At 40.6% G+C, this 72,089-nt stretch overlaps 2 protein-coding genes across 3 annotated transcripts; both read left to right on the top strand.

Moving 5' to 3' along the window:
* The first annotated feature begins 51,187 nt into the window (after positions 1-51,187).
* Positions 51,188-52,794, top strand: LOC147615434 (serine/threonine-protein kinase STY17-like). Its single transcript, XM_086778993.1, has 2 exons — positions 51,188-52,569; positions 52,689-52,794. The coding sequence occupies exons 1-2, from the start codon at positions 51,188-51,190 to the stop codon at positions 52,792-52,794; spliced, it is 1,488 nt and encodes a 495-aa protein (XP_086635119.1).
* Positions 52,795-52,802: 8 nt separating this feature from the next.
* On the top strand, positions 52,803-54,786 carry LOC147615433 (putative L-type lectin-domain containing receptor kinase S.7). Of its 2 annotated transcripts, XM_086779552.1 has the most exons (3): positions 52,803-53,160; positions 53,274-54,314; positions 54,395-54,786. In XM_086779552.1, coding segments are annotated over exons 1-3 (1,254 nt in total). In that variant the 5' UTR covers positions 52,803-52,949; the 3' UTR covers positions 54,397-54,786. The 2 variants fall into 2 exon arrangements, with proteins under 2 accessions (XP_086635678.1, XP_086635677.1); XM_086779551.1 differs by having other exon boundaries at positions 53,274-54,786.
* The last annotated feature ends 17,303 nt before the right edge of the window (positions 54,787-72,089 follow it).

The raw sequence follows: 72,089 nt of genomic DNA, 5'->3' as shown, positions 1-72,089 counted from the left end.
AAGAGTTTAAGTTGATTGTTGTTTCACACTCTCTGATCACCTTCCTTTTTGAAGTGGAGCTGGACTTGTAATGACGGGGCTAACACAGATCTTTCTCATTTTCCACAACAAGGAAATTGAGAGTGAATAATTTGCTCCTAAAGGACCCTCTCTTTGTGGAATACACAGAAGAAGCAATTAGAAAACTTAAAAGGAGAAAGGGGGCTGATGGCTCTTGGAGGCAGTTTGCAAATGAAATGCAAGAGATTATTAGAGCTGTGGGTAAATTGAGGGCTGATAAAAGGAGAGGAGAGAGAAGGAAGTGGGCTGCATTACTAGAGGATCTTCTATTAAAGAGGCAAACCATAGGGTTGGATGCTGCTGACACAGTTTTGTACTTTAAGTGCTAGGCTAGTATTAAGGAAGAGTAAGATAGATGTTATAGAGAACATGAGAATTGGGATAAATGGAATCAATTCGATAACAAAAGAAAACCGGATAATAGGCTATTTAAACTCCCAAAGAAGAAGTGTGATAGTGAGATTGTGGGAAGCATTCTCGATGAGGATGGTACCCCTTTGAATGATATGAACACACTAGCTTTGAAATGGGTGAAATTTTTGGGTTCACCCTTAGTCTGAAGGAGGACTGCTCTTTGAGGAGGTTTCAAGTTGAAGATAGGTGTTGGGTCTTCTAAAACAGATGGTGGACTCAGATAAATCTAGATGGTTAGAGAGAGATATTGACGTGGATGAATGTGGTATGCCTTGCTAAAGCTGGGGGGGAGAAAGCCCCAAGTTGGGATGGCCTATTAACAGAGTTCTTTATAGCCTTTTGGCCTTCCTTGAAAGAGGTGGTGGGTGACATTTGTAAGAAAGCCTTCAATTCAGGGCTTTGGGATAAGGTTTTTAAAGAAGGTCTTGTAAAGCTCATCCCAAAAAAAATTGCTTGCAATAGGTTTGGTCATTGGAGGCCTATCACCTTATTAACAGTGATGTACAAAATTATGGCCAAAGTGAATACTCTTAGAATCACCCCTGTGCTCTGCAAAATGTTATTTCCAGAAAACAACATAGTTTTATTAAAGGAAGGTCAATTTATGATAGCATCTTTGCATATCTATTGGGAAGGGATGTGGCTGTTAAAACTCAGTAGAAATGCATCATGTTCCAATTGGACTTAGATAAAGCCTATGACAGGATCCATTGGTCATTTGTAGCTAGAATGACGAAAAAACTGGGTTTTGGGATCAAAATGGCAACATGCATCTACACTTTATCTTGGGGAGGTTACTCTAAAGTGTTGCTTAATGGAAGAGTGGTAGGGGGTTTGAGATTAACAGATCAGTCAGACAAGGTTGTCCATCAGCCCCCTTGCTGTTTGCTATTGCTTCCCACCCTTTAATAATGTCTCTAGAATCAGCATGCATTGAAGGGAAGATTACTAGGTTAAAACTCAACTATAGTGAGCAATTAGTTATACAATGTTTTGCTGATGGCTCTTTATTGTTTCTAAGGGCTGAGAACAATAATGTGAGATTGGCCTTAGAGATAGTGCAGGAGTTTGCCTCTGCCTCTAGTTCTAAATGCAACATTCTAAAATCTAGAATTATAAGCTTGACTGAGGATGATGTTTTTTATCTGCAAAGGTGGGGCTGTGAGGTGGTGTAGAAGGGCCAAATTGTCAGACTGCTTGGTATGCCTTTTGGTGTTGGGGTTACTAATAAACAACTGGTAATGTGGGCTATAAATAGGTTTTAGGACAAATTGAAAAAATGGGAAGGCATCAAAGTCCCCTTTCATAGCAGGGTTGATATTTTCTATACAGTACTGAATGCCTATGTTATGTTTTTATGCCCTATGTAAACATTGGGAAGTGCCAATGGAAGAAAAATATAGGCCCTATTAGAGATTTTTTGTGGAGAAATGGTAATGGGAAAAACAAAGTCTTTGCTTGGCTTGCATGGGACAAACTTTCAGTTCCTAAAAAGGAAGGGGGCATTGACATTATTCACATGCCCACTCATTGTATTGCGAGAATGACTTTGATGCTACCTAGATTTTTATCGTAGAATATCACTTGGGCTCTAATGATGAGGGAACTGGTGGATCTTGCTGATGTTATGGCTACAGGCAAATGGGGGAATCTAAACTGGAAGGATAAACTCTTCTCATGTGCCCCTCTTAAGATCACCAGCTTAGATTTGTGCAAAATTCTATGGGAAGGACAATTTGGGTTTCATGGTCTGGGATGGAGGAGGCAGAGTAATAGGAAATTCCATGCTTAGTTTGGGTATATGGTGGACTCGTAAGTTTAATCTCCCTCTAGCCCTACTTGATACATCTGTTGCAAAGAGTCTCAACAAAACAAAGGCATTAGGCATTTGGTTGACTGCTGGGATAGGGATTTGGTAGGGTGGAAAGATGTGAACCAGTTATCTATGGAATATCAGCGAGTTAGGAGGGAAAGAGATCTGATGGCAGCTCAGGTTCTGTAGGTGCTTCATAGGGATGTATGCTCCACAGCTACTGATACCTCAGTTTGGATTAAGGATTGGACTTGGCTCAATGGTGTCAAACTTGAGGATAGCAAAACCAAAGATATATATTCATTAATGAGAAATGGGGATGCCAATGTGATATATTGCAATAAAATCTGGAATGTAAAGTAGTGGTTTTCTAGTTAGCACCTGAAAAGTGGAAGCAAACATTCTCACACCCATATATACATAGTAACCACAAGATTGAAATGTTATGAATTGGGTGTTGTGGGTGTGAGAGAGATAAGTACGTTTATATTTGTATGTAAGTATGCTTATATTTATTTGTATGTAAGTATGTAGATATTTGTATGTAGATATATGTAAATGAAAGTATATGTAGGTAGATGTAAATATATAATTATTTAAGTATGTAAGTATTTTATGTGTGTGTATAAGTAAATAACTATGTAAGTATATAATAAGTATATAAGTATGCTTACATATTTTATATATATACATATATATATTTATATAAGTATGCTTATATATACAAGTTATATCAAAAATAAAAAATATATTATATAAATGTGTGTGAGAAATAATTCAAATATTTTATCTATATGAGTGTGAAAAATAAAAAAACCCAAAAAACAAAAAAAAGTCCCTAAAAACTATAAAAGCAAAAAACATTCTCTAAAAAAACCTGAAAAAAAACACAAAACATTCCTAAAAAAACAAGCAGCCCATGGACCGTGGTGACCAAATGGCCATAGACCACTTAGGCTATGGCCAATGGCCATGGCAAGAGCACTTAGACCATCCGCGCGCGGATGGTTTGGGTGTTCTTTGCATGGCCCTCCTTTGCAATAAGCGCGCTGATGGTTTGGGTGCTCTTTCCATGGCCATTGGCCATGTCCTTCTTTGCAATAAGCGCTGCTTCTCTGGCGGGGAACTTGGTGGTGCTGGCGGAGTCGCTGGAGGTGCGGAGCGCCCTTGCCGACTTGTTACACGAGCTCCTACCCCAACTGCTCGCGCTGTGCGAGCTGCTGCTGCATAGGCCTGTTTTGTACATTCTGCTCAACCTCATCCCCTTGAAGATTGTGTTGAACTCCGGCGTGCTGCGCCCCTCCAGGCAGCGTCAGTTAGTTGACGGCGGTGGCTTTCCCAGTGTGAATTGGACGCAGTGGCCGCAACTGCATGTGGAGGGCGGCCGGCACCGTGAGCTTAATCATGGTGTTGAAAGCACGTCTGTGTTTATGAAGAAGCATCCCAGCATTGTGTTCACTATATTAGAGCCCCCAAGGAGCCCTTGGTAGAACAAATAGCGTGCCAGTCTCTTCACCATAGAGCCCCTCGAAATGATTGCAACCCTAAATGGGCGTCGAAGTAGTCATGGATCCTGGACAGCAAGATATGGATGGCCACTCCCAACAACCACCTAGTTACTGAAGAGCGCCTAATGAGTGGTGATGCGGATGGGAGCCCCGATGACCAGAAGCTCAGCAGGCAAGAGTTCAACCAGCGAGTGGAGAGCTTTATCTGCAGAGGCAGGAGTCCCTCAACCAGGCCTTTTCGGCCGAGGTGAGGTAGCTGAGGAGATAGCCCGGCTTTTAATGCACACACTTTTACCAAAACCTAGGCTAGTGTATATATGCAATGCCTTTAGGTACCATATCACATTCACTAAGTCACAAGACCAAATAAAGTGCGTTTGGTTCCAAAGTCCTTACATTGGTCCACTCCCCACCTGCGTGCACAACATGTCACCCTCGAATCGATCCGCTACCGTCACTCTTTCTCTCTCTCTCGCTCTTCAATAATAGTTTTTAATATTGCTTATCTTAATCTTACATGGGGACCACTCCCCACCTGCGTGCGCAACATGTCACCCTCGAATCGATCCGCTACCGTCACTCTTTCTCTCTCTCTCGCTCTTCAATAATAGTTTTTAATATTGCTTATCTTAATCTTACATGGGGACCAATGTAAGGACTTTGGAACCAAACGCACTTTAATCTTACATGGGGAGTGGGTTAGTGGCTTTCTTAATCCGCTCATGCGAGTGCATGCCCCTAGTACGTCGACAGGTGGTTGACTACTTGGGCCTTGCATGGAGGAGCCTTGTAGCGGTTGGCATCAAGGTGAGGAAGAGGGAGCGAATGGATGGGGGGACTGGGATCCGGAGGCTGAGGAAGAGATGAAACGTCGAGGGGACGACATCGTGGTGGCGGAGTGTTCCAAGAGGAAGTGCGTGCCGGATTGGTTGAATCAAAGGCTTTGTAATTAAGTGAAAAATAAGGTATGTCTAAGCTTAACCAGGACTTCGTCAAATAGGTTTGTTTTCGATGTGCAACGTATTTATCTTATCTCCGGGTAAGCCTCCTTCGAAGGGTGATCTAGGTAGATGGCTCCAGGAGATGGTTTGTTTTCGATGTGCAACGTATTTATCTTATGTCCGGGTAAGCCTCCTTCGAAGGGTGATCTAGGTAGATGGCTCCAGGAGAGCATTCTGCATGACTGTGCTGTTTCTAAGATCTTTTACTTAGGAAAAGACTTCTTCAATATGTTCTTTATTAAAGGCCAATCAGTTTTTGAATTATTTGCTACTAAGGGCCTTTGTTCTTTGGGCAACGTCTGGTGCATGTCTTTCCTTTTGATCCGTTATTCGATGTTCATAAAAGTCTGCAGAATGCTTGTCCTATTTGGGTAGAAGTAGTAGGGCTCCTCCCCTAGCTTAGGCACACGCTGCGTGACATAGCCCAAACCCTAGGTTATATGTTATATGTCCCTGCTCTGGTAATGAGGTTAGAGGGAGGTAGGGTAACAGTGTGTGCATCACTTGGAATTCATCCATTGAAACCCCAAAATCGATAAAAGTGGACCTAGGTCAACTGGGCACTTTGGAATTAGGCCTTAAGTTTGGAGCTTTCCCTAGTGCATGTTTCCGGTGTGGTGCATTTGGTCATATTGCCAAAGATTGTCCTAAATTGGTTTCTATTAAGGAAGAGGCAAAAGAGGACAATTTGGGAGGAAGTGACAAAGAGAAAACTCTCCAAGAAAATAAGAAGAAAGATGAAAAAGGAAAGGAAGTAGTGATGGAATTTGGGAAAAATATGGTGGAAGGGGGTTGGGCTAAAGTTAAAGGAAAACCCAGTGTTAGTAGGCAGGCTATGGTGGTTGAGGCCAAGAAGGCTCAACTTAATCATGGAACCGAGAGTAGAAGGCCTGCGCGAATAGCGAGAATCTGAGCTCTATTCTTTATTCGAACCCATTCAGCCTACTGATTGAAAGAGATAGCCGCTCGTTTGGTAGAGCAAAATCCTGAGCTTTTAACAAGTGAAACTAGGAAAGGATCTCGATTTGTTCAAAATAGTCAGAGGGATGAGGAAGAAGTTGAGATGGTCCTGGAAACTGCCTTATCATGAAGAATCCTATAGAATTTACGAGGTGCACGTGGAACATTAAGGGTATTAAGGACAAAAATAAAAATGCTCTTTTTTGGGGATTAGTTAAATCTTGGGGCTTGTCGGTTTTTGTTGTACATGAACACAATCTTTTTGGAAAAAATTCTAGACTAAATAGTTTCAGCGACAATTGGGAAATTTTTTATGGTGGAGTCAACTTTGGGTATAGTGGAGTTATGACTCTAGTTAGGAGAGATCTTAATCCCAGTGTTAAAGCTAATCATCCTGAGGGAAGAATCTTAGTGGTTGAGATCTTAGTAGATGGGGAGAGAATATGGGTTATTAATATATATGGGTCACACAATCATAAGGTCAGGAGCAATATGTGGAATTGGATTGCTAATTTAAATGCACAAGTTCCTTTGTCGTCGGGGATTTCAACATGGTGGAAAAAGTGGTTGATAGATGTGGTGGTAGCTCTGTTCTTATAGGAAAGGAAAAAGGGAAATGGGAAGAGCTTAGAAGGGAGCTAGGGCTCAAGGATAGTTGGTATTTAGGTGACTAGAGACACAAGCCGAGGCATACTTATTTCAGCCTTCAATATCTATCTTCTTCAAGAAGATTTGATAGAATATTTTTTAGCTAGCAGGCCTCCTGGGTGCCCCATACCTTAAGAGTTTAAGTTGATTGTTGTTTCACACTCTCTGATCACCTTCCTTTTTGAAGTGGAGCTGGACTTGTAATGACGGGGCTAACACAGATCTTTCTCATTTTCCACAACAAGGAAATTGAGAGTGAATAATTTGCTCCTAAAGGACCCTCTCTTTGTGGAATACACAGAAGAAGCAATTAGAAAACTTAAAAGGAGAAAGGGGGCTGATGGCTCTTGGAGGCAGTTTGCAAATGAAATGCAAGAGATTATTAGAGCTGTGGGTAAATTGAGGGCTGATAAAAGGAGAGGAGAGAGAAGGAAGTGGGCTGCATTACTAGAGGATCTTCTATTAAAGAGGCAAACCATAGGGTTGGATGCTGCTGACACAGTTTTGTACTTTAAGTGCTAGGCTAGTATTAAGGAAGAGTAAGATAGATGTTATAGAGAACATGAGAATTGGGATAAATGGAATCAATTCGATAACAAAAGAAAACCGGATAATAGGCTATTTAAACTCCCAAAGAAGAAGTGTGATAGTGAGATTGTGGGAAGCATTCTCGATGAGGATGGTACCCCTTTGAATGATATGAACACACTAGCTTTGAAATGGGTGAAATTTTTGGGTTCACCCTTAGTCTGAAGGAGGACTGCTCTTTGAGGAGGTTTCAAGTTGAAGATAGGTGTTGGGTCTTCTAAAACAGATGGTGGACTCAGATAAATCTAGATGGTTAGAGAGAGATATTGACGTGGATGAATGTGGTATGCCTTGCTAAAGCTGGGGGGGAGAAAGCCCCAAGTTGGGATGGCCTATTAACAGAGTTCTTTATAGCCTTTTGGCCTTCCTTGAAAGAGGTGGTGGGTGACATTTGTAAGAAAGCCTTCAATTCAGGGCTTTGGGATAAGGTTTTTAAAGAAGGTCTTGTAAAGCTCATCCCAAAAAAAATTGCTTGCAATAGGTTTGGTCATTGGAGGCCTATCACCTTATTAACAGTGATGTACAAAATTATGGCCAAAGTGAATACTCTTAGAATCACCCCTGTGCTCTGCAAAATGTTATTTCCAGAAAACAACATAGTTTTATTAAAGGAAGGTCAATTTATGATAGCATCTTTGCATATCTATTGGGAAGGGATGTGGCTGTTAAAACTCAGTAGAAATGCATCATGTTCCAATTGGACTTAGATAAAGCCTATGACAGGATCCATTGGTCATTTGTAGCTAGAATGACGAAAAAACTGGGTTTTGGGATCAAAATGGCAACATGCATCTACACTTTATCTTGGGGAGGTTACTCTAAAGTGTTGCTTAATGGAAGAGTGGTAGGGGGTTTGAGATTAACAGATCAGTCAGACAAGGTTGTCCATCAGCCCCCTTGCTGTTTGCTATTGCTTCCCACCCTTTAATAATGTCTCTAGAATCAGCATGCATTGAAGGGAAGATTACTAGGTTAAAACTCAACTATAGTGAGCAATTAGTTATACAATGTTTTGCTGATGGCTCTTTATTGTTTCTAAGGGCTGAGAACAATAATGTGAGATTGGCCTTAGAGATAGTGCAGGAGTTTGCCTCTGCCTCTAGTTCTAAATGCAACATTCTAAAATCTAGAATTATAAGCTTGACTGAGGATGATGTTTTTTATCTGCAAAGGTGGGGCTGTGAGGTGGTGTAGAAGGGCCAAATTGTCAGACTGCTTGGTATGCCTTTTGGTGTTGGGGTTACTAATAAACAACTGGTAATGTGGGCTATAAATAGGTTTTAGGACAAATTGAAAAAATGGGAAGGCATCAAAGTCCCCTTTCATAGCAGGGTTGATATTTTCTATACAGTACTGAATGCCTATGTTATGTTTTTATGCCCTATGTAAACATTGGGAAGTGCCAATGGAAGAAAAATATAGGCCCTATTAGAGATTTTTTGTGGAGAAATGGTAATGGGAAAAACAAAGTCTTTGCTTGGCTTGCATGGGACAAACTTTCAGTTCCTAAAAAGGAAGGGGGCATTGACATTATTCACATGCCCACTCATTGTATTGCGAGAATGACTTTGATGCTACCTAGATTTTTATCGTAGAATATCACTTGGGCTCTAATGATGAGGGAACTGGTGGATCTTGCTGATGTTATGGCTACAGGCAAATGGGGGAATCTAAACTGGAAGGATAAACTCTTCTCATGTGCCCCTCTTAAGATCACCAGCTTAGATTTGTGCAAAATTCTATGGGAAGGACAATTTGGGTTTCATGGTCTGGGATGGAGGAGGCAGAGTAATAGGAAATTCCATGCTTAGTTTGGGTATATGGTGGACTCGTAAGTTTAATCTCCCTCTAGCCCTACTTGATACATCTGTTGCAAAGAGTCTCAACAAAACAAAGGCATTAGGCATTTGGTTGACTGCTGGGATAGGGATTTGGTAGGGTGGAAAGATGTGAACCAGTTATCTATGGAATATCAGCGAGTTAGGAGGGAAAGAGATCTGATGGCAGCTCAGGTTCTGTAGGTGCTTCATAGGGATGTATGCTCCACAGCTACTGATACCTCAGTTTGGATTAAGGATTGGACTTGGCTCAATGGTGTCAAACTTGAGGATAGCAAAACCAAAGATATATATTCATTAATGAGAAATGGGGATGCCAATGTGATATATTGCAATAAAATCTGGAATGTAAAGTAGTGGAGCCCCTCTAGCTAGAAAAAGAGATGGAATTTGCTCTGGATTGCCAGATTCCTAGGAAGTTTCAAGTCTTTTTGTGGAAGGTTTGCATGTGGGCATTACCTATTGGATCTAAACTCTAAAGGAGAAATATTTGTAGTGGCATCTATCTCAGGTGTAGGTCATCACTTGAAGATGGTAAACATGTGTTTTGGGAATGTCCAGCAATCAAGGGTACCTGGTCCAAAATGTCTAAATGGATAGAGAAGAGCTTGCGTATGCAAACATATTGGGGGGAATGGATCCTGGGTAAATGGTCAGTTAGTAACACATTCGGCTGGTATTTAATATTATCAGGGCTTGCATCTATGGAAATATGCCCTAGCAGGAATGCAATTATATTTATGAGGGCAGTATGTACAAGATTACAAGACTCAGATTTGATGCATAAATGTGTGTGCATGTGCTGGTTTGTGTGTAATGTGAATAAAATTAGATGTCCTCAGATGGATTTGCTTATTCAAAATCTAGAAAGGAATATGTTTTGAATTCTGTCCCAGTTCTTGGTGAGCTTCAAACATATTAGTGATAAACCCCTAACTCGGGATTGTATGATACATGTGAGATGTTGGGAAGGGAAGAAAAGGCCTCTTTGTAAATTTTAGCATTAGTAAGATTATATATTGATCATGTCTTTTTGAACTCATTTTTATCTTTAATGTCTCATTCCTCTTTGTAAATTTTAACGTTAGTAAGTTACAAGAGATGGTGGAGGGATGGAAATGTTGCAGAGGAGAGCATTAAACCCTTGGAGAGATGGTTTCCATGGTGGGAACAGAGGATAACACATTGGAGGAATCTAAATCCTAATGTAAGTTTGAGGGCTTGCTCTGACTAAGGTATTTACATCAGCTTAGTAAATTTTTGAAAATAGTTTTTGCCATTAACAAAATTTTTGTTATGCATACAGAATTAAGTCCATGGGATAGGGCTCAAATACCTAACACAAACTTGTTAGAGAGTGTTCATGCAAGCTAGCTAGCTGGAGAAGGAGGTAGCAAAAAGATTTTGTTATCTGATGCATGTGTTATAGATGTGATCAATGCTTATATTCAATGCACAAAACAACATGGTTATTTAACTTTCCAATATATAGGAACAGGTCCTAACATGTAGCAAAAATTTATTGAGAGAGTGTCCTCTAAAAAGAGCCCAACTTCTGCTATGGTGGCATGTGTGGTCCAGGTCGTAGTGGCTGGTACACCCCTGTATTTAGAGCCAATACTTCATGGGGATAAGGAGACCGTGAAAGGAAAAGAGCAAGGGGAACTTTAGAGAATTTCTCCCATAGACCTAGCTCTGTGATGGAATCTACATAACGTAAAGAACATGGTCTTCCTCGAAAAATAGCATTGGAAAGTCAAGAAAGGGCACACACATATTTGAGTTAATATAGTTTTGATGTAAATGCAAAAACTACAAATGATAAAATTAGTGAAGGTATCACAAATGATGCAACCTACAAAACAACATTAAATAAGGACTTTGTGGTCACAGGCCATGAGGTGGATGTAACCAAGGGCAGTTGGGAAATTAGAAGAATGCCAACTTATTATGTTTGCAAATGCTTTGGTGTGGTGCAGGGTAAACGATGTACAACCACGATGCAGAGCCGATTGCTTTGGTTTAGTGGCTCCTTGTTTTTGGGAAGAATATACATACAAGGGTAACACCTAGCATCAATGGATGTGTTTCAATCTTGATGTCCAAGACACACAAAGTAGTGGCCAAGTAGGTGAAAGGACCTCTGGAGACTCTAAATTTCTGGGTGATAGATAAGGGGACTAAGGTTGCAATGGATGAAATGGCAAGCCTGGTCGGAGCAGGGTTTGTGTTTTAAAGTAGCTATACAAGTGTCCAAGCAAATAATATAAGTGGCCAGAATAAAAGATTGGAGGCAACAACACAAATGCATGGACAGCTATTGGAGGAGAACATAGTTAAACGTAATCTTTATGTTGTTTTCAAGCTATTTTCAAGATTGGAGGCAACAACACAAATGCATGGACAGCTGTTGGAGGAGAACATAGTTAAACGTAATCTTTATGTTGTTTTCAAGCTATTGACTAAAAATTACTATGATGTGCACATCAAGGATGAGCCAATGTATGCTGCCCAGATTTCAAGCGACATGAGAAAGAGAAAAAACCTTACTTAGGGTGTAAGCATATGTATTTTGTTTACACCCGTGTGCTTGGTCTTCATCACAACCAACACATAATTATACATCAACCTGCTCTAAGGGAGAGGGATCTCTCTTTTATTTTGAATCACGCTCGTCAATGAGTCCTTTAAAACAATTAGGTGATGTAGAAGGTTAGATAATTTTGGCTACTTCAAGCGATGTAGAAACATTTATGTGATAATGTTTATTTTGACTTCATTTATGTGTTTATAATTACAACACTTAAGTGCATCTTTATTTGTGATTAGGCATAATTTTTGATACATGCAAATTTTTTTAATGTGCAGTATATATGCTGTCAAGTTAAGAATGACTCATGAAGAATTGGTTGAATTTTTGTAAGATTTTGACCAACAAATGAAAGAGAAAGAGAGATAGACAGAGAGAGAAAGAGAAACTTAAGCGCTCGTATACCATATATGTATGAATGTATGTATGTATATGTAGATAGATGTATGTATGTATGTATGTGTCTATATGTGTATGTATATGTATATGTATATATGTAGAGACTTACTCCCTAGAAGAAATCGATCTAAGAGCTTCGAACTACAAAAGCTCTAAATTTCTTTATTAAAAAAAAAGCTCTAAATTAAAAGCTCGAAAAAAACACACACTCCCTTGAGGCCTCTCTTGCTCCACCAGAAAGCTAATCGCACTCTCAACAAACAAGAAGCTCGCACAAGACCTGTCCGCCATTGCTCCGTCTCACAAACCATTTCCGTTGACACTAATGTCCGTTGCCTTCACCACAATCCATTGCCGTCGTAGCCACTACTCCACCGCCACCACCATCCCATCACTGACACTACTGCAAAGAGCATACGGTCGTGCGTGACAATAGTAGTAGCATAGTCCTGTGATCCATCTCACCTCACCTCACCACCATTACTCCATCTCGAAAACCATTGTCGTCGTCGTCGACACCACCGCTCCGCCGCCTTCGCCACAATCCATTGCCATCGTAGCCACTACCCCGCCACCTTTGCCACAATCCATTGTCGTTCATAGCCATTGCTCCGTCGCCTTTGCCACAATACGTTGCCTCCACATCACCGTCATCGTCACTACCGCCATCACCATCGCAGCAAAGGGCATATGCCCACTTGAACAAGAGTAGCACAATTATTCATTCCGCCACCGAGCAAAACGAGCGCCATAAGCAGCCTACAAGCACATGCGTATGCTTACTAGCGGGTGAGAGTTCTGAAGCCTTGAGCGCTTCTCCACATTGAGGTATGGGGTATTTAATGTTTTTACATATGGAGCATACTTTCATACTTTTGCTGCAATGTTTTTACATATGGAGCATACTTTCATACTTTTGCTGCAATGCATATGGGATAGTAGTTGCCGTGTGGCAGGCAAAATTTCTCTAAATGCTACGTCTTCTTTGAGTTTAGAGGCCCCTTCATTATTTTAATAACTTTTTGCCTTATCCACAAATTAAATCCCATTTAATACTTAAGTACCAAAATAAGCACACCCCCAAGTGACAGAATGGATCCAACATTGAGCATTACCAAGGATAATATCTTTGTTGAGTGATTCTCCGGCATGTGCTTTGCATTATGGAAGATAAAAAGTATAACGTTTGCTTATGTGGGAAGAAACATGGAAGACCATTGTCTCGTGACCAAGGAATTCAAGGATACAAAGAGTAATCCAACTCTTCACGCAATGTGGGTCGAGAAGAATGAGAGCACACTAGCCACAATACGCCTCTGTGGCGGACAACCCCATGCACCATTTGGATCTTACCAAGACGGCCAAAGAGGTATGGGATAAGCTACAATCAACCTTTGGAAGAAATATCAACAATTCCAAGTTATTTTTGAAAATGCAATCGTATAGCATGAAATACCGAGAATCATAATCCCTTAAACAACACCTAGATTCTTTTGTATGTTAATTCAACAATTAATCACTCTTAAATGTCCTCCTGATGTGATGATTATAAGAAATTAGATCTACTTATTAGCCTTGCTAATGAAGAAAAGTTTAAATACATCGTCATGGCACTAAAAGTAGGGCATGAAGAAGAAAGGTGAAAGAAAGATTGTGATTTTACTCCAGGAGCCTTTCTAAGTAGGGAGAAGTTAAAAAAGTGTGGATATTGTAAAATACTTGCTCATACAATTGATGAATGTTTTATGAAGAAGAGTTAAGAACAAGAAACACCATGCAGAAGTTGGCAGCTACTACCTTCTCTGACGATGAGCTGGAATCATCAACCCCCAATATACAGCCAATGACAGCTCAAATTAAGCCATTTAATTGTGAGAGTGAGGATGATCCTTGAGCTTTTTAGCCCTCTTTTTCTTATACTCCTTGAATCAATAAATGTTCGGTGATGGGGGGAAAATATTAAAAAGGGGGGACATCCAAATAAACATTGTCTTGTATTTATGGCATCTGAGTCGAGCTCGAGAGACATGCTTGGGTTGAGAGCCTTTAAATCATGTGCCCCTTTTCCTCTAAGCCATGCTCTCGTGAGCCTCTGAGCCAACTCACATTCGATGATCCTTTTAGCCATGCTCACATGAGCCTCTGAGCCATGCTCACAAGCCTCTAAGCCACACAAATGCAGGTCCTCTTAGTTATGGTTCAACATCAAGCCTCTGAGCTTATTGGTAAAACATGCCATGTTATTGGAATTTAATACTTGGGGTCTCTCACCTATTTGTAATCACCTCTTGTACCAAGAATCCTATGTATTAGCATATATTAGTTCATGCTCCTTTGTAAGAGAATTAGACAATGCCCAACTATGGGTAAGAACTTCCCTATGCACTTGCATATAGATCGGCATTAAACTCTCAAATAAGATCTTCTATATCCTAAAGGCCTATATAGGCACTCTCCCAACAATTGTACAATTACCTTCTAGCAATGCAATAGGCCTTCTTGTGTTAGTCCAATTCTAGGATTAACAAGAGCTACAACCATTATCTTACATCAAGGAGTCACGGCAGTAGATACACCAAAGGGTCATACATTCAAGATATGAAGCAATAGTGTCCAAAGCTATAACTTGGACGGGTTCGCGTAATGGTGTGACGGAGTAGATACACCAAAGGGTCATACATTCAAGATATGAAGCAATAGTGTCCAAAGCTATAACTTGGACGGGTTCTCGTAATGGTGTGACGGAGTATTTATGGTGATTCCTACTTCAAAAGCGTGTGGTAGCAAGTTAGGATGAAAACCTAAGTGATGTACTTCATGGATATACTATGAGAGTAATCATTGTAATAGCATTAGGCCTCTTATGAGCCTAAAGTGCCCGGTCGACCACAGTTTAAGTGAGTGTGAACACTTATGGCCATGTATATAAGTGAATTTCTCTCATAATACAACATACTCTCCCATTGTGCAATTGAGTCTCTCTTGCTAATCTTCTTGCTAATCTCTCTCCCTAATGCATGCTAGTGAGTGAGTGTGTGTGAGTGAAGTGAGGTGAGAGGAGGGACGAGGACCCGTAGTGCAACATGGTGGTGTGACAACGCTCGCGGGAGACACAGTAGAATTGCTTCTCAAGGAGTTGTAGAGCTTGGAGACCTCAAGGGTTACGAGCTCGGCCATTGGAAAGATCCTCACGATAGTTACGGTTCATCAGGTAATCTCTTTTTGGATGTGTTTCAAGGAGGGTTATGGTGAGCCATAATATTTTTGGTGCTGCTGTCGGGGAGCCATCCCTTGGCTTTTTCCATCGTTTTGCCTCTAATCTATGCATAACCCATTGCCCATTATCTTGAATAGTGGTTTCCCATGAAAAAGATGTGAATTTGATGGTGATTTGTGTGATATTTGGTGTAGAATATTTAGCTCTCTTTTTTGTTTTTGAAAAGAACGCTTTTTGCTTAATTTTTAGATTAATTTGTTGTTTTTGTGGTATTTCATGTTCTTAGGGCTTGCGCATAGTTTGTATTAGGCTTAGTTTGCATCCATTGCATCAAACAATGCAAGAGAATGCATTTCTTAGTGAATGTTAGCTCTCTTTAGTTTAAACATAGATCTAAGATCATTAATTCTAGTTTAATTGTGTGTTTTTTGTTGAAATTGTTTAGATTAGAGTGTTAGCAAGTAATAGGAGTAGCTTAATCTTTCAAAAAATTTCTTAAAACCATCATAAAACCCTTGAATTTGACTAATTTCTCTTAATGGACTGGTTTTTGTCATTAAGGGTGATTAATCTTGTTCAAGAGGTCAAAAATTTAGAAAATGTGTTAATTGCAGTCTAAATTGATCATATGAGTAGTTGAAATTGAGGTTTTGGAGTGTTTTGAGAGCATCTAAATGCATCAAAACACCTAATCACATCAATTTTTTGATCAATTGGAAAAATTTGACTCTCTTTGCTTAATTTTACCTTAAAGAGGAGACTATACTTAAGAGTCTAATTAATCTCCTAATTTAGATTAGTTTATACAATTATTGATGCACAAAGATTAGTTTTTCCTTGCTCTATGTAATGATGTGCTCAATTGTGTGAATTAATGAGAGATTAGTTGTTAATTAGAGTCCTTAATTAGTGTAAAAGAGAAAAATATTAGTGAAATGATTAATCTTGGATTAATTCTTAATCACTTTTTAACATAACTCATTAAGGCTAATGAGCATTCAATGAGAAGATGCTCATGAGTTATCAATTTGTCCATTTTGGAGGTCATTTATGAAGGGTGTAAGGGGTGTCATTAAAAGGTTGACTTTTTTTATTCCACTTACCTTTTTTGAAAAAATGCCCATATCTCTTTCATTTTAAATTCAAAAAATATCTCCCCCAAAAAAAATCGTATTTTCCACTAGACTAAAAAAAAATCGAAATTTAATTTCCACGTGAAGTCCGGTTCAAGGCGTGACAACTGTTTCATGACGCGAAACACTAGTTCATGTGGCAAAAAAAAATAAATAAATCAAAATTTAATTTCCACATGAAGTTCGGTTCACAGTGTGAAAATCGTTTCACGAGGCAAAAAAAAGATTTTTTTTGAAATTTAATTTCCACGTGAAGTTCGGTTTACGGCGTGAAAACCATTTCACGACGTGAAACAGTAGTTCACCTAGCACAAAAAAAATAAAAATTTAATTTTCCACGTGAAGTCTGGTTCACGGCGTGAAAACTGTTTCACAGTGAAACACTAGTTCACACGGCAAAAGCAAAAAATTAAAATTTAATTTTTCGTGAAGTCCGGTGTGAAACACTAGTTCACTGGCGGTAAAAAAATAAAAAAAATTAAAATTTAATTTTTCATGAAGTCCGACATGAACATCGTTTCATGGTGTCAAACACTAGTTCATGCGGTAAAAAATAAATAATAAAAAATAAAAAAATCAAAATTTAATTTCTCATGAAGTCGGGGCATGAAATACTAGTTCACGCGCGATAAAAAAAATAAAAATAAAAATTTAATTTTTCGTGAAGTCTGGCATGAATCGTTTCATGGTGTGACACTAGTTCACGTGGCAAAAAAAACACCCCTGTTTGGAGGCCCGTATCTCCTAAACCGTATATTCGATGAAGGCACTCTAGGGCTCATCGGAAAGCTAACATCGAGCTCTTCAACTTTGCAGTCGGTTGTCCAAAGTCAAAATCGACCATTTTGGCCTCCGACCAGCAGCCTCAAAATTCGACCCGAAAATTGAGGCAAAACTGCCCGAAAACCACGAAAAATCACAAAAACGGCACAAAAACGATAACGAGCCATATTCGGACTACTTTTTGAGGGTCTAGACGACAAAATCACGGAAAACTCAGGGAAACAAAGTTGTAGTACTCCAAAAATACTACAACTTCCTCATACATAGTTTTTCAAAATTTCTTTTGAAACACCCTAAAAAAGTGCTGCGAAAGGGAAAATTTTCTCGAGAAAATTTGTCATCTTGAGATAGTGATAGAAAATAGGTTTTAGGACCTCCTCTTCCATTTGGGAAGTTCCTAGCATACGCTTTTTCCGAAAAAATATCTCTAAGGTTCACGTGCGTATAGCGCCTAAACGGACACCCGTTTAATGTATATTGAAACTAACCCCCTCACTTGCAAGTTTTTTGTGGTTGAGTATATGTTGCAAGTTTTTTGTGGTTGAGTATATGTTGGAAGCAGATTTGATCTTGGGGCATAAATGGACTATTGCTGCCCAAGCACCACTGTGCTTTGCTAGCGATAGAGTCATCATGATGGTCGACGACAAAAAGCTAACAATACCATACTACCAGGAAGAGGATCCAAATTTAATGGATATCTATGATGCTGAACGCAAAAAGATACAAGCCTCTTCCACAAAAACCCCTCTACACAATGACCTACCATCTGCATCAATAACCAACTCCGATAAAGCCTCTACTCCTTCAACCCCATCCTCACCTACGAAGTTCGATGCCAAAACCTCACAATCAGCAGCTATTCCTGAAGAATTTCCCAGAGCCTCTCTAACAAGGAACTCAAAGGAAAGGCCTCGGATCCTATGCATCTTCATCAACAAACCTCACCAAAGGAGACAACCACATGCTCAAAGGCCTCGTCATCGCGATAGCCACTCAACAAGACACTCTAACCTCATCATCATCAACAATGCCCATGAGTCTCAAACCTGTAGCCTTAGTGCTAATCAAAGTCAATGAGGGTCCCAAACCTTCCACATCACCCCAAAAGAAAACTCCACCACGATAACCACAATCAAGATATCTTAATAGTATCAAAATGTGGGTAGAGAAGCAAGTACTTGTAGCTCAAGGCAACTATGAAGGTGCCAATCAAATTTGGGTGCCTCAGTGGTAGTCAAAATCTCTTCCTCAATGAAGCACTTGAAAGCCAAGGAAGAAGAAGAGTACTCCACAACACCGTCCACAAAAGCCTATGCGAGTTCCTCAAAGAACTCCACCAATGCAACAAGTGTGGGTACCAAAAACAATGTCGTAAGCACAAGGGTACTACCAAAGAAATACCAAATCTTGGGTCCCTAAGCGCATCACAAAGTACCCTAAGCCTTCACAAAGAAGAAAGCCTCATTACCAAGAACATCGGCTACCAAATTATAGTGTTTGTCACAGATGGGTGCCTGTGCATGTACTTCAACAACAAGGATACTATGATGGTAATTCTATCATATGGTTGCCACAATCGAACAATGTAAAGAAAACCTCACCACCACCGACTTCAACCCCAACAACTTCACCTATAGTTCGACAATAATGGAGGCCCAAACAATAACAAGCAAATCCCGCGACTACTCTCGTGCATCTCCAGCACCAACACAAGAACTTGTCTGTTCAAGCAAACAATCACTAGTCTTCCCTCTACTGCCACAACATCATTTCAACAACCAATTCAAGAATTAACATGGAGACTTAGAAGCACATTAAGAACAGAATAACAATGCTCTTGTCACCCCTCTAGAAGTAAGAAATTTAAGCATAAGAAGCTGTTGCTTGCAAATCATGATCTAAATGACCCATAAAATTACAAAAAAAATTTATAGAGGGTCAAAATTTACAAATTCATGGAATTCCATCTCACGGAATTACAATTGAAGGAGTTCCATCTCACAGCTTAAGAATATGCACTTTCACGATTTAAGCCTCATCTCACGAATTAAGCCATATCACACAATAGCCACTATATATTTGTTAAGCTTATTGCTTACTATGCTTTTGGCTAAATTAATGTAGCAGTTGCTCCATGAGTACATATCCATACTCATGCACTAGATAACATTTGCACCAAAGCCTCACCATCAACAAATTCCAGGTACATCTCTGGATGGGGGGGCCATGGTGGACAAAAGCCTGGTCAATGGTATAACCCATCGCCTGGAAGTTTCCTTCAAAAATTACAAACCTCTCCAAACAATGCCACCATCTTCACAAATCAGTGATCTTCAATCCTTAGTGAAGATATCTATATTAGCCTCGCAAGTCAACATAATTCTTTCAATCCTCACCAACAAGTGGCTACTTCAACACAGAGCAGTTAATGTACTCTCTATTAGCCTTGTGAAGTTTTAATAGAAGACCTTGGGAATCAACTTATAGGGAAATACTTTCCTTTTCTAATTTGCACCAAAGCCTCACCATCAACAAATTCCAGGTACATCTCTGGATGGGGGGGCCATGGTGGACAAAAGCCTGGTCAATGGTATAACCCATCGCCTGGAAGTTTCCTTCAAAAATTACAAACCTCTCCAAACAATGCCACCATCTTCACAAATCAATGATCTTCAATCCTTAGTGAAGATATCTATATTAGCCTCGCAAGTCAACATAATTCTCTCAATCCTCACCAACAAGTGGCTACTTCAACACAGAGCAGTTAATGTACTCTCTATTAGCCTTGTGAAGTTTTAATAGAAGACCTTGGGAATCAACTTATAGGGAAATACTTTCCTTTTCTAATTTTTACTTAAGATTTTAAACATCTCTTTGGATGATTGCATTCAATCATCTCCTCTTTTCGAGGTCAAATATGAGGTTAAAAATCCCTCTTTGCGTCTCCTTAGAAGGGGAATCAGCCTATTCCATTCTGTTGAGAGAATCAAAATTCCTTTGCCTTTTTGAGCTCTAATGTTAGTCACCACCTTCCTAAATTCAATTAATGCTACCTAGGTTTCCTTTATAGCCTCAGACCACTCCTTAGCAGGGGATATATTACTATTGAAACCATTTGTCCGTATATTATTAACCATGTCTTGGATTGAGGGTAAACTAAAAAGTATAGGATCAGTGTGAAACCAATGTGATCTAACTTTGTTAGTTACCTAGTCCAAAGTAACCACAGGAGGGTAATGGTCAGAAAGGCAAGTGGATCTATCCACATTGGTCTTGCATCTTAAAAAGGATTAACCCAAAGAGTCAGATATGTAACATCTATCAAGCCTTGCCCTTCTATGCGAATGATAAACTCTAGAGTTTTGCCAGGTGAAAATGCTAGGATCACCAATGTCTACTGAATCCTGATGAAAATAAGCTAAGTTATTCCAAAGGGATAACTCTCTACCATTAAGGAATTTCCCCAAACCTTTGAATATTTCAAGTATCTTTTCTACCATGTTAAAATCTCCCACCAAGATGATGGGGCCTCTGAACTCCAAAAGAGAAATCCACAGGTTTTACCCTTCTTTCACTGTACCTCCTGCATATACAGACCATTAGGGGAAATTTGGACTCAAATTGGGCCCTTTAAGGATTTGTACACATTCTCTCTCTATAAAAATGGGGGCATGGTGGAATTTTTACAAATCAACTCAGAAGTGAGCGGAGTTTGGATATTTGGAATCTACTCTTCGTCGAGACCTTTCCGATGATATATAGCATGATGTGAAATTTTGCATATCCAGGAAGTCCCCAAATTTGGAACCTCTCCTAAAAACTCCACAGCAGCAAACCCACTTATTAAGAGGGTCAACAAAAAATTGCTAAACTGTTGAACTCTAGGAACTTGAAACCCTTATAGTTGTACCCCAAGAACCTGCATAATGGTTAATAGAGAACCAAGTGTAGTGCTTGAATATAGCTTTTACCATGTTAAACAAAGTTCTATATCTAGACTTAATCTTCCAAAGGCATATGAAATCCATCATGGTACCTTTATAAAACAACCATTGCTTTAATAATCTAGCTTTAGAGGTGTCTGTAAACCCCTTAACATTGAGAGACAAGATCCTCATTTAGGCTTGGTAGTCTTGTTGGAATTCCCACCCTTAGAGGACACCTTAGGAGAACTAGACCAGTCTACCTCAGCTAGGGGTCTTTATTACCCTGTTTAGCTTCCATTAGTATAGGGGAATCATCTTTTTCTTCCTTTCTACTTGGACCAAAATTTATTTTATGAGTATCCTAAGAAGACTCTATGATCATGATGGCATCCTTTAGTGCACGTGTTATGATAACTTATATTTTATATTTTCTCACAAGAATTTCGACAAGTGCAGCATAGCCTTCTTAATTCAGGGTTTTCACAATAAATTGTAATATACTATCTTTAGGGTTTTCACAATAAATTATAATTTAAATAAAAATATATTTAGGGTATTTACAGACTACGGGCCTGCCCACGAAAAAGGCTAAGAGCTGTGGGTAGGCACTTTTTTGATAAACAATTGTTGGGTGACAATACCCTTTATAGACCGCAGGCATGCCCACAGAAAAGGTGTCCTACAACAACTGAGAGTTGTGGACAAGCTATTTTGCCTGGAACTGAAATGGTGGTTGTTGGGCTCTAGTTAGCAAACACATCAGTGTTGAGGGTGCATGGGTGTGGTTACAGTGTGTAAAGAAATGCCAGACTGGCAGGTGATTGTGGTGATCTAATTGGTTGGGCAAAACTTTTTCAAATTTAATATTTAAACTATGAAAATATATACAATATGATAAAGGAGGGAAGGGGGATATTTCTCTTGTTTCTCAATAGCTTTGTTTTTCAGGTTGTTGAATTTTTTATTTTCCAAGCCTATTTTGACAAATCTGATGGCAAAATGGGATTCTCACCTCCAAAAACCTAAAAAATGACTTTCATCTCACCCGATTCAGATACCGAAGGTGAGAGAAACAAGGTGCTGATTTTTAAGAGTCTTTCTCCTGCGCAAATTTTGATTTGTTAATAAAAATTAGTTTTTAATCATGATTAGTGTGATCTAATGCTGAAATTAGATTTTCCATACTTAAAAACAATTCTTTTGCTGTTTTTTTCATATGAGAGAGAAAAGGCTTGTTGAAATTTGGATATAAAAATTAATTAATTTAATTAATCTTTATTTTTGAGGTAATATTTTTAAGTATTCATGAGTTTTATCTTAAGAATTTACAGGCTTACTGTCATGAGAAGTTGTGTTGAAAGATTTTGTAGGTTTATCTTTATTTTTTAACTAATCTTTTTAAGTATCATGAGTTTTATCTTAAGAATTTACAGACTTAATGTCATAAGAAATTGCACTGAGAGATTTTGCAAGTTGGTCATCTTATTGCTGATGCCAAGCAAGTTCTCAGAACACTGGAGTTTACCTAAAGTGAAATAACATTTGTTATTACAACTATTTAAGACAGTTGAAATATGTTTAGACTACTTGATCGCTGTATTTAAAGTTTGGGAGCACCGAAACAAGTACATGCAATCCTATTTTTGGTGCCTTAAGGAACTGTTTGCACATAAAGTTGCATAATTTCCTCTTCAATTTGCAAGTGTCTTAAGGGATTCAACACCTCTCCTCAAGATAAGATTATCTTGATTCCCTCTTCTCAATACATATATGTTATACTACCAAAAAGAAATTATTTCTGCCTTCTCATGGTTTCTTCCATCATGAAAGTACTTCTCTCACTTAGACATCATCGCAGATAAATATCTCTTTTTATGTAAATTACCCAAAAAATATGTATGATTAGCTATATGTAGCAATTCAAGTGATTTAATTGCATGCCCTTGCATATGGTATCTTTTCTTGTATTCCATAATTTAATGGTCACTTGTTCCCATTTCTCAATTGAGACAGTCTATGTTAGCATTATCACATACTTTTGATAATGCACTATGCGATTCTCATGTGTTTTCTTGCCAATACGCGAATAAAGTTAGTCTTTGGGGATGCTCTACATCACCTTCAAACAAGTTATTGTGGTAATCTTAGAGTATAACCTACTCTCACACCTTCGAAACTTTCTCTATCCCACCAAAATCTTCCCCCAATATTCCTTACTATCACACAACTTCAACCAACATACTACTAGCGACATTACATTACTTGCCGGTTGTAATAGCTAAGTATGTCTTTTGTTAAATTAACACTCATTTTATTCTTTATTGATTTTTCTTGCTAACCTTAGCACCCAAATCTTCTTTGTTAAGATTCTTGTACAAAGATAGGATTGAATGGCTTTGTCCTCAATTTATTTGTATGAGTATCTTATAAGTTTAATATCACATTGTTTATATCTCCATTCAATCACCACATTTGATCTAAGCTTTTCTCTTCTTACATTTTGATGAGCCTCTTTAGTCTACACTCCTCCACTTTCGGAGATGTTTTCTTGCAGGATATGTCCTCTTTAGCAACAACTTTTATGTATCTCTCTTTCCTCCCAAATTTCTCTAAGAGCTTCCTATCTCCTTTCTACCTCCATAACTTTGTTAAGCTTCTGCTACCAAACCAACACTTGGACAAGCTAAGTATTTTTGTGATTTTTGTGCATGTGACATTGCACCTATGCAAATTGAATATTCTCATATGTCATGATGACTAGTTAACACTAAATGTATTCTTCTTTATGGCCACAAGAAAATTACATATTTTGTGCTAAGACTCAAGACATTCTATACTATTATTCTGCTTACTTGTTAAAATACATATATCATTACATATAGCTATAATCTAATCATAAACTATATCGGGCTTGCACCTCACTTGTCTGGCAACCAAATATAATCAAAATCCTAACATAATCATAGTTTGATACTTTAGAAAATCTCTTGTTCTCCACTCCTTCCATTGGTTAATTGTGCATAGATTTGACGAACGAGGTAGTGCACGGATATACTTAGGCTCAAATTCGTTGCATGAGGTAGCCCTAGTGTACAGATGTGCCACATGAGGCACCACAATTTTATATTTATTTAGTGCAAATTTGTTGTATGAGCAACACGATGTGCAAATTCGAGGTAGATTTGCCGCATGACGCAGCACACTCGATTCAATGTATGAGGTAGCATCCCTTTGATTTATTATTAGTGTGCACTGTGCAGTGAGGTAGCAAGATTTTGATTATTAGTGTAGATTCGCCGCATGAGGTAGCACAACTTTAATTATTAGGACAGATTTGCCGCTTGAGGTTGCATGCTTATTAGTACTAGTGTAGATTTTTCGCAGGAGGTAGCACGCCTCAATTTTTCCTGGTACGCGTGGGGCAGCACAATTTGAGGACAACTAAGGTCATTGTATGTTAACTAGGGGGTATGCTACAGATGATTTCTTATTGATAACCTTTCTTTGATTTGACCAATGATATACTAGTGGTATGGGACGCTAGAATATGCCATATATGAGTTATTCTAGTAGTATGGGATGCTAGATTACAACATATGTGAGAATGGAGACCAGAGAAAATATATGTTTATATGCAAAAGGAAAGTCTTTTAGATACTCTGTTTATTTTGTTTGATATTTATACAAATGAGGTTAGTTGCTTTCCAACCTTGTGGCATGTTATGATAAAGGATATTTATATTTTCTGTGTGCATGTGTGTCAATGTTGGTACACCTCCGTTGTGGTGGTGAGAGTAAAGGAACTATTGTTACCCGGATTGGTATTTCCCCCTTCATAGTTATCCAAGAGTTACTTGCCCATCATGGCACACCAATCCTTGACCATCAACACTTTGCTGATTTTGCTGGGGAAGCATCCACGGTTTAGCTATGCTAGGTGTTAGTTAGCGCTCGCAACTGCAGAGAGATAGACGGCCTCAATAACCTATTTTGGGAAGGTGTATCGGCTATCATTGAGCAACTGGAGCATGACACAGGCAGTGCTTTGTCCAATAAAGCTGAGGAAGCACTGCTATCCTTAGAACAGCGAGGCAGAGTATCCGATTGAGATCCGATTCAATGAAGTTTTGGGAAGATAAAGAGGAGGATGAAATAGGCTTTGAAGTGCAAGAATTATCTTAGGAAAGCCACATTGAGCAGGAAGAAAAAGAAGGAAAAAATGAAGGAGAACAGGAGCATAGAGAAGAAGTTATAAGCAACGAAAGCGGAGACGAAGGAGGACAAGAAGAATGAGAAAAGGAAACACAAGTGAAGAAGGACAAGAAGAACAAGAAAAAGAAACAAAAGAGAACACACGTGAAAAACAGGAAGAAGAAATAGAAGGCACAACAGAAGAAAACATAAGTGAAGAAAGTGAAGACGAGGAGAACACAGGGGAAGACTGGGAAGGCACATAAAGTTCCTTCGAGAAAGATAACAAGAAGACAAAATGGTGTGCACACTCAACTTGCTGAATGTTCCCGCATCTCTATATTATTTTATCTTATATTATCTTAAGGAGAAGTTTCACAAAGCTACCACTTAGAACTCATTCGAAGGTTCGAGAATAGGAGGAGGAGGTTGGGAACTTCGGAAAACTTGAGGAGAAAGAAAGCTAGAAACTTGCTTGAGGGGCGCTTGAGGTAAACTTGAATTTTTTAAAACGCTGAAAATTGTCCTCAATGCACGCTTGCCCATGTTCTTGCTCTCAATCAACGCCAGTCCACATTCCTATCAGTACCTTCTCACCAACTACCGGTCCCTTCTTGCCAACTTCCTTACCATCCCTCCTGCTCTCGTCTATACTGAAGAGATACTCGCCAACTTCGTCCCTCTTGCTCACATCTCTCTTGAAAAGAATTGTCCCTCCTGTTGCCGTCTCTCCTGAAGAGAAAGTGTCTTGCTCTCTAGTGCCCATCATGCCCATCTTCTCTATTGCAAATGTTCTCTAGCCCTTGTCTATATTACAAAGTGCTATGCATGACTTCAAAGATACTCGCCAATTTCCTCATGCATCTCCATCAGTGCCCGTCTCCATTGCGAATTGTTGAGAAGCTCACTAACTTCCTTGCCATCTCCATCACCATCCCGAATTCCTATGCATTATTTAATAGCCCTTCACAACTTATTACACAAAGTAAGGCTGCATGTTCCTTTTTATTATTTTCTTATAGCATACTTTTGAAAACCTTTTCTATTGTATATGTTGTTGAAACTGTGTGTGTGTGCGAGAGAGAGAACATGTGTTTTTTTAATAGTTGTAATATACAAAGAGAACACACATGCTCTTTTAAAACTTTTTTAAACGTTTAGGTGAGAGAGAGAGAGAGAGAGAGAGAGAGAGAGAGAGAGAGAGAGAATATAGTTTAGGTATCAGTCATCATCTAAGTCAAAGAACCAATTGAAGTAGCTGCTCTCGAATATGATATTTTGGATGTAGATTTTGAAAGGTTGCAAGAGGAGATGTTCAGCCCTGGACAATAGCATGAGATACCAGTGGTGGGAAGTGAAGAAGGGAGGGCTATTCCAGACATGACCTCGAGGCAACGTTGGAAAAGGAGCAAGATGAAGCTAAGCAAGTAAATTTTGGAAACAATCTAAGAATTGTTTTTTCCCTGTTTCACTCCAAACTTGACCTGCATGCTCTCTGGGGGGCCTGTAGGTAGAGGCCCAAGACCCAAGATGAAACGTTGGGCTGATTAGAGCCATGTAAGTGCCCCAGCCGAACCTGCCGAAGGCTGGTGTTTGGTGCCCTAAATCTGCAAATCTAGGCCTCCACATGCCAGCCCTTTGGCTGGGGGCCTTATAAGCCTTAGATCAGCTCTAAATTTTTTTGGGGTGTCTCTCAGACCCAGATCTATGCACACATACAATTTCATTAAATTTAGAAAACTTGAAAATGTTTAGTAAATTTAAAAATTTGGTAAAATCACTTTTGATTTTCTAAAATTGACTATATTGACAAAAGTGAAATCTTGGGCTGATTAGAGCCATGTAAGTGCCCCAGCCTCAATCTCCACCCCACAGCCCCAGCCCTAGCCTTAACCTCAGCCCCACCCATAGCCCCAGCCTTAACCAAAACCTCAGCCCTAGCCTCGACCGCCAGCCCCAAGACACTGCAAATGAAGATGGAGGCCAAGTACTGTGGCCTAGTGGGAAATCAGGCACTATCAAAAGATAGTGCACAGCTTAATTCCTAAGGCAACATTCACGAGAGTCGTACAAGAAATTCATGGCGACTTAAGGTTGAGGGTAAACCATAGATTTTAGGCTTGAACGCAAATTGTCAGTTGCCATATAGATGGACAACACAAGTAATGGATGGTTGTGGAGGCTTACCTAGTTGATTTGTTTGGTGATACCTTGATAGCAGCTATACATAGAAAGAGGGTCACCATCACACTGAAAAGGACATGCAGCTAGTTCATTGCTTGCGGAGATGGAGGGATACTCCTCGAGATAATAGCTGTTTGTAAATATACTAGTCTTTAGGAGATAATAGCTGTTTGTAAATATACTAGTTCATTGCTTGCAAAGATGGAGGGATACTCCTCGAGATAATAGCTGTTTGTAAATATAATAGTCTTTTGTAATCGTATAACTATGTAACCAATATATAATTAGATGACTTTGATGACCTTTTATCTACTCCTTGTGTTGTGCTTTTGTTCATTTCCTATCTTGTTAATTTTCTGTCTTGTTGTAAGTTTATTGAAATTATTGTTTTTTAATTGTGCAATTGATTTTACTGTGTCAACCACAAACTGTATACCATCTCAAGTTTAATTTTTAAAAACATATATATAGAATTAAACAGTTAACGTACTCATCACCAAAATCATCAACCTCTGTCACTTTAACGTCTCACAACTTCTGGTATCTCTATTAAATTGAAGAAAACCATCAATATATCATGATCTTCTTTTAGTACCTCAAATGTAGCAAGCCACCATATTTCATTTTCGCTCTACATACTAAAGTAATCTGAATGATCTGACAAGATATTATGATTCAATGCTTTATTCCATGAGGGTCAAGCTTACTTGTTCTAGCTTCTGACCCTTCACAATTTCACTTTCATCAAGCTTAATAACAAATTTTAGCACCCAACCACATTCTTAAACCATCATATCATAGAATCTAACCACCATTGCATATTACACTTTGTCTACATCCATTACAAAGTTATTCTTTTCATGTAGCTTGAATATTACCTCCTTTGAAACTGACTCCTTTGAGCCAATCTCTTTTAAGCTTGCCTTTGAGGGTGCCTTTGAGCTTATCCTTGCACTTGTCACAATGAGCGTACCTTTGAGCTTAATTTATAAGTGTGTATGTGGCAGAGATGTACAAGCTCACCAATGAGCTCCGAGATTTTATCATTCATCAAATTTTGTTCCTGTAGTACATGATAGGGATTTAGAAGAGGTAAAACTCTTTTTCTCTTTAACACAGTCTTAAACCCTTTATCCAATTGCTTGTAAATCATAGCATATGATTGTGAGTTGATCCCCACTTTATCACAAATACCTTGAGCATCATTGGGTTTGAAAGACTTGCTCACCTCCTGCAAACAATTTATGGCTATGTCCTTAGAGACTGATTTAAATTTGGAAGATTGGAGTGCAGACTTTACCATGCCTTTTGTGAGTAATTTTGAAATTGCCATATCAACTTCATCATCTGGATTGGTAAACATTTTTCCAATGTTCTTGCATGCTCTGATTTGACGCTTCCATTGACCACGTCAAATGACCAATTTATCCATTGATTTTAGTTGTTTCACATGCTCATGTGGCCCTAATAAAGTCAACTTCGCTAACATAGTTTATATCTTCCTATTCCCTTGTTCTAAACTTTACACATTAATACACAACTGAGCATTTTCTATTTGAACAACATGCACTACATCTTGCAATTTATCACACAGTTTCCTTCTCAATCAATGTATTTGAGAGCTGCACAATCCTTGCTTCCTTTCTTTTTTAGTAGGTGTTGAGTAGATTTATAAACACTATATACTTGGTTGACAAGTCTTTTGGGTATCCTAGTAAACCAGCATGACCCTCACATACATACTTAATGAAAGATGTTAATCTTTAAAATTGAGGAGGCTATTGAGTAAGAGAATCAAGTGGATATATTCATCCCTCTACCTAAACATCAACCTGTTTTTTACTTGCATCTCTTTGTTGTTGCATCACTCTTTGTTGCACTATATTTGCTTATGTTCTCTTATGTAAAGGTGCATACTCAACATCTAATTGAAAGTGTATATTTGTTTTCCTATTCCTTCTTGCATTCTATATTGAAAATATATAGAAAATTAACCACAAAACTTTTACCATTGAATCTTGATTAAAAAAACATAACATTAATTCTTAAATATTAAACCAAATAAATATAACATATTAAAAGTTAACAGAGAAGTAAACCATAATAGTAGCAATAACAACATATTAAATCATAATATTAAACACACCAATTAAAGCATAACATCAAGATTAACTATAACACATTTTAAGAAATTTAATATAATATTTTACATAACATCGAATCATGTCAGTAAAGTAGAGTATAATATTAAACTTAAATATTGTGTCATTACATTAAACATTAATTGAAAAGAAAACTATATTAGAAAACCATAAGAAGATATCAAAACATTAAAAAAAGACCAAACCTCCATAGATTTCTTCTTCTTTGACGTTGCAACACAATGGATATCTTTGAGTAGAAAGATTAATGAAGGGAAAGCTCAGTTTTTGGTTCTAACCAAATGGAACCAAAAACTCAACACACCCTTCATCATCAATCTTGATCTCTACATCATGTTTTCTAACCCATCTCATGATTGAGAAGATCAGTGTGTGCCATAAATGTGGGAATGGAGGGAAAGGAGGAGATGTTCAAAAAATTAGAGGCCAGCTACACAATTTGAAGGCCGTACATAGAGATTCACATTTCTCCTGTACAAAGGAGGGAAACTCGAAACAATACCCTAATCCCTCATAGGGAGGGAGAAAATTTTCAACTTTCTTGTTAATGGTTTTTCAAGAAAAGATCAACAAGGATGTAGCTAGAAAGCTAATCAAAGAGTGTGAGCCATACCAAATTATTGCCGAAACTCTTATAGATTAGGTAAGGATGATATTCTTCAATGTCACTGTTCGTGAGGATGAATACATTACATCTTGCAAGAAGCACATATGAGAAGAGCGGGAGGACATTTCTTGGGTGAGAATACAGCTCAAAAGATATTACAATCAGGTTATTGGTGGCCTGCTTTTTCAAGGATGTGGCACTGTTGCTAAGGGTTGTAATCAATGCCAACGATGTGCTTAGCCACAAAGATGGGACATAATTCCTTTTCATCCTATAAAACTTGATCAACATTTTGAAAATGGGGCTTAAATTTTGTATGTTCGATGATGGATCTTCAAATGACCATGGTGGTACCTGTCCTCCCAAAGAGAACAAACCAAAAAAAAATCTAGGTTGTCGGCTAGGCCGCATCGTAGGTCTCTCCAGATGAAGCTGCATACCAAGGTCCAGTATTGGAACACTGGCTGTACACATGTATCCCCCTCTAGAAGCAAAGTCTGATAAGCTCAAAGAGGAAGGATGAGATGCCAAAGGTGTAGAGGGTGAGTAGGTGTAGATAGGCTAGCCGTCTCCCAATCTAAGGCCTTGCACGGGGCTCTCCAATGAGTAAGAAGTCCCATCCTCCATGTCGTCTAGATATGAGTAAGGAGAATAAACTTCTGGTGACAAAGGCTGGTCCTCTAGAATCATGGGTAGATGATCCATGCTATGTGCTCTCAAAGTCTTTAATCCCTTTGTTCATGATAGCTCTGGTACCATGTGAGGGCAAAAGGATGAAAGGACCAAATGTGCGAGGGATTAGAGCAAATCAACACAGCATGAAATGGATGAACGAGTGTATGTATAATGGTGAAGTAATCCAGTACAAGAGGCCCTCTGATGTGGGGTGACTCTACATAGTAGATCGGTGAAGAAGCAAAGACGAAGTCGAAGCAAGAGGCTTGATCGGTGATGAAGGTTCACGTTGAGGACAACAGTGGCACTCCATGAGGATGTAGAGGTTGCAAAATATAGTACTGAGAAAATGTAGGTCTGTTGATGGTGTCGATCCTATAGAGTGGAGCGCCTAATGAATGGTGTGAACCTGGATGCTGCAGGATCAGTGACTGAATCTCGAAGATGATATTTGCATTGATAAGCTGCGCCACTGTTGTGTGCAGAAGGTAGAGCCGATGGCTACTAGTATTGATTGATGATGAAGATGTGCGCATAGATCAGCCGTGATGGTGTTGTGGTAGAGCCAATGGCTGGATCTGATGCGTAGAGCTACTGAAGTATAGTTGATGATTGTTGTGTTTGACACCAAATGATGATGATGCCGATGAGTGTAGAAACGTTGTTGTGATAGATGTTGCGTGGCTAGAGCCGCCTCTAGGTTCCATGTTGATCTATTCATTATGCTGAATATAAAGCGCTTCTTTTATATGATGTAGGGCTGCTATCGATCCCAGAGGGATGTTGTTAGCTAGCAGAGCAACTGGATAACAAATGCCAATATTGTGGCATTAAATGCTGCACATTATGGTGATGTTGCGTTCTGGGCTGGTTGTCACACAGATGATTCACTATTTTTAGTGTGGAAGCTATCCCCCGGAATGGAGGGAGAAAATTTTCAACTTTCTTGTTAATAAATTTTCAAACAACAAATCTCAACAAGGATGTAGCTAGAAAACTAATTAAAGAGTGTGAGCCATACCAAATTATTGCCAAAACTCTTTATAGATTAGGTAAGGATGATATTCTTCAATGTTATGCCCGTGCGGATGAATACCTATACATCTTGCAAGAAGCACATATGAGAAGAGTGGGAGGACATTTCTTGGGTGAGAATACAACTCAAAAGGTCTTACAATCAGGTTATTGGTGGCCTACTTTTTTCAAGGATGCGGCACTGTTGCTAAGGGTTGTAATGAATGCCAACGTTGTGCTTAGCCACAAAGATGGGAATTTAGATTTCCTTTGTATCCTATAAACTTGATCAACATTTTGAAAAATGAGACTTTAATTTTGTAGGTCCGATGATGTATCTTCAGACGACCATGGTGGGACCTATCCTCCCCCAGAGAGAATGAACAAAACCAAATCCAGGCTATCGGCTAGAGTGCATAGTAGGGCTGTCCAGATGAGGCTGGATACTAAGGTCCAGTACTGGAACAATGGCTATAGGCATGTATCCCCCTATGGAAGCAAAGTCTGATAAGCTTAGAGAGGAAGGTTGAGATGCCAACGGTGTAGAGGATGTAGATAGGCTAGTCATCTCCTATGTAAGACCTCGAACGGGGCTCTCCAATGAGTAAGAAGTCCCTTCCTCCGTGTTGTCTAGATCTGAGTAAAGAGAATAAACTTCTGGTGACAAAGGCTGGTCCTCTGAAATCATGGCTAGACAATACATGGTATGTGTTCTTATGGTCTTTAATCCCTTTGCTAATGATAGCTCTGGTACCATGTGAGGGCAAAAAGATGAAAGGACCAAATGTGCGAGGGATTAGAGCAAATCAACACAGCATGAAATGGATGAATGAGTGTATGTATAATGGTGAAGCAATCCAGTACAAGAGGCCCTTTGATGTGGCACTAGATAGGCGAAGATGCAAAGACGAATTCGAGACAAGAGGCTCGATCGGTGATGAAGGCTCACGTCGAGGACCACAGTGGCACTCCGTGAGGACGTAGAGGCTGCAAAATATAGTACTGAGAAAATGTCGGTCTGTTGATGGTGTCGGAGTCTTATAGAGTGGAGCGCCTAATGAAGGGTGTGAAGCTGGATGCTGCAGGATCAGTGAATGATATTTGCATTGATAAGCCGGCCTACTGTTGTGTGCAGAAGGTAGAGCCGATGGCTACTGGTCTTGAATGATATTTGCATCGATAAGCCGGGCCACTGTTGTGTGCAGAAGGTAGAGCCGATGGCTACTGGTCTTGATTGATGATGAAGATGTGCACGTAGATCAGCCGGGATGCTATTGTGGTAGAGCCAACGGCTGGATCTGATGCGCAGGGCTACTGAAGTGTAGTTGATGATTGTTGTGATTGACGCCAAATGATGATGATGCCGATGAGTGTCGAAACATTGCTGTGATAGATTGCGTGGCCAGAGATGCCTCTATTCATAATGCTGAATATGCAGCTGGTTGCTATCGGTCCACAGGGAGGTTGTTAGCCAGCAAAGCAAATGGATTAAAAATGCCAATATTGTGGCATTAAATGCTGCGCAGTAACCTGATGTTGCCTTTTGGGTTGGTTGTCACAAAGATGCTTCACTATTTTTAGTGGAATCTATCCCGGAATGGAGAGAGAAAATTTTCAACTTTATGGTTTTTCAAAAAAATCTCAACAAGGATGTTGCAAGAAAGCTAATTAAAGAGTGTGAGGCATACCAAATTATTGCTGAAACTCTTTATAGATTAGGTAAGATGATATTCTTCAATGTTATGTGAATACCTATACATCTTGCAAGAAGCACATATGAGAAGAGCGGGAGGACATTTCTTGGTTGAGAATACAGCTCAAAAGGTCTTACAATCAGGTGGTGGCCTACTTTTTTCAAGGATGCGGCACTATTGCTAAGGGTTGTAATGAATGCCAACTTTGTGCTAATGAGACAGAATTCCTTTGCATCCTATAAAACTTGATCAACATTTTGAAAAATGGGGATTCAATTTTATAGGTTTGATATAATGGATCTTCAAACAACCATGGTGGTACCTGTCCTCCCAGAGAGAATGAAGCAAAACAAAATCCAGGCTGTTTGCTAGGCTGCGTAGTAGGGCTCTCCAGATGAGGCTGGATACCAAGGTCCAGTACTAGATCACTCGCTATAGGCATGTATCCCCCTCCGGAACCGAAGCATGATAAGCTCAGAGAGGAAGGATGAGATGCCAAAGGTGTAGAGGTTGAGTAGGTGTAGATAGGCTAGTCATCTCACAATGTAAGACCTCGAACAGGGCTCTCCAATGAGTAAGAAGTCTTACAATCAGGTTATTGGTGGCCTACTTTTTTCAAGGATGCGGCACTATTGCTAAGGGTTGTAATGAATGCCAACTTTGTGCTAATGAGACAGAATTCCTTTGCATCCTATAAAACTTGATCAACATTTTGAAAAATGGGGATTCAATTTTGTAGGTCCGATATAATGGATCTTCAGACAACCATGGTGGTACCTGTCCTCCCAGAGAGAATGAAGCAAAACAAAATCTAGGCTGTTTGCTAGGCTGCATAGTAGGGCTCTCCAGATGAGGCTGGATACCAAGGTCTAGTACTGGATCACTGGCTGTAGGCATGTATCCCCCTCCGGAACCGAAGCATGGTAAGCTCAGAGAGGAAGGATGAGATGCCAAAGGTGTAGAGGTTGAGTAGGTGTAGATAGGCTAGTCATCTCACAATGTAAGACCTCGAACAGGGCTCTCCAATGAGTAAGAAGTCTTACAATCAGGTTATTGGTGGCCTACTTTTTTCAAGGATGCGGCACTATTGCTAAGGGTTGTAATGAATGCCAACTTTGTGCTAATGAGACAGAATTCCTTTGCATCCTATAAAACTTGATCAACATTTTGAAAAATGGGGATTCAATTTTGTAGGTCCGATATAATGGATCTTCAGACAACCATGGTGGTACCTGTCCTCCCAGAGAGAATGAAGCAAAACAAAATCCAGGCTGTTTGCTAGACTGCGTAGTAGGGCTCTCCAGATGAGGCTGGATACCAAGGTCCAGTACTGGATCACTGGCTATAGGCATGTATCCCCCTCCGGAACCGAAGCATGATAAGCTCAGAGAGGAAGGATGAGATGCCAAAGGTGTAGAGGTTGAGTAGGTGTAGATAGGCTAGTCATCTCACAATGTAAGACCTCGAACAGGGCTCTCCAATAAGTAAGAAGTCCCATCCTCCGTGTCATCTAGATCTAAGTAAGGAGAATAAACTTCTTGTGACAAAGGATGGTCGTCCGGAATCATGGGTAGATGATCCATGCTATGTCCTCTCAAGGTCTAGAGTAGATCAACATGTTGATCTACCCAAAAAGGGCCTTCTAAGGATTCCTAATTTTAAGGGATTAGAGCTTAAAAAGCTGGGCTTAAGGGAGACAAAGGCTATGATGACCCCTATTTTTTGCCTTGCCACATCAGCCATACCCCCCTAGTTTCACTTTTTAAAGGGAATATTCTCATACTCTCTCTCTTACTTTTTGACTTTTCTCATACTTTCTCTCTTACTTTTTGAATTTTTTAATCTTCACTCTCTACAAATTGAATCTTTCTTGTTAGTTTGAAATCTCCTTTCTCATTAACTCCCACCATATTTCCCTTCCACATCAATAAAACATTCTCGTATATGGTGGGCCTGTTGAGATATCGAGCTCTAGTGAGGCGGTGGACACTGATGACCCGCCTGGGGGATAGGCCCCGCACTTACACCACTGGCATGGTTGGTGAGATCTTGGGTGATATGCGGCCAGTGGGATGACAGGCTGTGTGACAGCCATTCTAGAGACTGGCATAGTTATAGCGCCAGCTCATTTAGTCGGGTTCACACTATAGAGAACCCGTGTATGTATTGGTTGAGTACCTTTCATATTGTGTGTACTCTTATTCTTGTATATGGTGTGTTGAGTGTTGTGTAGAGAAGAAGAAGATTTTCAGCCTCTCACCTTGTGTGTTCTCTATTAGGGTTTTGTGAGTGTGTGTGTGTGCTTGCAAGAGCTCAAGCTCTCTTCCCCCCTGCATCTTTTCATGGTATCAGAGCCTGGTTCGTATTAAGGGCTGAGCTGCAAGCAAGAGAACCACAAGAAGCGGTACGAGGGTAAGAGCTACAACTACTCTTCCCTATTGTGTTGGTGACTACACCCTTGTCGGGAGCTCTACGGGAGGCACCGGCAAACGATCTCCGATTGAGGAGCTTTCTTCGCGGGAGTGAAGCTACAGGGCAACTATGCAGTCCTTCGGACTGCATTTTTCGGGCCGAAAACGCGTTTCGGGCGCGTCTGGACCTCCGTTTTTCAGAAAGCAGGCGATTTCGAGCACTGCGGGTAAGTCACCGATTCTCTGCAGAACTCTGTTTTAAGAACTGCAGGAAGACAGATTGACTGTGCAGACACTGTGGGTGCTGCAAAGAGGTCTACAGTTGCCATTGGGTGTATGTATGTGCATTGAAGTCACTGGTTGTGACATTTGAGAGTACTACAGTACCGCTGTGCAGAAAATACAGCATTTGTGCAGAAAAACCAGAGTGCAGTTTCTGGTAAAATTGTGTGTTTGGCAAGATGTCTAATGATGGCATAACACAGATTGTGGCTGAGAAGTTGGACAAGAATAACTTCCATGCTTGGAGGTTCAGGCTGACTAATTTCCTGATGGGAAAAGGCTATTGGGACTACATTGAAGGTGAGCATGAAGAGGCACCGGAGATACCGGATATAAATCCGACTGCTGCAGATGTGAAAGAGTTTAAAGACTGGAACCAAGGAGCCAGGAAAGTAATGTATTGGCTTTCCATTAGTATACAGGACACCATGATTGGGCACATTCAGGATGCCAAGTCCCCCAAGGAGGCGTGGGACACCTTGGTAAAGCTGTATGAAACAAATACCAAGGCACGTAAGATACAGTTGAAGAATGAACTTCATACTGTGGAGAAAAAGAGCATGTCTGTGAATGACTATGCGTTGAAGATAAAGGGCATTGTCGAATCCCTTGCATCTATTGGTGTGTCAGTAGATGATGATGACAAGGTGGAAGTCTGTCTACGTGGTCTCGGGCCACAATACAAGGCGTTTAAGACGTCTATCCAAACTCGGGAAAACATTCCCAACTTTACAGATTTGGTGTCTATGCTGATTATCGAAGAGAAGAACTTGGGTGAAGACCAACAGTCTTCACAAAGCAAAAACAGTTCAGAGCAACAGGCCTTCTACACGAGTTCAGGAAGAGGACGAGGTAGAGGAGGCCGTGGACGCGGTCAAGGAGGTGGCCGAACAAGTAATCAGAATTATGGCCAGCAGCAGCAGCAACAACAACAACAGTCCCAGAATCAACAACAACAACAACACGCAGGTGGAAGAGGCAGATTCAGAGGCAGGGGGAGTCAAAGAGGCCGTGGAAATTGGCAAAGGCAATATAATGATGCACGTGAATGCTACTATTGCGGTAAGCCAGGACATGTGCAGTCAGAATGTTATAAGAAGCAGGCTGACATGCAAAATGGGAAAGTGCAGCAAAACAACTATGCATCCTCAAGCAGAAATAATGAGGACAATGAAAGGTTGTTTGTTATGCAGCATGTTGTAAATGCCATGTCTGAAAATGTTGATGCAGCACAAAAAGATAATGTATGGTATGTGGACTCAGGCGCTTCGAACCACATGACGAGTCATGGGGAGTGGTTCAAGGAGATGAAGAACCCGGAAAGACCAGGTTTTGTGGAAACAGGGGATGACACTGCTCATCCAATTGCCCACGTTGGAGATGTGCCATTATCTATGCAGGATGGCAAAGTGAAGTACCTTGCAGATGTACTTCATGTACCGAACATAACAAAGAATCTGGTTTCAGTTGGCCAGATGATTGAGCAGGGTTTGCAGGTTCGGTTTAACCCTGATGGGTGTTATGTTGAAGATTTCAAAGACAAGTGCAGGTTGGTTGCAAAAGGCAACAGAGTGGGCAGAATGTTTACGTTGGATGTAGACATGCCTGAAATGAGTGCTGCGATGTTTGCAAATGGTTCAGGAGTTGTTGCAGACACAGACATATGGCATAAAAGAATTGGACATGTAAATGTGCAGAGATTGAAGTCTATGCAGACAAAAGGAATTGTGACAGGGCTGCCAAAATTTAAAGTGGAAGGTATGCAGAAAATATGTGAAGCATGCCAATTTGGGAAGCAAACAAAGCATGTGTTTCCACGTAACAGATATGTGAGCAGAAATGCACTAGATGTTGTGCATTCAGATGTATGGGGTCCTACGAAGACCGTGTCTATGGGAGGCTGCAGGTACTATGTCACTTTCATTGATGACCACACAAGGAAAGTGTGGGTATATTTCATGAAGGAGAAGAGTGAGGTTTTCACTCACTTTCAGAATTTCAGAGTTTTGGTTGAAAAGCAAACAGGAAAATATGTCAAGTGCCTAAGGTCAGATGGAGGGGGAGAATACTTCTCCAATGAGTTCTCTGAATTTTTGAAGAAGAATGGTATTCGGAGACAGTTCACATGCAGATATACTCCGCAGCAAAATGGAGTTGCTGAGCGGAAAAACAGGCACATTGCTGAGATTGCGCGAGCATTGATGGAAGAGAAGAATATGCCGCATTGCTATTGGGCTGAGGCTGTTTCTACAGCAGTATACATCATGAACAGGACTCCAACTGCAGCCATACATGATGTAACTCCAGAGGAGAAGTTTACTGGCAGAAAACCAGATTTGTCTCATCTGAAAGTTTTTGGATGCATTGCATATGTGCATGTGCCAGATGAGCTGAGAACTAAGCTGGATCCGAAAGCTGAAAAATGTGTGTTTATTGGATATTCCCTTGAGCAAAAGGGATACAGGTGTTATAACCCTGCTACACGTGAGTTGAGGGTAAGCAGGGATGTTGTCTTTGATGAGATGAGCAGTTGGTATGCTGCTGAAAAAGAAGCTATTGGGGCTGATGTGAGTGGAAGTGTGGTTGCACAGAATGCAGGTCAGCAATCACAGTCTTTGAGTGGACCAGGAGAGTCCTCATCTAGTGGGTCTATTGATAGACCATGGAGTGGCAGGCTGCGTCATAATACCAGCCCTGCAAATGTGATTAGTACATCACGTAAAGGAAAAGAGAAAGTGGTTGAGCCCCTTGGTATGCCTGACATTTCTGCAGGGCATTCTCATGTTGATGGAGAGTCTAGTGGCTCAGATATGAGTCTTGATGAGGAGCTTGGGATCCCAGCTATGAGAACACCTGGTGTAAAGAAGGCTATGGAAGCCATGAATGAGAAGCTGCGAAGATCAGGGAGAGTGAAGAACCCTGTGCAGAGATTTACATATGATGGTTATGTGGCACATCATTATGCATATATGGCAAAAGTTGTGCAGGTTGTTGAACCCACATGCATTGATGAGGCTGTTGGAAATGTGAATTGGGAGAAAGCTATGGATGAGGAGATGGATGCACTTTATGGAAATGAAACTTGGGATTTAGTGCAATTGCCAGAAGGCAAGAAAGCCATTGGATGCAAGTGGGTGTACAAAGTTAAACATAACAGTGATGGGAGCATAAACAGGTACAAGGCTAGATTGGTAGCCAAAGGATATGCGCAGACATATGGGATTGATTATGAGGAAACTTTCAGCCCAGTTGCCAAGATGGCAACGGTGAGAGTTGTGATAGCAGTGGCTGCGTCAAAGCAATGGTCTTTACATCAGATGGATGTAAAGAATGCATTCTTGCATGGGGATTTGCAAGAAGAGGTGTATATGTTGTAGCCACCAGGATATGAGGATGTGGGTCACCCCGAGCATGTTTGCAGGTTGAAGAAAGCCTTGTATGGCTTAAAGCAAGCACCAAGAGCATGGTCTGACAAGATTTCTGAATATCTTGTCAATATTGGCTTTCATGTAGCCAATGCAGATTTCTCATTGTATGTGAGACATGGTGATAGAGGAGTTGTGCTTGTTGTCATCTATGTAGATGACTTGATCATTACGGGGGACCATGATGCAGAGATCTTTGATGTAAAGATCTTGCTAAGACAGAAGTTTGAGATGAAGGATCTGGGGGAGCTCAGATATTTCTTGGGCATTGAGGTGATTAGGTCACCACATGGTATTGGATTACTGCAGAGACAGTATGGCTTGGACATGTTGTCCAAGTATGGTATGATAGGCTGTAAGCCTATTTCTGTGCCATTGGATCAGAATGGCAAGTTGAGTGCAGATTCAGGAGAGATCTTGGAGGATCCTACTATGTACAGGAGCATAGTAGGAAGTTTGATCTACATGACGATCACCAGACCAGATTTGAGCTATGCTGTTGGGTTGGTGAGTCAGTTTATGCAGGTTCCACGGAAACCGCATTTGGATGCAGTCAGACGCATACTGAGGTATGTGAGGTCTACTTTGCATTGTGGACTATTCTATGAGACTGGGACAGAGATATGTGTACATGGGTACACAGATGCTGATTGGGCTGGTAGTATCTCAGATAGAAGATCTACCAGTGGATTCATGTTTTCTTTGGGGAGTGCTGCTGTGACTTGGAGCAGCAAGAAGCAGCCTACGGTTGCTCTATCGAGTACAGAGGCTGAGTACAGAGGAGCTGCTATGGCAGCATGTGAGGTAGCTTGGTTGAAAAAGCTACTTGCAGATTTGGGTCTATCAGTGGATAGACAAGTTGTCATTTTCTGTGACAACATTAGCAGTATACAGTTGGCCAGGAACCCAGTCTTTCATGCTCGTACGAAGCACATAGAGGTCCACTACCACTTCGTCAGAGAGAAGGTCTTGGCAGGAGACCTTGACCTTGTTTATGTCAGCACAGAGGATCAGGTAGCTGACATCTTCACCAAAGCATTGGGTACAGAGAAGCTCCGCAGATTCAGGGCTTCGCTTGGTGTACATGAGATGGAGTTGAGCTCGAGGGGGAGTGTTGAGATATCGAGCTCTAGTGAGGCGGTGGACACTGATGACCCGCCTGGGGGATAGGCCCCGCACTTACACCACTGGCATGGTTGGTGAGATCTTGGGTGATATGCGGCCAGTGGGATGACAGGCTGTGTGACAGCCATTCTAGAGACTGGCATAGTTATAGCGCCAGCTCATTTAGTCGGGTTCACACTATAGAGAACCCGTGTATGTATTGGTTGAGTACCTTTCATATTGTGTGTACTCTTATTCTTGTATATGGTGTGTTGAGTGTTGTGTAGAGAAGAAGAAGATTTTCAGCCTCTCACCTTGTGTGTTCTCTATTAGGGTTTTGTGAGTGTGTGTGTGTGCTTGCAAGAGCTCAAGCTCTCTTCCCCCCTGCATCTTTTCAGGGCCCCAAAAAGTGAAAAAAAATATTTTTTATTTTTTTACATTTTGAGGTGGAAAAAACACCACCCAACCAATATGTATGATGAAAATGATTTTTTCCCTCCAAAAAGCTTGTAATTCAAGAGTCACGTCAGAAGCCTGTCAGGAGCCAATGCATCCATAACTAACTGTCAGGAACCACAACCCCATAAACATAACTAACTGTCAGGAACCACTACATCCATAACTAACTGTCAGGTCCCCACAACCCCATAAACATAATTAACTGTTAGGAACCACTACATCCATGAGATCCCGAAATTGTGGGAACCCCAAAAATTATTACGTTGAATATTCTCAACGACATGAATGTCATACTACAGAGAATTATGACGCTGTTTTGAATACACAAGAAGCTAAAAATTCCAAAATGGCTTGTATTGCTTGTAAGCATTCCTTTTCATGTTTTACTTGTTGTTGTGATCACTCTTATCAAGGTGGAAATTCTTCTCAACTTTCCTATACCAATAAACATTGTTCCTATTTTGATAAGAATGGTCATACTATCTTTGATTGTTGGGCACGTCAATATGATGAGGACCATGGCATTACCACCAAGCAACCTCATTCGAATTCTTCCAAAAATCATACTCCTTGTTGTGACTATTGTGGTCATACAGATCATCCATCTCATCATTGTTTCACCCCAATCCCTGGGGCCAAACATAGAGGAGATTCTTGTTGAAGCCAAACAAAAAGCTAATGTGAGGAGAAAGCAAGTGGAAGGCATTTTTTGATCAAAATCTATATAAAACCCCACCACCCGTGCAGGCTTCTCTCCTTTTCCTCCTCATTACTCAGAAGTTGGCCCCTCTTCTCCCACCTCTTCTCAGAGAAATACCTTGGAAACCCTCTGTTGGGCATGCATTGAAAGCTTCTACTCACAGGAGGCGTATTTGAAGGAGTCCGTGCATCACATGGGGAAGTACCAAACTTTTCCCTCAGCTTCTCCCATTTAACCCGCATGCTTATCACACAAATGATCGACTGTATGTATCGACAGTAGGAGATGGGAATGGCAGCATAGCAACACAGATGTTGCTTTGCAAAGGCCCAGAACAGCAAAGCCAGGAGGCTCTATATACTGCCACCATCAACAATATCACCCTCCAATAGGCCATGGAGGATAGAGAGCGGGTATTGGCCACCCTATCCTCCCTTTCCAAGCTTCAAAGCCAGGTATAGGTAGAATAGGAATTAGAGCCTCAATGAACTCTCCCTTGCCCAGGCCGTAGCACATGACCTCCACCAAAGGGCAGCACAAGCCAAAGAAAGCCTCAGCAAAACCAATCTTAACTTCCAGCACTACCATGAGGTCGCAAAGAAGGCTCTCCATCAAAAAACCATGCAGCTGGAGGCCGCTAAAGCACAAACATCCTAAGACCCACCCACCCAGCCTAAGGCCTTGTCTGTAGCGCAGTTGAAAGAAAGGTCAACTCGTTGATGGACACCGCCACGAAGCTTCCCATCCTAGCCATTCCTCTCGAGAACCCCTAACAAACCCTTGAGATCAATTTTTGTACCAAACACCTTAACCTACTACAACATATATATCGATGAACCCTTATCCAAACCACCTTTTCGTATATACTAACCAAACTCCCACCCCATAGCATCTCCCTCCTAGCCACCCTCTTCTTTCAGTGGGGCAAGTCTCTTTCACCCACCCCTCCATCTTTTTTGACCTCCCAACTTATCCTCTCCAAGAAAACCTTCTAAACTAGGCCCATCTCCTTTGCTATAACTAGCCAACTGAACACATAGAACCCATAGATCTCGTCGTACTAGATGGGCTATGTCCTTACCTTTATTCCTCCCGCAAAGCTACATAAGGCCTCCGATTCCTACACCGCATAGGTTGGGAAGTCATATATACGGCTTACAAATCCCTTAAGCGCTACGAGCTCCTGCTGTACCTCAGAGCAGAGGCCACCTCATCCTATACCAATGCTGCCATTTATAGATGGAGGTTACCCACGCCACATGTATCATGCAATTTGATGACTCGCATGTGGCTTTCCCAATGGGGTACACCCCCCACGAAGCTGCAGCCAAAGCTCTTTTCCACTCCAAAAGCCGTGATGACACTAACTCAGATGAAGACACAAACGATGACAACAACAGTGGCGGAGCACCAAGAACCCACCCCCCTCAGCAAACCCCCCCATCAGCCCCCTCCTTCCAGTTCCTCTCACCCTAGCACAAGCACCCAACCACCACCACCACCACACCACCCCCACCCCCACCGCCACCCAGCACCACCACACTCACTCTCTTCCCCTCACAGTCCTCTACACCCCCCCATCTCCCCACTCCACCTCCCTCACCAACTCCTTCCTCACCTACCACTTTAACCCTCACCCCCACCACCACACTCACTCTCTTCCTCTCATAGTCCTCTACACCCCCCCATCTCCCCACTCCAACTCCCTCACCAACTCCTTCCTCACCTACCACTTTAACCCTCACCCCCACCCCCACCCAGCACCACCACACTCACTCTCTTCCCCTCATAGTCCTCTACACCCCCCCATCTCCCCACTCCACCTCCCTCACCAACTCCTTCCTCACCTACCACTTTAACCCTCAACTTAGGCCTACCTAAAGACATAACAAATTTACCCTCAACATTTGCTAGGCCTTTCCCATTACTTACCACAAGCCTCACCACCATCACATTGACATCAGCCATCCCTCCACCTTTGTCATAATCTCCACCCAAAATACCCTCTCCCCCACCCTTGGAAAAAGGAGAAATCCCACCGCCACCACCACGAGAGTAGGAGGAGACAACCATCCGCTCAACCCCCTCAATTGGTGCGATCCATTCGATCGCATGGAGTTCGAGCAATCCATACGAATCTCACTTGGTTGACAACTCCAAGAGGCGCCCATCACCAGAGTCACTAAATCGCATGGACTTCCACGTCTTGCAACCCTACCTCGGTGCCAAGAATTGTGGTTGAAAGCACGAGCCCCCCCCTTAATAATGCAGCAGCTACCATCGGCCCCCTGCCACTGCTCGCCCCATCATGTCCAACCTCATGGGCGAGCAGCCAGCCTAGCGATGTCCATTCCTTCTCAAACCATACTTCTGGGACCCGTATTGTAAGGCACCACCTCGAGTATCTGTCGATCCGCCCCACTGAGCATGGAATCTCTTTCATGAGGAGTAGGCCAAGAACCCAAAACTCCTTTACAACTTCCCATGGTTTGCTCCTCCGACACCACAAAACCCACACCAAAGCAAACATGCTCAAGCGCCTTAATGACTTCATTAACAGATATGAGCAGGTGCCAAAGCAAACATGCTCAAGCGCCTTAATGACTTCATTAATAGATACGAGCAGGTGCCAAATCCTGTTGCGGTTGTCACAATCAAGTTCTTCAATCTTATCATCACTCTCTTCTATTGGAGACCTTCCCAGATTAGAGCCATTACCACGAAGGCAATCAAGGCTTGGCCTTCAACCTCAACAAAGGCCCAACAATCAACAAGCAACTTTTTGGCCACTATGAGCCCATCCAATGGATTCCTTCAAAATTTTGAAGACATGATCGACACAACCTCTAGATGAGCTACCAATTCTTAGATTGAACCCCCCACATCCTACCTCTCGTTGCGCGACGTGACTTCTTCTGCATGTCCTTGATCTACTACTGTTAGATCCTTTGCCAACTCCGAGGACCGACCTGAATTAGGGAGGGGATATGTTAACCACTCCGATTAACATCATTTTTCAAGCGTGGTTACACTTCTTATAATCTAACATTTTGTAACCGCGCTAAGCACTTATTGATAAAAAGATATATGAGATGAGAAAGCTTACGGCTTATGTAATGCTAGTCATAGTGAGCTAGATGTACATAGCTAGATGTACATAGAGCTGGAGGCCAATTTTGGGCCCCAATTGTAAATGGGTTGCCGGCCATAGAGAGTAACACTGTTGCGAGCAAAATAGGTAACTGACAAAGGTTACCTAAAAATATTCCCTCCCAAAATGCGTAAAATCTCAAAAATGGCTTAAAAACATAGTTTTTTAAAAACACATCTAGAATTCCATGTATACATTTAAAAATTACATGAATTTTGCTATTTTTTTCAAGATTTAGAATACGTGTGACCTTCGTAGATTTATAAATTGTTGTTGTTTGTGACATAAAAACTTGACTTACCAAATGGCATAGGAGTCTACACAACTTAAAGAAATATCAATATTTTTCAAATAAAAATTTATTTTATAAATTTCATAAATGTAAGACACTTTTTTTAATGGACTATACCCTTTTTTTAAAGGAATTTCTTGGGACAAATTCTACCACTATGCATAAATATGCACATTATTTGACAAGCACTCAAAAAATATTAGAATACATAACATTATAAGCTCCATAATTTATGAAAAATTCTACAAACGTCCTTGAGTCTATTTCTAGACCCAAATAGCAAAGCCTTTAGTATATATTTACCTTGATAGTTTGCATGACATAATTATTTGCTCTATTATTTATAAGTAAGTAGTGGGCATGATATATCAATGCTAAGAGTTTAAAGAGGTCAATTTATAGGTGTGCAAAGGTAGACTTATATTCATATATATATGTAGAAGATGGTAACTATGGATGCTCTGAGTAAACCTAAACATGTTAAAAGAGTAAAAAACTGAAATATTTTTTTCAGCAGGACAATGTTAGAGGCAGACATCATATAGCCTTTGGGTGTAAATTTCGACCCATGTAGGCATTTTTTGTCATGAAGGAAATTCTTGTTATACAATATGGATAATGGTAGTGGGGAACAAATTGTAGCCTATATCATGTACATATGTGGTGGTGGTAAAAATTCATAATGTGCATATGTTGATGTTTGATCCAGATAGCCATTTTATCATGAACGTAGGTGATGGTATGTCTAAGAGTAATGTAAGAATGAGCTCTAGTTACAATTATTTAGAGTAGTGTTAAGGATGTTGAGAGATGGTATGTCTAATGTAAGAATGAGCTCTAGTTACAATTATTTAGAGTAGTGTTAAGGATGTTGAGAGATGGTATGTCTAAGGGTAGTGTAGAATGAGCTCTGGTTATATTTATTTGGAGGACATGTGAAGGATGCTCAGAGATGCAATCTTCACCCATGACATTATCTTTGTGTACAAAGGGAAAAGAGAGGAGCATAGGGTTGGAGAGCATACTACTGCGCATAGGCATGGTAGAGTCCAGGCTCACATACACCCCCCTCCGCCGACTCCCACTATGTGCATTTGCTTATAGTTCTTTAGCTTTAAAATTGAATTGTAGAACAAAAATCAGGATTGGCAAATCAATTGAGTCATGGTTTTCCAAATCAATGGAGCCTTACACATATGGAGCCTTACAAAAATCAGGATTGGCAAATCGATTGAGTCATGGTTTTCCAAATCAATAGAGCCTTACACATATGGATCAAATCCAAATCCAATGGATTACAAGTCATCGTGGATTATCTCATCTAGCTCTTCTGCTATCATGAATTTTTGGCATCTACTATGTACCAATATTATTTATGATACAAAGGTTACATGGATACATATTCAAGCATTTTTTTTAATGAACTTCTCTCAAATTTATAGTTAAAAGTTGCAACAATATGTGTTTTTTAGGTCCTTAGCCCTAAACCTATGTTCTACCTATATCACCTCATCTTAGGCATATTTTTTCTTTTAATTCTATGAATTATAGGATTTTTTAAATTTTTTGAGATTTTATTGGCTATTATCTACTATTTGGAATGAGTTTTTATAGATTTATTGGTGATAAAAATAAACAATTTCTCATAAAAAATGTAAAAATATTTCAAAGTTAAGAAAAATAGCCTCCTAAAAGTTGATGTTTTACATAAAGTTGATGCAAAACATCAACTTATAGGGCTAAGAGTCGATGTTTTACATCAAAGTTGATGCAAAATATCAACTCTACCACAAAACATGATGTTTTGCATCAAGTTAGAGGATTGAAGAAGGTCAGTTTTCACAAACGGCCTCTTTTAGCGATTTCATTTATACTCACATGCTCAAACAACCTATTCCATAAATTTTGAGTACCAATATGACTATGTTTTGATGCGATATGTAGACGTGACGAGTGATTTGCTGCATCAGCAAATTACTCTCTGACGTCTACATATCGCATGGAAACATAATTGTGTTGGTACTGATGTAGCAAATCACTCTGCGACGTTTGCATATCGCATCAAAACATAGTTGTGTTGGTCCTCAAAATTTATGGAATAGGTTGTTTGAGCATGTGTGTGTAAATAGAATCGCTAAAACAAGCCGTTTGTGAAAATTGACCTCCAATCCTCCAACTTTCTTCTCCGGAGCATCTACAACTTGATGCAAAACATCAAGTTTTGTGATAGAGTTGATGTTTAACATCAAGTTGTGTGGAAAAGTTGATGTTTAACATCAAGTTGTGTGGAAAAGTTGATGTTTTGCATCAATTTAATTCAAAACATAAAGTTGAACTTGATGTTTTGCATCAAAGTTGATACAAAACATCAAGTTTTATGGGAAAGTTGATGTTTTACATCGAGTTGATACAAAATATCAACAAAACTTTATGTTCGGCATCAAAGTTGATGCAAAACATCAACTTTCTACGCAAAAGATTAACTTTTTATGCAAAAGATGAACTTTTTTACAAAACTTGATGTTTTGCGTCAATGTTATGCAAAACATCAAGTTTTGTGGGAAAGTTGATGTTTGCATAATAACGTTGATGCAAAACATCAAGTTTTGTAAAAAAGTTAATCTTTTATGTAGAAAGTTGATGTTTTGCATCAACTTGATGATGCAAAATATCAATTTTTCATAAAAGTTGATGCTTTGTATCAAGCTGATGGAAAACAGATTCAACTCTTAGTTGAGAAATTCTTACTCTGCATTAAGTTGGCCACACAAATGTTGTAGCTAAAAGATCCTTACCATGTGTAGCAACCAATGAGATTCGAACCCAAGTCCCTATGCTTGATATTTTACAAAAAATTATTTTGAAAAGTATAAACTTTTGTTTTTTAAAGCGAGCTTTTTCATGCTTTCTAAACTCATGTAATAACTAAATTTGCCATTTTAACCATTTTTTATCACATCAAGGACACATCTTCTTTAAAAATGAGTGTATAATTATTTTTCAAAATTAGAAAACTTTTAAATAACTTATTCATGATATTTTAAAATTCATTTGTACGTAATGACTCTTTAAAAAAAAGCATATATTATCAATTAATGAATTGTGATACCCAAGAGCTTCAAAATGGATTTTAATACTACTCTCATCAAGAGCCAAAATAGGGTTTTATAAAATGAAGATAATAGCTGTATATCAAGATAACATTTTTGTAATATATTTATATAAGTAGTTTTTTATAGTTGTACTCTATAGCACATTCTCAAACATGCTAACATGGAAGAGGACCCAAGGAGTCCAAGCTTCAAGTATACACATAGAAGAAAAAAATGTATTTGTGGATAGTAAAGAGAAGAGGATGCCTTGTCTACCTTCTTAGGAAAAGGCACATCAACTAGCGATGGTGTTGGTATAGATAGCAATGATTATGAGGAACTATAACTATGCCATAAGCTATATGTTTAGAAAATAGCTTCTTTTTACAGTTATATCATTTTTTTTTGGATTGAAGATGGAAATAATAAACATTATCTCTATTTTGGCATGTTTTTTGAAAACTTATTGTTAGATTTTCAATTATAATCTCAAAAAGTAAGCAAAACGAAGTCTTTTTTTTCATGTCAATTTTTGTAAGAAATGTGTAAAGTGTCCAAAATATTATCACTTTTTGGCAGTGTTATACGCAGTGTTGTACGCATGCGTAGACCATGTTTCAAAAAGAGGTTAAAATTGAACCTTTTTTATGGAATCTTTGAAAGATGCCAAATGTTTCTCGTTTTTAGGAAATATTACCTATTTTGTTCGCAACAATGTTGAGTAGAGAATACTCAATAGAGAATGAGAAAGGAGAGAAGCTCTTTATTGCATAGCAAGTTTGCATAAAATAGTCAATCTTGTAAGCTATGGAAGCTTGAGCTTGAGAGCTAGAGAGTAAGAGAGCTCAATGGAAAAATGGCCAAAAGACCCTATCTATTTTGTGTGTTCACTTTTATACTCACTTTCTAGGGTTCACACTAACCCGTCCAAAAGAGATAAGAGCCCTAAATTGACAATCTAGGCTTTTCCAATACAGCCCAATTTACAAATTGGAACTCGATTGAGCCCGATTTCAATATACATCACCATTACAAATAAGTTTGCAACTCATATTTACATACTTAGGAATTTTGTGCTGCTTTTGGGAACATTATTTAATGCACTCCTTTCACACCATAGATCCATTTGTGAAGATCAAGTGCTCCACTCAAAGAGAGCAACATAAGCTTTAGGGAATGAACTCAAGGTCATGTCGATCGGACTCCATTTGCACCATTTTGGGCTAAAAATAGTATTCAACCACAACATTCCTATAACTATCCATATTTTGGGCTAAAAATAGTATTCAGCCACAACATTCCAATAACTATCCATATTTTGACTTTTCTATCACTTTCACTTGACTTGGTAGGAGCTTCTGTCTTAATGCATCCATTGCTCTTTGTCTTGCTAATTGTGCCTCTTGTAACACTTATGTCACCTGTTTTGGCCTTTTTTGCTCCCATCCGGATTTCTTGGCCTAAGGCTTTAAAGAAAGCCTAAAACTTCTCACAAGGTAAAGTTTTTATGAACACGTTGGTAATGTTGACTTGTGGTGCAAAAGCCAAGCTCTTATCCCATAAAAGGTCTCTGCCTTACATAATAATAGGAACCTTAATGTGCCTAGTGTGCTAGTTCCTTGCAATTGATAATACGCTCTTATATTCAAAGAAGATAGTAGTGAAGAATGACCAACATCAAATTTAGACATGAGTTCTCTAAGCCAACCACCCTCAACAATAGCTATGAATGTGGCCATGTACTTAGCTTTGCTAGATGTGCCAATAGTGGGTTTGCTTCTTACTAAGCCATGAAATATATGAAAGATGAGCCAATAGTGGGTTTGCTTCTTACTAAGCCATGAAATATATGAATCACCAAGTTGCAAGAAAACTCCACTTGTGGACATTCATGTGTCATAGCAACCAACCTAGTTTGAGAATGTGAAACCATGCAATCTTGGCTCTGGGTGCTGTTAAACAATCCTATGGGATTGATCATGGTGATAGACATAGATTAAGAAACATAATTAAAGTAGATTAAACCACACTAAGAACTCCTTGAAAGAGAGAGAGATTGCACACTCAAGACACAAGCTCTATTGCATATCACCAATGAACCATGCAATGATATAGGTCAACACTCACACACCATACAATATCACATGTGCCATTCTTATCTTACCACAATATCTTGCACCTCTGGGGTGCTTTCCCACATATACACAACAACATGATTACATCTCTCAACACCCCCTCTTAATTGAGGTGTTCCACAACTCACCCATCACCCATATCAATGTAGCATTGCATAACCGCAAAATCGCTACCTCTCAACACTCCCCTTCAATGACGTCGGATAAAGTAAACTAGGGCCAGCAAACTAGGGATGAAAAAGATAGAATATAATGGCTTGAAACCACATGGTTTTGTTGTTTGAAGATATAGTATATTGGTAAGATGTTTCCAATGGTGACATGTTGTCTCGTGTTCAAATCTTCTTTTACACATAACATTTTTCTCCAAATTTTTCTAAATCTCAAACCCAAATTTATCCTCATTCTATGAAAGTAAACTATGCTCGCTTAGTAAACCAGAAAGCAAACTAAAAAGTAAACTAGAATCACTTAGTAAACTACGAAGTTTAGTAAACTAGGAAGTAAACTATGATCGCTTAGTAACCTAGTTTAATGGCCTTAGTTTACTTTATCCGACGACGCAAAAAAAAAGAAGCCAGAGTCGCGATTTTTAATCAACGAATGGCATTGATATCTAGTGCCACTTAGTCGTGAGGCCACTCCCCTCTTAGTCCCCTCCTCTTATCGGTCTCACTTTTGAGGTTTGTAGCCCGCTGCTGCGGCATCAATCAAATTGGAAAGTGCAAATGTCTACTGTCCAGGCTGCTGTGAAGTGGAAATGGCGACCTCCACGCACAGAAATCTTGGCCTCCTCTCTGCTCATCTCCCAGCGCTTGCAGTTCGCTCTTGCTCCCAATTCGCTCCTCCTTTTGCACCGTAGTCAATGGCGATGCCTGGCAAGCTCTTATTCTTTAGTCCTGCGAACCTTGATCCGGTTGCTGGAGTATGGTGTCTCCCCTTTGGGGCCATCAGAGGAGGAGAACATGTGCCACAAGCTTGCTCAACCCTTGCATGCATTTCATCTGGCTGTGCAAGAAGTAGAGACATGTATACAGGAGTCCCTCCCAAGCAGCTCCAGCTCCACGCATTCATGGTTAGTGGAGAAGGCACTTAAGCAAGGTATGAGCACGGATGTAGTGGACGTCCATCTTCATCGCCTTCTGTGGACATTTTCGGTTGTGTGTGAGCAAATCTCAAGGTCTGGTCCAATTGATAGCATGGAATTCAGTATATCACAACTAACAAGAAAGCTCTGTGAAATATGGGCATTTGTGGATGCACATGATGACTTCTGCGTGGCTCAAAGCCTCTTGAACAAAATCAAGGGTGAGGAGGAAGGAGAAACTTGCCAGCTTGCCGATTTTGTTCTGCAAAAGCTATCTTGTGTTGAGAATTTGAGCCGCATAACAGATGCTTTGCCCCCCTTTTTATGGGTAGATCCAGAGGGCTTGCAGAGAAATCCAGAGATCCTTGGTCTGGGTGGTTATGGCAAAGTACACGAGGCTCTCTGGTTAGGGGGTCGTTTTGCTGTAAAAGACTTCTTCTATGTAGACAACAATGTGGTGTTTGGGAGGGAGGCAGCCATTCAAGCCCAACTGCGTCACCCCAATGTGATACCGCTTGTCTGTTGCACAAAGAGCCCCTCTTTGTGCAAGTGTAGTCTAGTGATGGAGCTCATGGAACAAGACCTTCGGGTCCTCATGATGAAGAGAATGGGGGCTGGAATGGATCCACCCTTTCCTCTCTTACTGGCAGTGGACCTCATGTTGCAGATTGCCAAAGGGATGGAGTACTTGCATAGTGAGAGCCTTCGCATCATACACCGGGACCTCAAGTCCTCCAACATATTGGTGAGCTTCTCAAGCAGGGCTGGGGTCGGTAGCTTGTATGCAAATGATGTGAGCCCTCTTGTGCATCTCAAAGTGGCTGACTTTGGAATGTCCAAAGCTAAGTATGCAAGCTCAAGATACACCACAAGACAAACAGGTGCAACGCCATGGAGAGCTCCAGAGGTATTTGAGGCCAACCCTGAGGATGAGGTGGAGGGTGGTAACCCTAATGCAAAATACACAAACAAGGCAGATGTTTATAGCTTTGCCTTGGTTTGCTATGAGATCTTGACCGGAAAGTCCCCCTTCGAGGAGGGCACTCAAATCCGGAGGAGGGTTCTGGCAGGGGAAAGGCCAAGTCTGCCTTCTTATTGTCCCTCAGCTTTATCAAGTTACATCAAAACATGCTGGCATGCAGAACCAGCTCAGAGGCCAACCTTCACCCAGATCTGCAGAATGCTTCGCTACTTCAAAGTTTGCATTCTTCTTCAGGATCATCACGATCACAATCCAACACATCATAATTGGTTGTTGCACCCTGTCTCCTCTGCCATGTGTGCTCGCATCGATGACATGCTACGAAGTCTAGTGCAGCAGTTTGGTGCTGATCCTCGACCGCAGCCTGTAATGATCATTCCTTTGGAGATGTATTGCTGCAGACTAGTATTTCAAAAAAGAGATGACAACGAAGCCAACAGCAGCCCTCACTGATGAGACTGCTGTTGGATTACGAAGCCTGGATCAGATCTCATTGGAAAACCAGAGGAGTGGTGTTGCGCTTGCAGAATCAAGGCGGATTTCCAAGGGCTACTTCACTGGTATCTTTGGGTGGCTAAAGAGACTCTCCTGCTTGAAGGGCACACAAAATGACACTTCTGCAGCCAATTCAGGTGACACTTCCTTGCTTTGAAACTTACGCACATTGGGTATTTTGGACCACTGCTATGGCTTCCTTGCATGTCTATAGTTTTTCTCACCTACTACGTTCTAACTTGGCAAGCAGAGTTTCGAGATGCACTCGGTCTGATGGGGAGCTTCACTTATGCGGAGCTGCGTGCGGCAACCAACAACTTCTCCTCTTCCTCTGTGATTGGACGTCGTAGGACAGGGCAAGTCTACCGTGGAATGCTGGTTGATGGACGAAGAATAGCAGTGAAACAAGCTTATTCTCGTCAAGGGTCTGGTCTGTATGGCGGTCGGTTTCTGACCCAAGAACTCAGGATTATAAGCCAGCTTCGGCATCGGAATATAGTACTTCTTTTTGGATGGTGTCAAGATCAGGGAGACTTGCTTCTTGTGTATGAGTACATGCCGAATGGTGACCTGGGAAAGCACATCTTTCAACAGGGTGGGAGTCGTGTCGAGTGGGAGCTAAGGTACAAGGTTGTGTCTCAGCTGGCAGCAGCACTCAAATATCTTCATCAAGACTCTGGGTACATGCAGATTGTGCACCGAGATGTTAAGACATCCAATATCTTGCTCGATTCCGAGTGGAATGCGCGCTTAGGAGACTGGGGCATTGCATTGTTGCTAGAAGAGGGTCATTCCTCTTCTCACTCATTGGCAGGCACGCCGGATTTTTTTGCGCCTGAGACTTGGATGGAAGGCATTGTGTCCCCTGCAACAGATATTTTTTCCTTTGGGGTCACGGTCTTAGAAATTGTTACTGGAAGAAGAGCAAAGCAGTATTCTGAGCATTTAAGTAGTGTGAGGCTGATTGATGAGTGGGTGTGGGATTTGTACCAGCAAGGAGACGTGATGCAAGCTTCGGATATCCGGCTTGGAGAAAGTTTTGATGAAGTGGGGATGGAACGATTGCTGCTGCTGGGTCTAGCGTGCACGAATGCAGACCCACAAGCGCGCCCCGGCATTGACGAGGTGCTAAGGATACTCTCTGCAGTGTCTCAGCCGCCGCCTCCACAAGCCCGCCCTAATTATCACCCAATCCATAGAAATGGCCCATTCTCATCAATAGATTCTACGGTCACCCTGTCGAGCTCATCTCCTCCTCCAAGAACGTTATCCATGCAGTCTCATTCGACCTGTGTGTCTGGGATGGACTCACCCAGTTCTCCTATCATCAATGGAAGATGATGCAACATTGGGGTCTCTTCCGATTCAAAGAGGCGCATTACAAAGGTAGCACCCAGTCCCTAAAGGTGTTTGAATGTTATCTACAATGCCTTATGGTGCTTATGAACACAAGTTGTCTTAACTGCAGTTCACTTATGGTTCTTGTGATGTTGTAGCTTGGGAAATGGGGACTTGGGATGTTCAGAGTGGCTTGGGAGATATAGACTATAGATCTTGTACTTTATTAGCATAGCATTTTTAATAATCTCATTTGGATTGTAAGCAATCCTAAACTTCTTAGAAAGTTCTGCAAAGAGACTCGCAAGATTGTAACATTAAGCATTTATAGCATGGAAGGTCTAGTATGAAGATTTTATGCTCTTCACCTAGATCTAGAACGTAAGAAGATTATAGTTAAGCGTTCCATATGCTCTAATTTATGTTCTAATTTGTTTAGTGTTATATCTTAAATGTTTAATAAGCCTAATTCTCATGATGATCCACAATTTCAAAATCAAGGTTTGCATAATCTCTTTAAAAATGCTAGTTTTTAAAGTTCTATTCTTATCCATGTACTCGAGCAAATGCCACTCTTCTCTATGGTGGCATCAAAGGTGGGTACTGGAGTATTTTCTATTACTAAGAAGGATCTATCTTTTGTTCTTCCTATTATTTGGTAACTTTGAGCTCACACCTAGGTAATGGGTGAGTAGACCCTAGCACCATGCCACATGGCAAGCCCTAATGGTCCTCCTTTGCGATTCTAATTTGGATGTACCATCCCAAACAATGTATTTCTTATGTCATGCTACTTCATTTCGTATCTCATCTTCGATAGGGGGACGTTAGTGATGCCTCTTTGTTGCCTCATTGAGTGGCATGTAGTCCACATAGGCCCGTTGCTTCTCATTTTTCTTAGTCCAAAACCGCCTCTATTTTGTGAGGTGCCACCTCATTTGCATAATCAGTCGCATGTTATATACATTTCTTGACATTGAACATTTTTGTTGCTCTTTTGTTCCTTACAAATGATCTTTATATGATGGGAATAATGGATCTAATTAATTGGGTGAGGGAGTGGATACTTGAATTCTTTCAGTTGGGATGTTGATGAATCCTTTTATTTAAAAAATTATTTTAGGATAATAAAAGGAGTAATTTTCTTGAAGACGGAGTACTATATTGGGGGAGAAAAAGCTGATGTGAAGGAAATGAAAAGGAACGTGGGAGAGAAGAAAGAGAAGTGTAAAGAGGGAGAAAACTCTCAAAGTCACTGCCTAGCCCTCTTCTTCTTATGGATTTGTGGAAGAGAAAAAGAGAGACATGAGAAGAAGGAGAGAGATAGAGAAAAGGAGAGAGGTTGGAACCATAGGGCCCTAAGCCTGAAGATTAAAGGGAATGGTTGTGTGTGTGTGTGCATGTTGTGTATGAATTGCATCTATGTATTTGTGTATGAATTACATCTCCTTTGGTAGCACGAATCAAGACAAAGAAGCGTCTCTGTGAGAAGGGGTTAGATATTATGTGCACTTGCATTTCATTAGTTCCAAAGATGCCATGGCTTAGTTGGTTGAGGTACATGGCATGTGTTTTTCCCTCTATACATCACAAAGTGTGATGGCTTGATTGTCTAGCAAAGATTAGTTATATTCTTGTGAGAAATGCTTAAAGTCCAGACCTTGGTTTTGACCAATATAGATTTTGATCCTTTTTTGGCATTAGAAAGATTTAGTCATCCTTTCTTCTCTTAGGCTTGATCCCACTGATCACCTTCGATCGGTTCTTGTGAGAGCATGCTTTAGTGTTGTATGTTGGCACGACCTTGGAGTGACCATACATATATCTTATGTATTTGGGTCACAAGCATCAATACACCTAATCCCACTAATTTAGTTGTGATTGTATATTTTAAGTATGTGATTGCCGCTTGTCTATGGAAGGTGCACCACGGGATTCTCCAGCTTGTTGCTAGCATTTGACTAGCATGTTTGCACTAGCTTGGGTGTGCTATATTCGCCACAAGATCTTTTATGTTAGGGAATCCAAAGTGTGAACACTATGGCCAAGTATAAAATCTAAGATGTAACCAAATTCTCTCATTCTCTAATGTGCCATCTATGTTGTTGAGATGTCAAGCTCAACATGAGCTGACACTCACGAGGCGCTTGCATGATTGTTCGACATTTACATCACTGGTGGGTTTGGTAGCTGGCGCTGACATATCTTCGCCAGAGATTCTAGAACTGGACTACACCAACTAGTCCACATCTACCCACTCCTCTTAGCGTGTTCATATTATGGACTGCTTGTATATATTCTATTATGTCTGTTAGTCACTTTATCTTCGTTGTAGACCTCTTTTGTTGTGTGACGAAAAAGAAGAATTTTTAGCCTCTCACCTTGTGTGTTCTCTTTTAGGGTTTGCGTGAGTGTGTGTGTGTGCTTGCAAGAGCTTAAGCTCTCTTCTGCCCTACATATTTTCATATTCTCAGAGCCTAGTTCATGCTAAGAGCTGAGCAGCACAAGCAAGAGAAGCACAGGGAGCGGTACGAGGGTAAGAGCTTCATCTACTCTTCCCGCATTGTGTTGGCTACTACACCCTTGTCGGGAGCTCTTCGGGAGGCACCAACAAATGAACTCTATTGAGGAGATTTCTTTGCGGGAGCAGAGCTACAAGGCAATTGTTATGTCTGTTGGACTTAGCTTTTAGGACCGAAAATACGTTTTGGGCGCGTCTGGACCTCCATTTTTTAGTTCACAACAACAAACGTTCGCACGATGGGCACTGCGGGTAAGTTTCGATTCTCTGCGGAAATCTGTTTTTGGAATTGCTGGAAGGGTGATTGGTTGTGCAGACATTATGTACACTACAAAGAGGTCTCAAAGTTACCATTGGGTGTATGTATACAAATTGAGGTCACTGGTTGTGACAGCATGGGTGTAGTATAGTACTACTGTAGAGAATACAACACTTTGTGTAGGTTAAACAAGAGTACTCTTTTTGATAATTTTTTATTACAAAAAAGATGTTGAATGATGGAATAAGCCAGATTGTTGCAAAGAAGCTTGACAAGAACAAATTCCATGCTGGGAAGTTTAGATTAACAAATTTCCTGATGGGAAAAGGTTACTGGGACTACATTGAAGGTGAACATGAGGAGGCACCGAAGATACCAGAGATTAATCCAACTGCTATAGACGTAAAAGAGTTCAAGGATTGGAAACTAGGAGCAAGGAAATTCATATATTGGCTTTTTATTAGTATACAAGACACCATGATTGGGCATATATAGGATGCGAAGTCACCTAAGGAGGCATATATAGGATGCCAAGTCACCTAAGGAGGCATGGGACACCTTGGTGAAGCTGTATGAAACTAACACTAAGGCACGAAAGATTCAGTTGAAGAATGAGCTTCAGACTATGGAGAAGAAGAATATGTCTGTGAATGATTATGCCTTGAAGATCAAGGGAATTCTTGAATCCCTTAATTGGTGTTTCTGTTGATGATGATGGTAAGGTGGAATTGTGTCTACGTGGTCAATAATACAAGGTGTTCAAGACGTCTATTTAGACACATGAGAAAATTCCCAACTTCATAGATTTGGTGTCAAATGCTGATCATTGAAGAGAAGAACTTGGGTGAAGATTAATAGTCTTCACAAAACAAAACCAGTTCAGAGCAGCATGCCTTCTACACAAGTGTAGGTAGAGGTCGTGGATGTGGCCAAGGTGGTGGCCGAACACGTAATCATAATAATGGTTAGTAGCAGCAATAGTCCTAGGATTCACAACAACACACATGTGGAAGAGGCCAATTTAGAGGCAGGGGGAGTCAAAGAGGTCGTGGTAATTGGCAAAGGCAGCATAATGATAAATGGTAAAGTGCAGAAAAACAAGTATGCATCCTCTAGCAGAAATAATGAGGATAATGAGAGGTTGTTTGTTATGTAACATGTAGTTAATGCTGTGTCTAGAAATGATGTAGCAGCATGTAAGGATGATGTATGGTATGTTGATTTAAGTTTTTTGAACCACATGACAAGTCATGGTTAGTGGTTCAAGGAAATGAAGAGTCTCGAAAGACCAAGTTTTATTGAAACAAGGGATGACACTGCTCATCCGATTGCCCATGTTGGAGAAGAGCCATTGTCATTAGGAAATTTTTGGACCCAAAGAGGGCCTCTTGGATTAACTTTTGATTAGGAATAGACCAATAGGAAGAGGGTTGGGTGCACATTTTTTACTTCTTTGACCCTAGGGCGCCTAGGCTTTGGTTTGCTAATGGGACCTAATTACTACTCTTGTCCCCCTACCTCCTGGGCCCAAAATTAGAGGTCCCCCCACCTAGAATCGCGCAGATTAAAACCCTAAAAATTTAAAAAAAATCCCAAAAAAGTGTTTTCTCTCTCAAACTTCCCCCCAACATACTCTAGGTTTGGAAACCTCATTTTGAACCTCTTTCTTTCTCTTCTAAGCTCTCCATTGCTACAGAAACTCCATACCTCTCAAGCTCTCCCTCCTTCTCAAGCTCCCTCTCCCTCTTTCTTCCTTTTCTAAGCTCTCCATTGCTGTAGAAACTCCATCCCTCTCAAGCTCTTCCTCCTTCTCAAGCTCCCTCCCTCTCAATCTCCCTCTCTCTCTCTCTCTCTAAAGCTCCCTCCCTGTCCATTGCTGCAGAAACTCTATCCCTCTTTAGTCTACTTTAGGTTCAGGAAGCCTACTCTCAAACTCTAACCAATTTTAAACATTCCATTGCTACACTGAAAACCCTGAACTTTCTCTCCTCTCCACTCCTCTGTTGTAAAACAAGCTTTTCTTTTCCCTTCTTCTCTTTTCTTACCACCGTGGCCTCTTCCAGTAATGTGAGAAGACCTAGGGAGAGAAGTGGGAAGAGCTTGTACTGCATAACACAAGAGATGAGAATGGAGTTTGGGCTCCAACAAGATTTAGGGTTGGGGCTTGGGTCTACATGCAGCCAAGCTCTAAGGGACCACATCGAGTGCGTCAACTCGAGAATATGCTACATCATTGGAAGGGGCGGCTACAAGGCTTCAAGCATACTAATAAGAAGGAAGGACTAGTTGCCATAGTGCAACATGTGTATACCCTTGAAGACCTATACATTCAAGGCCAACGACCAAGGTTTCCTTCAAATTGTCAGTATAATATAAACATAGATTTAACAACATGCTAATATTAGATTTTTTATTTCAAATTTTCTTATGATTCTCCATTTTCTTATGTCTCTATTTGCATATATTTTTCCCTCTAATTATGTTAAGGAGCAACCACTCCAAAGCCTCACTGGAGTTTTCTATGCTATGCATGCATCCATTGGAGAGGCAATGTTTGTATCTCAAAAGTGATCTTGTACAGAATAATATCTTTTTTTTTTCTCACTCATATTTTGTAGATAAAAAACTAGGTTTATTTGGCAAGCTAGAAGAGACCCCTAACCCCCCTCTTAACAATCCCGAATGGCCCAAACCTGATGCTTGGACCATCTTATGCTTAAAGTTTAAGATGGTAAGTGATATCAAGACATCGCTCAAGTTTTCAAAGGCAAGCTAGAAGAGACCCCTAACCCCCCTCTTAACAATCCCGAATGGCCCAAACCTGATGCTTGGACCATCTTATGCTTAAAGTTTAAGATGGTAAGTGATATCAAGACATCGCTCAAGTTTTCAAAGGCATCTCGGTTAGTAGGGCTAAATTGGTTTTGTCCTTTACATGTTTTTGTACACATGTTCAATTCCATGCCAATGCACCAAACAAAAACAATGTATATTTGTAAGGAGGTACGGTCTGACGTCATTCAAGGATTACTAGGAGAGAGGGTTGGGAGGTTGATGAGGGTTCACATCAAGGTGATGTGTACAAGTGCAATGTAGTAGATTCTACAGTGTCTTTTCAGGTTCTTGAAGGCACGCTCTATTTTGTACATGCGTCTGCACTACCAAAGATGGATGCAAAAGCATGGGACATGGATCCCACTTCAAGCCTCAGAAGAAATTGTGCCTATTGAGGTAGCTGTGATGATGCAAAATGGATGGATTGAGCGAGTGGCAATAAGCAGGCATTGGAGCCTAGCAGATGTGCGTCAACACTTCAGCATCATGGGCTTTGACAATGTGGAAGAGTCAAGTTTCAAGTTGATGAGAAGAAAGGTATATCTGATTAAACTACCTATCTAGAATTAACCCTTACACTTTCTGGTTATTGTGCCACTTTCTATATTTTTATAGATTGGGAAGCGTAAGGGGTGGACAACCATGGTCTCATAATCATGGCAAACCCCACCTTGAATTTTCAGCAGCAAGGTGCATAGCCCTACCAAGACATAGTAGGCATGTGGAAGAGCTTGAAGCTAAACTGGGTATATGGGAAAATAGCCTCTGTTTCTGATGCACGTGAGGGGCAAGAGTTTCAGGATATCGAGGTGAAGGCAATGACGAGCTTTCAAGTCAACAAGGAGATGGAGATCAACATGAAGTAAATGTCACAAGAGAGGCAAAAAATAAAGACATTATAACAATTTTAGATTAGATGACATGCTTGTAATTTTGTAGCAGGCTCTTTTTTAACCAATCTTTATTTAATTGAAATCTTAATATTTTTGCAAATTGTGATTTTTTTGTCTAGCAGTCTAGTGTGAAAAGGCCAAACTTTAAATTTTAACTATAAATAGCCAAAGGTGTCTTCTTTCCCATTTTCACGCGATAGAAACCAAGCACGAGTTCACACTATCTTTTTGCATTCACATGGCTACCCACTTTGATAACTTCTGTGAGTTCCTCTCCACCACCCCATGGGCGGGCAAGAGCGAGCTCTTTGTCATGTTCGCTTGTTGTGAAGTCGACTTTGAAAAGTCGCTCACCCTTGCGTCCCAACATTATGAGACGGAGATTGCATACATGGAGCAATACTTGGCTCCCCACTCCATCTCCTTTCCCCATTGCCCCAATGATCGATGGGTGCATGTTGAGCTGCTTAAGTACATTCAACAATATGCATGCCCCTACATCTAGTGCCTTGAATGCTTCATCGACATCTGCATCCCTGTAGGAGCTTACTATACCTTTAATAAGCAAGAGGTGAAGAGGTTGGGGAAGGGCAATTTAGAAACTAGGCTCCTCTCGTGGCTCGCCACTTTTGCATTCCTCATCAACGGATGAGGATTCGGATGAGGAGGTAGAGATGCCTGCATTGCAGTTGTGGCAGGGTATTTAAGGGATGACAAGGAAGTGAAGGCACTAGGTAGTATGAGTGCTAGTGTGGAAGAGCAGCTTGCATCAGAGCACTTTCCAGAGGGTGCACAATCTACAGATGAACATCCCACTATAGTAGAAGATGCGGGGCCATCTTCCCCACACGAGGAGAGCAAGGTGCTGCCAGAGCTTGAGATCAATCTCTTGAACACCATTGTGGTGGAAGGTGAAGAATTCTTATTTCTTCATGACCTTGAAAAGGCAGCTGGCTTGAGAATGGATGAATGCTTGGGCATTATATGCACGCGATGTGAGGTGGACCTTGATATGTCCAACCTCGGTCCTCACCTAGATAATGTTATATTACCCCTTGGAGAATCTATCGCAGAGACAGTTGCTTTGGTCAAGGAAACTGTGGTTGAGACTGCAGAGCAAGCCCTAGTTCAAGAGGAGGAATTCACAACCTTACAAAACAAGCTAGAGGCTGAAAAGGATACCCTTGCTGTTGGAGTGATGGAGGAGACCAAAGCACCTAAAAAGGATGAGGCTAAGTCCTCGATTGACCTCTTCGTCCCCACCAGCACTTTGGCAAAAGAAGACGTTAAGCAAGAGGTAATAATCGACCTTTTACAACTTAGAAACATTTGTAATTATGTATAGGAAAATATTTTGATTTTTCCTTTGATTGCAGAGGGTGGTTGAAATTGACGCATTTGTTGGTAGAGGCGGCGGCAGTAGAGACCAGGCCAAGGTCCATGGACGCTGCGTTGGCACACTATCTTGGTCGGCTTCCTGTCGATGGCATCACCATTATCCACAGGGACTACACCCCTCAATCTACCTTCACTCTCTTCTTTTTGAAAGCCCTCTCTAAGGTGCTCTGTGTAGCCTCTATGGCGTAGAGCACCAAATGTATAGGTTTGATTAAAAAACCCCTTGCCTTCGATGTTTTTGGTTCTGGATTTAGGGGTAAGCTTCTTGCTCCTATAGGTATAGCCAAAAGCATAGGCATAGAGGATCCTTAAGAAATAGACCAATCACTCCTTGAGCACACTCTGCCCAATAACAAGAGAAGGAAGCTCAATATTGTAACAAAGCTTTTGTAAAGATGATGTATCACTTCTTATTATGAATGCAATACAGTTTTTGCAAACTTATTTTCATCAAGTATATCATTGTTTTTTCTAGTTGGTACCATCAATTCTTTTGTAAATGCATCAGAAATGACCCTCGGAGCCTGGGAGAGCAGTGCCAGAACAGTGTGAATTTTGAGCCTGCACTGCTGCTATAGAGCCCAAATTTGCACTATTTTGGCACATCTTCCCCAGCCCTTTAGGAGCAATTCTGATGCATTGGATGACAAATAATGTATTTTTACACATGATTAAAGGTGTTTTTATCTTGTAAATTACTGTTTTTCATAATCAATGTACTTAACTTCATTATAAATGCATCAAAAATAATCATGAGTGGCTGGGGAAGCAGTGCGAGAACAATGCGAATTTTGAGCCTGCACCACCGGTGGTGGGCAGAGCCTAAATTTGCACTATTCTAGCATAGCTTCCCCAGTCCTCTAGGAGCAATTTTGATGCATTGAATGACAAACAATGTATTTTTACACATGATTAAAGGTGGTTTTATCTTGTAAACTACTGTTTCTCATAATTAGTGTACTCAACTTTATTATAAATGCATCAGAAAATGATCCTGAGTAGGTAGGGGAGAAGTGCCAGAACAGTGCGAATTTTGAGCCTGCACCGCCACTGTTGCAGAGCCTAAATTCGCACTATTCTAGCATAGCTTCCCCAGTCCTCTAGGAGCATTTCTGATACATTGGATGATAAACAATGTATTTTTACACATGATTAAAGGTGTTTTTATCTTGTAAACTACTATTTCTCACAATTAGTGTACTCAACTTCATGCATCAGAAATGCATCAGAAATGCATTAGAAATGCATCAGAAATGATCCTAAGTGGCTAGGGGAGAAGTGCTAGAATAGTGCAAATTCTTAGCCTACATCGCCGTTGTAGAGGCCAAATTCGCACTGTTCTGGCACAGCTTCCTTAGTCCTCCAAGAGCAATTCTGATGCATTGGATGACAAACAATGTATTTTTACACATGATTAAAGGTATTTTTATCTTGTAAACCACTGTTTCTCACAATTAGTATACTCAACTTCATTATTAAGGCATCAGAAATGCATTATAAATGTAAACCACTGTTTCTCACAATTAGAGTACTCAACTTCATTATAAATGCATTATAAATGTAAACCACTGTTTCTCACAATTAGTGTACTCAACTTCATTATAAATGCATCAGAAATGGTCCTGAGTGGCTAGGGGAGAAGTGCCAGAACAGTGTGAATTTTTAGCCTACATCGCCATTGCAGAGGCCAAATCCGCACTGTTCTGGCATAGCTTCCTCAGTCCTCCAGGAGCATTTCTGATGCCGTGGGTGACAAACTGGCACATGATAGACACTCCATGTTAAACAAACATAATGACACCGAGACATTGTAGGAGAAACTTAAAATTTTAATTATCAAAAGGTTACAAATGAAAGCCAGATAGGCTTGTTACAAAGGGGGGTTTGAAACAAAAGAGTTTCTTCAAAAAGAAGGTTAACATCTAAGATCTCTAGATCGTGTCTCATTCTCCTCGAATATGCCGAGCTAGTTGCATGTCCTTGGCAGAAATGGTAATCCTATTTGCATGTATTGCAAGGAGGTTGGTGTCTTCTAAAAGCCCAACAAGGTAAGCCTCGGAGGCTTCTTGCAATGCTTCAAGGGCAATCCCCTGCACACACAGAACTCTGTTCTGTATCGTTGGAGAATCTCCTTCACTATGCAACTTAAGGGGCTCTTCTTATCAGCAACTCAGTGTTCCTCTAATAAAACTTGATTTCTTATATAGCCCTATGCCCTTGGCGCATCCTTCTCCTTGGAGCTCTTTGTGTTGTGTTGGTGCGTTGGTGGCGAGGTTGGGACTTCCTTGGCTTGAAGAGCTTGACCTTTCTACGCTTGCGTGCACTTTGCAGGAACCTCCTCTTGGTCTCTCTCATAGTTTGAATCCTTCTCCTGCTATACTGCTGTGGTACCTGTGTGTATCAAGTTCCTCCCGGGTAGGTAGGGGACCCTGTCCTGGTAGGGTCTTGCCACCTGTGGTGCTGCATAATGTAGGAATGTTTTCACCAACCCAGTCGAATTGCTCATCATCAACCTCTCTGTCTTGATCTCTGGCTACATTGTGGGGTCTTCTTCACGCGCTTGCTCCCACTAGAAGGGCCTGCATGTGTGTGTGTGTGTTGGTGTTGCTGTGGGAGGAGGGTTGGACTCTAGTGATCCCATTGGGCGTGTCCTAGAATCCAAGGGGCCATTCTCTTCTCTCTAGTGTCGCCAGTATGTGGTCATTGGGTGCCTTGCATTGTGTTTTGTGAATGCATGGTAACACGTGCGGTGTTCTTGGTGCGTGCCATATCCATGTAGGACTATGCCTATTATGCTAACGTGGTGATTTACGTAGATGTTGAGCTCCAGCTCTCTAAAAAAGTGAAATGAACATGAAGTGAGAGAAGGAACTATTAATAATTTTTTTAAGGGAAAAAAAAACCTAACTAAACTTATTTTCTTAGCCTTATTACATCTAGATTTGTGCTAGTGTGTGCACAACCCAACGCCTCCCTTGTCTCCTCATTTGTGCACGTCAAGCACCATGCCTTTGGGGAGTATTGGTTTGCAACCATTCAAGCCGAGCATGACTTTTTGCAGCCCGCTCCCTAACCAATACCCTTCCAAAGGTTGTGCGATAAAACCAATTGAACATCTCTTGTAGATAGTTTGTACGTGTTCCTCCTGCAGAAGCTCCACCTCCATGTCTTGTATTTTTGAAATAAACCCCTCTTGCTTTATAATATGCTTTCTCCATCCCTTGGGTACTCCACATGTCGAGCAATCCATACTTGTTCATGAAATACGCACCATGCGCATAAACTATGTGCTGTACATATATGACAATAGAATTTAATTAGAAAAAGTCTAGGTTAAAACACCAGTTTATTTTTTTATTGTACAACTTACCATATAGTGTGTTACTTTACTCTCTCCCCAAGCACCTAGCACACTTTTGGTGAATTCTATGATATGTTGTTGGAATGGTGCTCGTTCTTGGGCAGTTGTGCTACTTTGATTCATAATACGAACCATGTTATTGATTTTTATCCAAAGATGTTTGCACATATTTACAAGAGCTGGCATTGGACAATCTACATTTGTGGTGATTGCACACAGGTCTCTCCAGAGTCCCCAAGTCTTCTTTGAATTCCGACTATGTTTGCTGGCTTCTCCAAAAATCTCCTTGCCTTTGCTCCAGTCATGGGGACCTTTTGAGCAACCTCGTATGACATACGAGAGGCCTGCTTATTCACTTCAATCCACGTTTCTACCATGGCAGCCTAGAGAATTCAAAAGATGTTCTAATTTACCAAGGGCTGCAACTTTCCTCTCTTGTGTAGGCATTGTGAATGCATAATCGATATGGCACAAGCAATCGATCGAAGATTCTCATGAATGCATGAAGTGTGTAAAAGTGAATATTCGTGGAAAATTAATGATGGGGCTCCAATTTGAATTCCTGTTTGGTTCTCCTAGCATATTAGGAGACATGACACCTTCCACCCATCTTGCATTTGGTTGTTCCTCATCTTCATCATCAGTTGACTCGGTTGGATCTACTGCGTCTTCCTGTTGCTTCTTCCCTTTCTTGGGACCTTTCGAGGCATCCTTCCCAACAGAACCAACCTTCTGCATACCTTTTCCATTTGTCTTTTTCTTCCTAGGAATATCAATCTGAGTAGTGCAGTATGGACAAGGCCATCTTGATGTCGCGTCTTGAGCATAACCCATCATGCATTTAATTGTCTTCAAATCTCCCCCAAGATGCCAATCCACCTTGAACTTTCCTATGTTTTCTACATCTAAAAGTTGACCATATCATCAATTTGCTTTTTGATTACATCTGTTATCCAGGGAGTTCTTTCAAACATCCACGTCAATACCTCATGTGTCTCCTTCGGTACCTTGAAAATGCACCAAGCCACCAGAGCTCTTTCTCAGATTGCACACTAAAACTTGGTTTGGTAGTCTTTTTCCATGCACATATCATGGCCTCATTCATGAGCGTAATGCTCATACGTTCCAGCTTCCGACCTTCACAATTTGGCACTCATCTAGCTTGAGCACAAATGAAAGTGTGCTCCCGAAAACTGCAAATAAACGGTAATTTACAATATTCAAAATAAAATAATCATCTTCATTTTCTACTGAAAAACATGAATGGTAGCAATTGCAAGTTCTCACCTTCTGTGAAAGAGCATAGAACTTCACCATAGCTTGTTGTAGTCTCTCAATATATGAACAAAGATGTTATTGTAAACACCATAGTGAAATTCTATACTTGTCTTGATTTTCTTTTTGCTCGACCCTGTGTCTAATGTTAGTGTGTCCTCAACATGATAAAACTGTCCTATAGCTTGCTGCACATCATCATTATTGATACGCTTGACATTGTGAATCACCTTGAGTATAGAAAATAAAGTGCCAGTGATTCCTTGTCTTAGAAATGCATCTTTTATAACCTGACGGATTGCTTGGTACCCTTTCATGCTGATTCCAGCTGCATCACAAGCATGTTGAATTAATGAAGAATCGATGGAGGTGGTAATCTCACTCACCACATTGCTGACAACAGCTTGGTATATTTTAGGACGATGAGGGTTAGTAATAATTGAGAGAATATCCTTGGTATTCAGAATGGCTTTGACCAAATCCTTCCATCCCTCTTTGTTAGAACCACACACCTCTTGCACAAAATTCATGGCAGAACACAAATCATGACTATTTTGTTTAAATCACTGAGTGCAAAATGAAAGTTTATGTTACTTTGTTGAATCCTTTTCTTTCGTGCTCCACCTTTAAACACAAGAGATTCTATACCAGCCAATGTTTTTTTGCATTCATGAGCACCATTTGGCGTTGCTTTGAGTCGTTTAATAAGTTCCTCTAACCTTTGAATCTTTGCATCCTTCTCCACATTCTCTACGAGGATCTCTTTCATTTTATCTGATGATGTTTTAAGTCCTTCTTGACATTGTAAAAGGGTGAATTGTGATGCTTGCAATTGAGATTGGAGAATATGGGTTTGCCAAGCTCCACTTGTAGTCAATCCTCTGCACTATCCTAACAAGCCAAGCACCAACAAATTGCATAAAAGATGATAAATCGCATAAAGGAGGGTTTGCTCTTAATGGAGGGTCAATTGGATAGAGACACCCATCAACCCAAAGATCTACATTTTTCTTCTTAGCTATCCTACGAGCTTGGACAAATTGTGCATCAGTAGGATGGGTTTTTTAAGAGCTGCCATACTCTTCAGGAATACAAATGTGTAAATCAACCTTCCGTTTTCTAGCTTCACAAGGGGCTACACACACAGCTAAGCAGAGGAAGAAGCTAAAGCAAAGAGATCCTCAGAGAGAGAGAGAGAGAGAGAGAGAGAGAGAGAAAAGGAGATTTCAAACTTACAAGCAAGATTCAATTTGTAGAGAGTGAAGATAAAAAATTCAAAAAGTAAAAGAGAAAGTATGAGAAAAGTCAAAAAGTAAGAGAGAGAGTATGAGAATATTCCCTTTAAAAAGTGAAACTAGGGGAGTATGGCTGATGTGGCAAGGCAAAAAATAGGGGTCATCATAGCCTTTGTCTCTCCCTTAAGCCCAACTTTTTAAGCTCTAATCCCTTAAAATTAGGAATCCTTAGGAGGCCCTTTTTGGGTCCAAAAAATTCCTAATGTCTATGCAGGATGATAAGGTGACGTACCTTGTAGATGTACTTCATGATGTTTCAAACATTACAAAGAATCTAATTTTTGTTGGCCAAATGATTTAGGGTTTGTAGGTCCGGTTGAACCGTGATGGCTGTTATGTAGAAGACTTTAAAGATAAGTGTGCAGGTTGGTTGTAAAAGGCAATAGAGTGGGCTGAATGTTTATATTGAATGTAAATATGCTTGAAGTGAGTGCTACACTATTTGTAAATGGTTTAGGGGTTGTTGCAGATACAAACATTTGGCATAAGAGAATTGGGCATGTAAATGTGCAAAGAATAAAGTCTATGCAGACTAAAGAAATTGTGATAGGGCTGCCTAAGTTTAAAGTTGAAGGTATGTAGAAAGTTTTTGAAGCGTCAATTTGGAAAGTAAACAAAACATATATTTTCACATGATAGAAATGTGAGCAAGAATGTACTGGATGTTGTGCATTCAGATGTATGGGGTCTTGCGAAGACTATGTTTATGGGTGGTTGCAGGGACTACATAACATTCATTGATGACCACAGGAAGTGTGGGTGTATTTCCTGAAGGAGAAGAGTGAAGTGTTCACTCATTTTTAGAATTTCAAAGTGATCGTTGAAAAACAAACAGGAAAGCATGTGAAGTGTCTAAGGTTAGATGGAGAGAGAGAATGCTTCTCCAATGAATTCTCTCTTGTGAAAGAATGGCATGTAGAGACAATTTACATGTAGATACACTCCACAACAAAATGGAGTTACTAAGTGAAAAAATAGGCATAGCACGAGCATTGATGGTAGAGAATAATATGCCGCATAGCTATTGGGCTAAGGTTGTGTCTACAGCAGCAGTTATATCATGAATGGGACTCCTACTACAGCCATACATGATGTAACGCCAAAGGAGAAGTTTATTGGTAGCAAGAAACCTAATTTGTCTCACTTTTGAAAGATTTTGGGGGATGTATTGCATATGTACGTGTGCCAGATGATTTGTGTACTAAGCTAGATCCCAAAGCAAAAAAATGTGTGTTTTTTGGGTATTCCCTTGAGCAAAAGGGATATAGATGTTATAATCCTACTACATTGTTGGGGCTGATGTAAGTGGAAATGTGGTTGCATAGAATGCAAGTCAGCCAATCACAGTCATTGAGTGGACCAAGAGATTCTCATCGAGCGGTTTTATTGATAGACGATGTGAGTGGCAACCTGTCATAATACCTGTCCTGAAAATGTAGTTGTGGTATATTACATAATAAAGGCAAAGAGAAAGTGGTTGAGCCCCTTGGTATGCCTGATATTTCTACAAGGTATTCTCTTGTTGATGGAGATTCTAGGGGCTCGGAGATGAGCCTTAATGAGGAGCTTGGGATTACAGCAATGAGGACACCCGGCATGAAGAGCACCTGTGAACTGAAGAACAGAGGTCCAGACGTGCTTGAATAGCATTTTCAGCCCCAAAAACTCTGTCCAACGCTAACGGACAATATAGTTGCCTTATAGCTTTGCTCCCACGAAAAGAAAGATCCTCAATCGAAGTTTTTTTGTCGGTGCTCTTGACAAGGGTGTAGTAGCCAACACAATGGGGGAAGAGTAGATGAAGCTCTAATCCCCGTACCCTTCTTGTGCTTCTCTTGCTTGCCGCTCAGCTCTTAGCATGAACTAGGCTCTGATACCATGAAAAGATGTAGGGGAGAAGAGAGCTTGAGCTCTTTTAAGCACACACACACTCACACAAACCCTAGAAGAGAAGACACAAGGTGAGAGGCTGAAAATTCTTCTTCAAAATCATTGCCATCTGGACCTCCGTTTTTCAGTTCGTAGGCGTTCTTTTCATATGTGTGCTCTTGCTTTCAACTCTCTCCTTCTTGCCTTCTTGCCTTCTTGCTTATGTGAGTGTGTAGTTTGAGCATGTGTGTGCTTGCTATTTGTGTGTGAGGTAAGATCAATTATGAGTGTGATTGAGAGCCCACAAGTGCACGATGGCGGCGATGAGGTTGAGCATTGGCATGTTCTGCTTCTTCCATATGCTACATATATGAGGACCCCCATTGACGGATGTGTACACAAGGTGAGTGACACATCTTGCCCTCATTAATGTTGAGCTTGCCATGGCATATTGGTTTGTGTGATTGTAGCATGCTTGTGTGCTCTCACGTGGCAGATTGGTGACAACCTACGACACACACTTAACATTTTTGGTGCCATTTTTAGGGAATATCCCATCCGCTAACCTTCATAATTCCTTCTATGCATCTTGTTAGTGGGTTTACACTAATGAGGGTTACTAACAAGGCAAAAAATTAGAATTGAGAAAAACCAAAATTGTTTTTATTCTTGATTTCTTTTGTCAATTTTCATTCTTGTTATGTTTTCCATTGTCTCTTGTTACCCCAACACATTCAATTTTCATGTTGTTTTGGAAATTTTGCTCAATTTCTCGTTTTTGCTTTTCAATAATATTTCTTGATGGAGCCCTAAATTGGTGGATTTGGGTAAAATCAACACAACCATTGCCTTCATGGCATGCCAATTATGCTAATTAATTGTGTGTGTGCCTAAAATTTTGAATCTAACTTTGCATGGATTTTGAAGCTTGGTTGTTCGAGGGATATTGTGCCTGAAAAATTCAGGCTTTTGCATGATAAAGGAGTGTCAAATCACTAAATTAGTGACTAATATGGGGGAATTAATGAAAATTGGCATCACCATTGTTTTTACAAAGATCAAATTGATTGATTTCGAGGTGTGTGCACACATTTTAAATTTATCTTGGCATAAATCAAGGTGTGGGATAGGAAAGAGGGTTTTGCCATGGAGTTTGCAAATTTTGCATAAAGAGCCTTCAAGTTTCCTGATTGAACATCTAATCATTGTAATTTGAATAAATTGTCGACACGGTTATAGAGAGAGGCATTATGGAGCTTACAGTTTGTCATTATCTCTCTGTAACTGACCTGACCAGCCCATTCTCTCTCTGTAGCAACAGCTGGCCTCTCCCTCTCTCTCTCTCTCTCTCACACACACACACACGCGCGCGCGCGCGCGTGCACACACACAAAAACACAAAAACACAAACACACACACACGTGCGCAAAGAGTACGATTTTCTTCACTTATTGCCATAGATTTAATCTGTGATTCCTGGATCCACCAAATGGCCCCCCCAACAATCAATGTATCAACCCTCTTCCGACATTCACGAATGCTACCTTTATACTTGGTTTTGGCTGATTGAAAATAGAGATAGCTCTTGCATCTCCTATGAAGAGTGCGCTCACCATAGACTCTGCTTGTCAGAGGAAAAACCCTAGGAACATGCTGCATGGATGGGGGAAGCTTTTGGTTGTTGGTCCAATAAGCTCAGAGTGCAAGTGATTCTTTACACCGCCAAAACCTCTTCTTAATTATAGGTGTTATTGATGATAAAAGAAAACTTTTTCACCTGAGGAACCAACCTACCTATTTTGCGAGGCTAATTTCATTAAATCTTTCTCCCATCCCTTTCCTGTAAATAGGAACCCTAGGGGTCACTGGGCACCCTATTTGCACCATCATTTGGTCGTGGACCTCGAAGTTAAAATTTAAATATTTATCCTATGCTTTAGTGGCCCAAACTGTGAATCCCTTTAATGGACCATATACTATATCCCTCGATATTATTGCAGCTAGCAAAAAACACTCACACAC

The sequence above is a fragment of the Cibotium barometz genome, chromosome 40, assembly GCF_041138505.1.
Source record: "Cibotium barometz isolate CiBa-2024 chromosome 40, ASM4113850v1, whole genome shotgun sequence".
NCBI classification, from domain to species: Eukaryota; Viridiplantae; Streptophyta; class Polypodiopsida; order Cyatheales; family Cibotiaceae; genus Cibotium; species Cibotium barometz.
The sequence above is the reverse complement of the archived record's forward strand: the minus strand, read 5'-3'. Positions and strand labels throughout refer to the sequence as shown.

Excerpts from the sequence above, each read along its gene's own strand:
- LOC147615434 (XM_086778993.1), top strand. The coding sequence starts at position 51,188 with ATGTCTACTGTCCAGGCTGCTGTGAAGTGGAAATGGCGACCTCCACGC. Across the intron at positions 52,570-52,688 it reads TATGAGATCTTGACCGGAAA|AACCAGCTCAGAGGCCAACC; the intron begins GTCCCCCTTCGA and ends GCTGGCATGCAG.
- LOC147615433 (XM_086779551.1), top strand. The coding sequence starts at position 52,950 with ATGACAACGAAGCCAACAGCAGCCCTCACTGATGAGACTGCTGTTGGA. Across the intron at positions 53,161-53,273 it reads CACTTCTGCAGCCAATTCAG|AGTTTCGAGATGCACTCGGT; the intron begins GTGACACTTCCT and ends CTTGGCAAGCAG.